Source organism: Cyclopterus lumpus, chromosome 8, assembly GCF_009769545.1.
Source record: "Cyclopterus lumpus isolate fCycLum1 chromosome 8, fCycLum1.pri, whole genome shotgun sequence".
Classification (NCBI taxonomy): Eukaryota; Metazoa; Chordata; class Actinopteri; order Perciformes; family Cyclopteridae; genus Cyclopterus; species Cyclopterus lumpus.
Window position 1 is genome coordinate 16,825,475 of NC_046973.1, and position 72,089 is coordinate 16,897,563.

At 41.7% G+C, this 72,089-nt stretch overlaps 3 protein-coding genes across 3 annotated transcripts in view; 2 read left to right on the forward strand and 1 right to left on the reverse strand.

Annotated features, from left to right (window-relative positions):
* Positions 1 to 21,260: 21,260 nt before the first annotated feature.
* Positions 21,261 to 37,177, reverse strand: kcnj19a (potassium inwardly rectifying channel subfamily J member 19a). Its single transcript, XM_034539403.1, has 3 exons — positions 36,152 to 37,177; positions 26,616 to 26,832; positions 21,261 to 22,596 (listed from the first exon to the last, which is right to left on the reverse strand). Exons 1-3 carry the CDS (start codon positions 36,815 to 36,817, stop codon positions 21,932 to 21,934), a joined length of 1,548 nt encoding a protein of 515 aa, XP_034395294.1. The 5' UTR covers positions 36,818 to 37,177; the 3' UTR covers positions 21,261 to 21,931.
* Positions 37,178 to 42,399: 5,222 nt separating this feature from the next.
* znf281a (zinc finger protein 281a) lies at positions 42,400 to 50,902 on the forward strand. The gene is made up of 7 exons (XM_034540084.1): positions 42,400 to 42,514; positions 44,218 to 44,671; positions 46,175 to 46,276; positions 46,614 to 46,740; positions 47,699 to 47,782; positions 47,883 to 48,001; positions 48,090 to 50,902. Exons 2-7 carry the CDS (start codon positions 44,267 to 44,269, stop codon positions 49,686 to 49,688), a joined length of 2,436 nt encoding a protein of 811 aa, XP_034395975.1. The 5' UTR covers positions 42,400 to 42,514; positions 44,218 to 44,266; the 3' UTR covers positions 49,689 to 50,902.
* Positions 50,903 to 66,410: 15,508 nt separating this feature from the next.
* si:ch211-198m17.1 (flocculation protein FLO11) overlaps positions 66,411 to 72,089 on the forward strand; it is a 6,876-nt gene continuing 1,197 nt past the window's right edge. Inside the window, exons 1-11 of the mRNA XM_034539622.1 lie at positions 66,411 to 66,652; positions 67,081 to 67,932; positions 68,174 to 68,272; positions 68,370 to 68,479; positions 68,570 to 68,628; positions 68,728 to 68,861; positions 68,931 to 69,065; positions 69,818 to 69,860; positions 70,060 to 70,097; positions 70,187 to 70,271; positions 71,248 to 71,443. Coding sequence (XP_034395513.1) covers positions 66,463 to 66,652; positions 67,081 to 67,932; positions 68,174 to 68,272; positions 68,370 to 68,479; positions 68,570 to 68,628; positions 68,728 to 68,861; positions 68,931 to 69,065; positions 69,818 to 69,860; positions 70,060 to 70,097; positions 70,187 to 70,271; positions 71,248 to 71,443 — 1,941 coding nt within the window. The 5' untranslated portion in view covers positions 66,411 to 66,462. The remainder of the gene's footprint in view (positions 66,653 to 67,080; positions 67,933 to 68,173; positions 68,273 to 68,369; positions 68,480 to 68,569; positions 68,629 to 68,727; positions 68,862 to 68,930; positions 69,066 to 69,817; positions 69,861 to 70,059; positions 70,098 to 70,186; positions 70,272 to 71,247; positions 71,444 to 72,089) is intronic.

The following is a 72,089-nucleotide window of genomic DNA, read 5'->3' on the forward strand; positions in this document are numbered from 1 at the left end:
CGTGGCGACAGGACGAGAGGAGCAACAGACTGCTCCATGGGTCACAGCCGGCTAATTGTTGGCTAACGCAATTAGCAAGCTAACGAGAAAAATGGGAAAATGTAACCAAAACGTGAAAATAAGTAAATTGGACTGGCCTTTAATATATATATGTTTTTGTTTACAATCAAGTCCTACATATAATCTCACCATTTAATATGAAACACCACTCTAACTGTAATACGATCGCCTTTGCATTCATGATTCAGCAGTAGGCAACAGTGATATCTAGTTTGAACTCAAAGGACAATACTGGACTCAGTCAACACATCACTCAACGGCTTTCTCTTGAAATTGAGTCCATTTTTAATTGGTAACACTAAGCAATGTCCAGAGTTCTGGTGCTCTACACTTCAACGGCTTTCACAGATCGTCTGTCAGTCGGCTGAGAGCCACTTCAGCCCGTCTGTGACGGCGTCTACACGACAACTGAGCGAACTGATTTCACATAAATCGCCCCAAAAATAAAAGTCTTGACTGAAAAGCAGATGAAGTCATGCATGTCTGTTTTTCTTTATTCATCCTTTAGGTTCTTGAGCTGTGAATCAGAAGCAGAAAGCATGCAATGGCGCCAGCGTGCTGAAAACATACAGCTGTGATATCAATACATCAAGCCTCTCATTATTTCAAGGACTCATAAATTAGGAGGTCCGGGTCACTTTTCTGCTGTTGATTAAAGCCTATAACATAATGTCATTGCACAGTTCCCTGAAATTGAGTTAATTACCTTTGGTAGCTTGACTGTTAACATCCTCCCACACACAGAGACGGGTTGAGAGGCCAAACCACCTACATTGCCATCATGGAGAGCTCCCTGAGAGGGCTGCTAGGGCGGCGGAGAACGTCACCGTGGCTGAATGTAATGAATTCCTTATAAATTTAGGAAGAAAGAGTCTTTCACTGCGGAACAAAAGTCCCACATTTATCACGCTAGCTAACATAACTAAGCGAAGCATTGGATTGGAGAATTGACCTTAAAGGGAAAATTCTCCACCTTATATGCCAATCAGTGTTAATGGTAAATGTAGTCAATTAAAGCCGTACATTTCTCAGTGCAAGCTCTGAGAAATGCTGAGTTCTACTCTTGCTCACCGAGCCGTGCCGACATGTACCAAGATGCATTGCACGCAGCTTCCGATGCCCAGGGTCCATATCCTCCTGCACGGCTAATGCAGCCGCAGCCTCGGCTTTTCTAAAAACTAAAAACTTTGTCATGCTTTGTAATGTTTTAGCTCTTAGCTTCTATTTATTTTTTTTTGTCTTCATTCTTCCTCGACCCCCCCTTTCTTTCTCCCCTCTCCTCACTTGGGACTCACTGAGCTCCAGGATTAGATAAGCCATCATTTATAGCAGGCCTGGGAGGCTGTAAAAAGCAGACTCCATCAGATGGAGAGATAATGGTGCTTTATGATAGATCCTGGCTAATGAAATGCCACTGTCTGTAATGAGATCAGTGAAAAGTGAGCTTTTGACCCCCTGAAAAGGGTATGTTGGAAATACCTACTGAGGATGTTCTTGACGTTTAATATTTCCGCCCTCCTGTTCTGGCACGGCCCTTCTGAATTCATGACAATATGAGTTTGTTTTTCTCTATTAAAACTGTGAAAAATGCCTGGTTGGCTAACACAGAGCGCTGGATGCACACTCGAGCTGAAGATCAGTACGAATCACACATGCAAAAAAAGTACAAACAGTGGAAATGCCAAAATGCTAATGCCAACATTTACCAGAGGCGGTGAGGTGGGGCTGTTCAAACAGTGGCGAGTGTGTAAGGTCAAGATGGGATTACTCATTCTCTGAGTGCCTCAGAGCTCACCACATCTGTAAAACAGCAGAAATACACTAAATCTCTCCTGACAGCAGCACAAAGAGTGTGAAATGCTGAGCTTGTAAGGACTGTGGAAACTTTTCATACCAAACATGAATACCTAATTGGAATCCATGTTTCAACATTGATTATAAAATTCGCAATAACAGCAAACTGTTATTAGTTGTTTATTTATGATAGATACATTGGGTTTATGTATAAAATTGACTTTGTGATAGATGAAATTGTCCCTTTCATCTATCATAACCCACACTACCTCTTTTGGGATTTGAAATGGTCTGTAGGAATCAAGGTAACAAGAAAACAACAGTAAATTATATAATGTTGATATGCAGTTCTGACATACAGTCATACAGCGCTATCCATATTTTGTGTTTGGTAAAATGTGGCATTATACTAACTAACCTACACAAAGTAAGTATATATATATTAAGCACAATGCCTGTCCTGCATTATTGGTTTGGTGATTGATCTTTCTCAGTCACGAGCAGCTCACATGAAGCAGCACTTCAATAAGAATGCGGCACAGCCTTTCTGTTACATAATGCCCATTTTCTTGATTGCCTTCACTCTCCTCTTACCTCTTCACTTTGTTTTCCAGCCACATGCTTGAGTCTCTGAAGAGAGGTCAGGGGTCGTGGCGACGTCATCTATAGCTTCAGGAGAATTCAGGGGGGGGCTTATATGTGACTCACAAGTTTTCATTTACACCTTCTCCCCTCTCGTCACTCAACTTCATTTTTCATCTCTACTGCCGTCCCCGGGGGAACAGCACGCTCTTGCTCCCCCTTGACAATATGTGTTTTGCATCTCCGTAGGAGACAGTTAACAAAGAATAAATTGGTCTCATTTTCCCCTCATACATTTTGTTTATTAAAGCGTTTTATTATTTATGCTGCGCCTGTAGCTATTGAATTATGCTGGTTACAGCCGCTGTTTTGCTGCAGACATGTTTTTAAAAATCTAACTGACTGTCAGTAGACAACCTACTATAATTTCTTTTACGAGATTAAAAGTCTGTAACCACACACCCAAAATTAATTTGAACCTTCTTTACAACTTTCACAGTCTGCCTTACGCTGACAAGGAGCTCACCCACTGGCAGCTGATGTCCTGAATTGTCTCTCTTCTCTTTTTTAATAACATTTCTGTTATTGTCAAGAAGTCATTTTTATGGCTAATCTCCTTTTGAAAATGATAGAGAGAAGCCACACGGAGTAATATGCTTTTTGAGAGGTTTATTTTAATTGAGGAGTCATGGCAGGATTATATATTATTTGGTCCAGGGGAGCAGCCGGTCCTGGTGAGGCGACAAAGGAAATTGATTTTGTGCCCCACATCCTTCCCTGCAGCTCCTGGCTTGCGTTGGATGGCATGGCACAGCACCATGTCAGGGCAGGCTGGGAAGCAATATAACTTCATGCATTTCTTCATCTCTTAGTGTTGACCATCTCACTGTTTGGGTGTAACAAATATGGCAGTAAAGCAAGTGAGAATAGTGTGAAGAAAAAGACAGATCCGTTTTGATGGATTTCTTGAGTCGGAGGCTAATTTAGTGCCTGCCAGAGGTCAGTACACACCAGGGAAACCAATACAAATGCATCATTTGCATATCAACAGATAATGTGCTCTGCACAGAAAGATGTGAGAGACTGTCCAAATGGCCAGAGGTGCTTTTCAGATTTTTGTTGTTTTCTAATTCATTTTTCTTAAATAGAAATACCTTTCGCATCAATTTCCACTCTAACCTTTTTAGTGGTAGTTTTTCTCTAAAGAATTCTAATGTAAGCCCTTTCCACCTCCAGTATAAATCCAAGTACAGATATTTGAGTGACATAAACACATTAGATAGCGGGAGCTTTGTGTGACATCCCTTTAGTGGACACGTTGCCAGAGAGTGGCGTTTAAATATCTCTGTCACACTATGCTCTACAACAACGCTCCATCAGCTGCTCTGCAAGTTTATCCATGTTCAGGACTGGCTTTGAATTTCAACTATGCCATACCTCAGAGGAAACCCTTTTAGACCCACTGAGCCTGAGGAAACACTGGCCTGGGTGGACTCCTCGGGGCAACTTGGCATGCTCCTAATATCATGTCCAGCGGTCACCTGGGGCATTTGCTGATGGGCTGAAATGTGCTAAGCTGACCTTTTGCTTCTAATTAAAGTGCATTTCATGTGGCCAGATGTGGCAAACCAGTCAGTATTGTGTCTGTGGAGAGGGGCTGATCTCCTGAAGCTCTTGTTCCTGTATGGCAGCACATTGCATTAGCTCATCTGCCTCACTGTCACCTTCTTCACATTGTGTTTCGCTGCATTACAAATGTGTGAAGTCCTGACACCCCGCTGAGTGCTACATTGGCCGTTGTCCGGGAGGAACGTTAAGTGCAACAATACCACCGCTCCGGAAAAACTCTACACTTACAAATACACACACAGCGAGAGCACACACACACATTCATATGTTGTCACAGTAGGGTCACTAAGAAGATGCTCTGCTCGTCTTTCCATTTATTTTTCTTCACCTCAGTGGGAGCTGTGAATTGAAAAACTTCTCACTAGAGGCCCCGGCATCATAAAAAAAAGGTTTTCCTTGGTAATGATCAGTGAGTTTGTGGAAAAGCTGCATTCAATGACATCCTGTTCCAGTCCATTTGGATGCCATCACTGAAAGAGAAAGCATGAAATACAGAAAGCGAGAAGGCAAAGAGGGGAAGAAAATAAAACCTATTAATTTAGAAAATGTTGAAACATGAAACAAAGCAAAGACTCCAGTAAGTAAAGCATTAAAACAAATACGCTTTGAGTCAAACGACTGCAGCAGGTCAATTCAGTGTAATGGGAATAAAAATCAAAAGTGGCCTCTTCATTATTTCCTTATAATGAAGAAACACCTGCAACGAGCTGATGTGAGTTGGCTTTTTTCTATTAATGTTGAAAGGGTCTTGTCATTGAATCAACATTAGTTAATGGGGGGAAGCACAGAAAATGCTTGTCGTAGGTCCAGTTCACTCTGATTGGAAAATAAATGTTCAGCACTCTTCCCATCAAAGATATTTGCAAATGCAGTAAAATGTCTATTTGAATAGCAATTATTGTCTTTCACATGTTTCATCTTTCGACAACAAGATGTCAACAACAAGTCATTATCCTTTTGTGTATATTGAACACAAAAACTGCATTCCCGCTAGTTGCTGTGAAGATTAAAAACTGTAATGACATTTGCAGAAAACTATGAAAACCACTTGTTTTTGTCGGTGTTGACGTTATACTGTAAATGTCGAAAGATTACACCAAAAGCACACATAGGGACGACTGCCGTTGAAACAAAATTTTAAAATAAAAAAACAAACATAGTATTCAAGCCACTGTTCTTTGCAAATGTAAAAAAAAAAGAATTAAACAATTTAACCAGGTATCATTTCACAACGTTAAAAAATATACTTGATTTAATGACTAGTATGTGCGTGTGTGTGCGTGAGTGTGTGTGTGTGTGTGTGTGTGTGTGTGTGTGATTAGTAAAAACAGCCTTATCGTCTTAGTTGCAGCAGCGAGCAGGAGGGCTCTGGTCAGGGCCGCCTGATAGGGAAACTATCTCCAGCCTCTGACGGTGGTCGTGCTATTTGTTGGCTCTTAAAGGCGTCGGGGGAGAGAGATTACTTTTAAGAGTCCTGACACATATTACAAAGCTGTCACTGGTGGGAGTGTTGACAGCCGGTCGCTCTGTCGGAGTGTGACGCTCAGAGAAGCAGAGGGTGCTAAAATAGCAGTTGTCAGAGAGGTTAAAGGTGGACAGACTTTCCCACCCTATGATTATACGGACTCCTCGGGTTGTCCTCCTGCAGCAGCGCCTGAGACAGACAATGTGCCTTGACTTCACCTGCCGTTAATATTCATCTTGGATGATTAGATTATAATCGCACAAATCCCATCACCACTAATCATGTGATTATCCATCATGTCCAGGGCTGGTCAGGGACACATCTGGCTAATTTAACAAACGTGTGGAAATGCAGTTTCGTCTTCAATTCACACATTTTTACACAGACACTACTTTGAATTTTGTAGTCTTTTATTTTGATTTAAACTACAAAGTCTCCTAGCTTTAAATATGGGTGTTGTGCATTTTCTTTTCAGAATAACCAGGGTTATTTGAAAATGCAGAAATATTTTCTGTTAATAAATGCATTCAAGACTTATGATATTATATATAGTTATATGTTTTGACTTTGATATGTATTTTATTGGAATTCTGAAGTGATCAAAAGGGGAAACTGATTACTTTAAATACTTTTAGTAAGTCTTTCCTTCATTATTACATTACATTACATTGCATGTCATTTAGCTGACACTTTTATCCAAAGCGACTTACAATAAGTGCATTCAACCATGAGTCCAAACTCAGAACAACAAGAATCGAGAAAGTACAATTTCTTACACAAAGTGCTATTAGTAAGAGCCATTTAAGTGCTACTAGAGTGCTACTACGGCTCTACCTTCCCTAGTCAAGGTATAGTCGAAAAAGATGTGTTTTTAGTTTCCGGTGGAAGATGTAGAGACTTTCTACTGTCCTGATGTCAATGTCTTTGTGTTTGTCTGCTATAGAGATCACCATAGATTACACTTTCAAATTAAATTATATCAACCTTAAAGGTGCACATATTCAGGGGGATTGCCTCCACACAGCTCACATCATGACAATGGCCAGGCTCGCAGCTGACGGTGCTAACGGTGCTAACAGCAGTAAGAGTGCAAACAATGTCACCCCAGAGGGGCATTCAGCAGTCTAAGTACCCTTCAGATCAAATAATGCAACATATCTGGTTTTATGTTATGCAACTGGTATGGCTTTGTCAAGCATTACATTTATTTTGAGCTGTGTGTACAGCATGTGGATCTCCTGTCTGACCTTTGCCCTCAGTTTTTGTTTCTGCGTGTAATTTGATCAAGATGCACTTTATGAACATCACACTACTTCTTACATGAGCACTGAATGTTATCAAACAAAATCACTTGACATAATTCTCGGATACATTCAGTATCAGAATAGGTGGTTTTTAGGTTTCAACATCACAATAAGAGTTTGCACTGACGCTTGAACTGAGACGCACACGTCTGCTCTGTTGTCTGCATGGAAGGACGGTTATTGTTTGGTTCAATCCAGATCATATCAATCAAGTCACACACAAAAAAACTAAAAAACAATTTTCATGGTCATATAAATGATTGCAAAGCACCATGAGGAGGGTTCAGCTAGGATATATTGCTTGCACCACACATTTATTGGTATTTCTGCAGAGAACTGGATGTAAAAGTAGCTCAACAAAGACAAAACTATATTACCTTATGTTTTATAAACACGTATACCTGTACACAGCAGAAACACTTACAGACACATCAAATTACGTTGGCTGTCAACATGAAAATGTCATTCCGACCCATTATTTTTCCTTGTTGTCTGCTTCGGTCACATCGGCATATCACTCAACACCACTTCTCCTTCAGCAACAGTCAGCAGAGTTTAGAGGGTTGATTGGCCTTGCTGTTATTATTAGCAGTAAGGTCAGACTGTGTCAGTTCATGGCAGCCAATGACGGGCCAGTTCAGTGTGCTCCAGGTTGTCTGGAGGCCGGGGAATCTGACAGGAAGAGCCAAGCAGACACTAAGCAGAGGACGGGGGCATCGCTGCCTCCTACACAGACACATCAAGGGTAAATGGCTACATTAACTCTGTCCATTAGTGCCTGTCTCTCCCAGACAGGAAGTGACTGATTGAGGCAGATGTGGTCGATATATTTATATCTCAGCTTATTTAACCGCTGTGGTTGCTGGTTGCTTAATTGTCAGGCATCGTTTGACATAATGTCATGCGTATGACAGATGGGGATACACAGCTAGTGAGTGAGTGAGTGTGTGTGTGTGTGTGTGTACTCTGTGTGTACTCTGTGTGTGCGTGTGATTAACATGATGTGAATGTGTCTTTTTGCGTGACGGTGAGTGATGCAAGGATGTTTAGCAGCCCAGACATCCCATTGGTTCGGAGCTCTGTTTTGACTGTTTTCCCCTATAACTTATGTACTAAGTGCAAAGCCATGATTGCATTAACTTACAGATATATTAAAAAAACAATAAGGAGAAACCCACTAGATCAGTCAAAAGAAGAAGAAGGAAACAGCATCGATCATACTGTTAGCAGTATTGTGAGAAAACAAACAAAGCGCTGTCAGGCCAGTTAATTACACCAAGCTCTTTGTTTTTATCGGTCTAATACTTTAAAGCTATAGAGTTATAGCTATTATACAGGCATGAAAATATTAAATTCAAATACAAATAACTAATTACTGACTCCTTTACTAAATGTTTAGATTGTGAAAACCATGAGCCAGATGCATAAAACTCTGATTCACAATTTAAGATGGAAAATCATAAACTGTATCACTTTTTTTCTTATCAAAGTCACAAAGCATATGCATGTGTGGATATTTTGGGATGAAGCCTTGGGGTTTCTCTGAGTGATTGAAGGCCCACAAGCCACTGGTGTGTGTATGATGCTTCCCAGTTGCTCTGCTCCAGTTCAAGAACTGGAGATGTGAAAGGACTGGCGCTTCTGCTGGGTACACTCACACACACACACACACACACACACACACACACACACACACACACACACACACACACACACACACACACACACACACACACACACACACACAGCACTGCCTCCCACTGACCCAAAAACAGACTTCCATCAGTCACTCTTGCTGGTCTGAAGTTTGGGGAAATGAGCTTGGTGTCTTAGAATACAAAGTTGAACCATGTGAACGTACAGAAACATGTTTTCCCACAGAGGCAGGAGGATGCCACCCGTTACAGACAGCGTGTTGTGGTATAAGGGTGTGACTGGACGTGAATATCTTCCTTTACATATGATGAAACCTTTTCTAAACTTTCTAAAAGTGTAATAGTTTCAATCCTCCGAGCATACCGTTTGATCTGTAGGGAGTTTTTTTTTTGCCAGCCCCAAAATTCAACAAAATACGCATTTTAATTTCTTTGTTTCCACCCAATATTCTACGACTACAGTATTTCCATTCATAAAATGTATCTGACATATTGCCATTGGTGTGGAACAGAGTGGAAACACATGTGAATATTTGATTTGTTGATACTTTTGTCATCAGTCGATATCATCCTCTGTTATATTCAATACATTGTCATATTCATGTAATGTGTTTATGTAACTTTGTAATGCTGTTCATTCTGTACACATGACATCTATTGCATCTGTCCATCCGGGGAGAGGGATCCTCCTCTGTTGCTCTCCTCAAGGTTTCTTCCCTTTTTTTCCCTGTGAAAGGTTATTTTTGGGGAGTTTTTCATGATCCAATGTGAGGTCCTGGGACAGGGATGCCGTATGTGTACAGATTGTAAAGCTTTGTTATTTTGTATTTCTTAGATCGTTCAATTTGACACGTACAGTAGGCCATGTCTAAAGGGCTTTAATTCAAACCGGAGCTGTTTTTAATGTTTGGTTTACCTTTTAAATAATATCAAGTTTGTTTCTCGACATGTAGCAAACATACAGAGGAATTGAAAAAACTTAGACTCGGTGCCAACGGTGAGGCACATAACAGATAATAAAGTGCATATATATATATATATATAAAATAAACACATTTCTAAAAGACTAAAATACAGAAAACTTTTGAAACAGGTGGGGGAGAGTTCAGCTTCCTAACAGCCTGGTGGACGAAGCTGTTTGAGACTGGTGGTGCGAGCACTGAGCTCCGGTATCTCCTCCCAGAGGGCAGGAGGCTGAAGAGACTGTGCGGGGGGGGGGTGGCTGGAGTCGCTCACAATCATGGTGACTTTGCGGGTGAGGCGGGTGTCATATATGTCCTGCAGGGCGGGGAGTGAGGTGGTAGGTGTGTCCTGCTCTTCTCTAGAATATAGAATATTGTGCCATTGTTGCCTCTTTGCCATCTAAAAGTGCAGCACCAATCATCCTGCACTTTGGGGGTGTGTGCAAAATGACATGTAATAAAGCTCGATCACAGAGTTTGCAGCGGTTTTTTTTTTAGCCCTTTGATGTTATGAAATCTGCAGGTCTACCGTGGCTTCGGAAGTGTGCATATTAGTTTTTAACAATATCGCCAACATCAATGATTGCTTTCTCCACACTATCAAAGGCACATATGGCCTGAATCCCAGGATGACCACTCCAGAAGTGGTTTGGCAATTAGAGGTGAGAGATCTTTGGTCTTGTTGTTATCTGGTTGCTACATGGAGTCCAACACAACAGAGACAACTACATGTATTTTGTTCATTCTTTTTATTAGAGGCCATTTAGCATCCGTATGAGAGATCATTGCTTTAAAGAAGAGGAGGCATTATTTTATCTTGAGGTCAAATAAACCAATTACAAAAGAAAGATTATGACAAATGAAGCTCACTGTAGTGATATGTGAGGTAGGCTAGAGATGATGAACGTTACATAAAAAGCAGATTTGATATCTCCCCCTTGTCAGTCGCCCACTCCCACAAATTCCTTCATTCTATACTTTGAGTTTCTTCCTCAGAATCGTTGTCTCAAATTGGTAATCCTTGGTAATCTGTTGAATTTAAATGAATACTTATTTTACTGTATTTATCTTGAATGTTGCAGGAGGGTTAACGCATGCAACCTGAACTGTGCCACAAGTAAGAGAGTAGTGAATCCTTTTGTACTCCAGAGAATAAAACACTTTAATCTACATAAAAATACACTCTGGTATGCATTTTATGGAAGCATATTTGGATGTTCTGAAAAAACCTTGGTTGAGTTGTTAGAATATGAACTTAATTGTTCTTTTACACTGTTCTGTTCAAGCAGCTTCCCCTGCCGGCTGATGCATTTCGCACCAGGGGGGAAGGCGTCTGCACACAGTATATTAATTGTGTTTGACAGGGCTAAATGCAGGAGACCTGTGGTTTCCCCTCTCCACACCGACCTGTCAGCCTCATTTGGTTTGCAGCGAAACGCCCTGTCAGCTACTCCGATGCTGCGTTTGGCTTCTGCTCCCAATGGAAGCCTTCTGCCAAATCACACGCAATACATCGATGGTTTGTTTACTTTGATCAGGCTCTGGTTATTACAGTGAATACAACAGCACAGGCTCGGGCAGCGCTCGTTATGTAAGACTCACGTTGCAAAATAAATCTGAGCTGCCCTTGTTCTGATGCGACAGATCTACCTTTATTTGAAACAAATTGGACCGGTGCATATGTTGCTCCCTTTAGACACACATCTATCAGTGTAGAAGCAAGAGAAAGAGGCACTCTACTCACTAATGAGTCTCAGATATTCACAATGGTGCCTTCCTGGGACAGAAATAGAAAATGCATAGTTTCATGCTCATTGTGAAGACCCTTAGACCTTTGGAAACATGCACTCCAGTCAGCTCAGAGTATCTTCCTGTGTGCACTTACCAAACACAGTGGAGGTGTGCAGGGAACAGACCTGCTTGGGGTTATGAACACATTATTACGTTTTTTAATACCTTTCAAAAGTTGTTCCAAATCTTGATAATTTGTTCGGTTCAAAATGTCAGACGTGTGGTGAAGTGAAGAGATATGCTGCATACCATTTATTCCAATATGTTTTTTTAAAATACACAAAGAATCCATCAGTGCAATGTCACCTAAACAAATCATTTCACTGGGAACGTAGTGAAATTAGTAATTAGCAGACTAAGAGCCAGATATGTCCCGCGGGAGATGATGGAGATTAAATCAAAGTTTTAAAAAATGTATGAGATGGTAATATGGTAATGTTTTGTTGACAACTAAGTATGCTCAGTGACCAAAAGAAGATTTATGAAAGCCAAAACAATATGCAATAAAAGGTTTATTTGCAGCATAGTCTATCTGGGCCAGGCAGTCCTTTTGGTTACTTTTTCCACATTTGAAACATATAGAAATAGAAATATATGTGAACTAGATTAATGATTGTATTTTACATAATATATTTGAGCGATTATGCTCATTAATTCATGGTTTCCCCCGAGAAAATGCTCATATGCTAGATCCTGATACATCTTGTGTCATGTTTAATGTAGTAAGTATATGATGTCCTCTGCAATAATCTTAATTTTAATTTTATACAAATTACAATGCATTACTTTATTAGGTATAGCCACAAACTGTGTATATAACCTAACCCTATATATATATATATATATATATATATATATATATATTCATTTTTTCATGAATTACAGTCTGTCAACTCATCAGAGTTAAAGATTAATACTAATATATGTAAATCCATTCTGACTGCTCTCAAGCTTCCTACAAAGAAGCATATTAATCCTATTGGGACACGCTTTCTCCACAATGTTTCCATTTACACGATCAAAGTGGTTACTAAATTGTTTGATGAGAATAATAGTCAAACACAGCGTCATAATAATTGTCTCCATCACAAAACAAATGCAAAGAAAAGTAATCTGTGACCCAATCAACAATGAGATGAGAGCAGAGCCACCACATATTTACGAGCAGCTTTTTTTCTTTCTTGCACAATTAAAGGCCATTTTAAAAGAAGTTTTAGATGAATGTAATGATCCTGTTGACATCATATCCTCAGGCAGGCCATTACAAAGCCACAACGGGCTCAATCTCACTCTCGCCACATTTTTTTGTCACGTCGCTTTCTCTGCTGTTTCCATTATTTTGACGGGAACATTCAGTTTTTGGGTGAGAGGGAACAAGCTAACAGGAAAATCAGCTTTCTCAGCAGTGTAGCTCAAATGTTCAGTTGTATCTCCAATCAACTGCCTCATGAAACTGAAAAGACAGTTTGTTGGTTTTGTATCGCATTATGAAAAGCTATTCTTCAAGGCTCATCTATATCAAGAGCGCTGTGTGAGCGTGTGCTTGCGTCCCTGCTGGTAGATGTCGGACCGCGTCTGGCACAGGAGATGAATCGTCTGGGGAGCCATCTGTCTGTCTGTCACACAGCAAAGTGAGGTCGAACCCCATCCTCGTGCGTCCACAATGTTTTACTTTCTAATCCCTTCGGAAACAAAAAGCATTTGGAACTAACTGGAAGAAAGAAAAAAAAAACATGCAAAAGAAGAAAGGGTGAGAGTGACTTGGCATTCACTCTCACCCTTTCTTCTTTTGCTTGTTTTCCTTTGGGTTTCATGAGGATTTGATCAGGAAGCGTAAGCGTGTCCACCGCCAGCGTTTTGGTTTCTCAATCAGCGAAGAGACGATAAACAATGAATATCCAAGTGAACCGTTGAAATCTTTGGCTTTAAGCCTGATTTGTGCTGAAGCATTTAGCATTTTTAGAAAGTAGTATACTCTTGTTTATATGCAAATATGCCTATATAATCTTAGCCTATTATGTGTTAACATTTTATTTGCTTTCTTGCCGAGTGTTAGATGAGAAGATTGATGCCACTCTCACTGCATGGTTAGCATAAAGCTAAAGTCAGCTGCCAGTTAGCTTAGCTTAGCACAACAACTGGAAACAAAGGGAAACAGCTAGCCTGTCTCCATCCAAAGGCTTTAGAGCTTTCGAGGTGCAGGGTGGTAGATTGTGTTACCTTTGGGACAAAAACCAGGCTAGCTGTTCCCCTCGGTTTCTAGTCTTTGTGCTAAGCTAAGCAAACCGGCTACTTTACATTTATCGTACAAAAGGATCGAGCATGTAATCACATTTTATTTTAAATTACAACTTTGCCTTCCAAAGATTATGAAGAAAATATAATCAAGGGAAAAACAATATTTGTGCCATTTTGCAATGAGGCTCGTTTTTTTTTGCCTTCTGTTATAAATTATGTCGATGTCAGCAACCCACTGGACCCGTCTTGAAACACAGACCATGTCTTGTTTTCCATGCATCATCATTTACATCTATACAATGAATGTGTTTATGATTGAATTGCTTTTTAGAGCACAGCATTGTTTCCAAAATCCATCAGTAATTGTGTTAAATAACCATGTTCTCAATATTGACCAACATATGTGATTCATTTGCTAAAATTACTGTCAAAGAGAAGCTGGAAAAAAGTTTTGGTGAAGTGAAATGCCTAAATCCTGTGAAATGTTAAAATGAATATAACATGTAATTGATATGGCATCTATAGTAAAATAGCTCTGTTTAATTTTATATAATCATATCTCATACACAATGCAGCTAATAATAAGACATTGTAAGCGGGCAATTCCCCCTGCAGGGATCTGTGATGCGCTTACAGAGAATATTGTTTCCCAACCCCCCAACCTGTGTAACACATGCTGCTGAGATGAAAGGGGCAAAGATATAAAAGGTGCACAGAGAGAACAATACAAAGTGTGTGCTCTGTATTTCCTTTGTCTTCTCTCGTATGGTGCCAGTGACAGGAAGTCGCAAGGTACGAGAGGAGGATAATTACAGAGTATCACGCTGTGTGTCACCAACCGGGCTGACATTTTACTGACATGCCGCTGTCATATTTTGTCAATGGTGTCAACCCAGTACATGTACTGTGCTTATCTTCTTTACTCAAATGATATACTCACATTTCCACCAGTTCGGTGGTGCTTCCCCTTCCACTACGTATTCTAGATGGCGTCCATCGAGGGGTGCCCACAATTCCACAGTCAGCTCTTTTGGACTGTTATGATGATACAACGATGTCTGGGTACTCCTCAGCGGCTCAGTGGTGGAGCGGGTCGTCATTCAATCAAGAGAATCGGCAGTTCCCCCGGCTCCCTTGATCCATGTCGATGTGTTCTCGGGCGCGACACTTTACCCCAAATTGCTCCCGTAGGCTGTGTCCGCTGTGTATGAATGATTAGATAGTCCCGATGGGCAGGTGGCTCCTTTCCATCAGTGTATGGATGGGTGTTAATGGATGAATGACATGCAGTGTTTCGAGTGAAGACTAGAAAAGCGCTACACAAGTAACACAAGATTTGTGTGTACTTCCTAAACACGACACTGTGTGGTACTTCCTCTGGGGAGTTTGGTTGACCTTTCACAGAGGATGCTTTATTAATGATCTCTTGTGGCAGGAACAAAATTGCGGCTGTTGTTTCAGATGGTTCTGTGATTTGTCTCTGTAATCTTGACGCCCAGAAGTCATCCCATTATCAAACGTGGATAACCGCTTACACTTTCAGAAAGGGGGTTTGAAACACTGACAAGGAATTCATTTTACTTCACTTTCCTCTCTGCAGTATACGTCCCGCTGAATCTCTCCATGTTTACCAAAACACCAAATGGAGAACCAGTGGTCCTGATGCTGTGGAGCCCACTTCGAAGAGACCGGTGAGATTTAATTAATGTGCCGGTGTGAAATGCCTGAAAATGTCCGGGGCTCCTTCAACAGGCGAGTGGGCATGCTGACAGACAGGCAGATGTTCAAACAGAGTTCTTTTGTGAGACAGGAGGCTGCTGTGTTTGGGTGTGATGGAGATTAGGAGCAAGCTGTGCACCGGGTGGGTAGTGTTTCGGTCAGACAGGGGACAGATTTTACATATCAAAGCCAAAGAGACAGAGGGGAAAAGAGGGAACATCAGGTGCGGCGATCGATACTCAGTCGACATCGCACTTAAAAAGGAAAACAGACGTCGTCACCACAATCCACACGAATTGTGATGGAAGCCAAAGACGATTTACCCCATTTTGTGGACGTCGAAGTTTAAAGCAAGTAAATTCGTCATGACATAAGGAGAGACATGTTAGAATAATGATTCAAGAGAGAGTCATACTGAAGACAGATGTACACAACAAGAGGGAATTGAGCCTCTTTATCACCAGTGGAGTTGTTTGCATTAGGTCTTTATCTTGGTTGAAACACCTTGTTTCCTGATCACTATTGAAACAAAGGTAATATTTGTATGTACAGTGACTCAAATTAGACATTTAACTTTTGGATCCAACTCAAAAAGGAACTTTCTTGTGAACCTCTTGGTATTTTCAGTGAGGAAAAACTCAAAAATACTGTTGTAAGTGTAAGACGTTACTGTATAATAAGTAGAGTACATTTCTTAAGTGGAGTTATCAGGAAAAAAGCAAAGACAGTGTGTTGAACTGAGTTTATTAAAATCGGCATATGAATTATGTCAGTATACATCGAAGGTTTTCTGTTTTTCTGTTTGTAGTTAGTTTGTAGTCCGAGTAATATTGACCAATCCTATTTGAGCAGGCTTTTGTACAATCCAGGGCATACAATTCACATTTTAACAAATTAAATTAAATTGAAAAACAAATACTATGAGGTAAACATTCAATCATATACGTTTATTAACATAAAAAGTCATTCCTTTTTTCTTTTTTTTTAAGAGTTTCAACTTAAACCTGTAAGCATTGGAAACAAGATCCGAGGTCAAATCAGCACCAAATACATTGGAGATATATCAAGGAATAAAGGCAAATATGCTGAATGCACATTTTTACTCTTCCTAACCATACCAATACCCAGAGTTATTCTACTGCACTTTTACTAACCAAACTTCAACAGACCGTCAAGAACATTTACTTACCTTAGTCACTGAGAAAACTACATTTACCTGATGCCACTCAATACCTTTCTATTTGCAATTCTCGAACCATCCCCACGGTGATAACTCCTTACTTCTTACCTCTCCTTACTTAAACTAACGACCAGGCAACCTCTGTGACTCCATCAACCTCACTTTCAGCTCCTGTCTGAGGTGTTTTCAGAGGGTTTCATCCTCTGCTATTATGACCCTGACACTGAGGTCTCCATAGGTTAAAAATACCTGGAACATGAATACTTAATAACAAGACAAGGCATAGAGAGGCTCATTAGGAGCCTGTCTCGCTGACTTCTCCTGGCTGTCCTCCAAATCAAATCCGCCTTTGACATGTTAATATCAGTTCCAAAATGAGGGTGTTGAATAACAAAGAACATAAATCTTAACTCTCGCTCTAAAAAAAAAAGCACATTTTGCATTCTTTCCCATCAGATAGAAAGGTTTGGAGATGTTTTGATGTATAGCTGATTAATTTATAATATTATAATATGCAGTGATCCATTCCTTTGTGTTTCACCAACGATAAATGAATGACTAATTCGGCCACGTGTCTCAAAAGGGAAACGTGCCGGGTTGAACAGCCTTACTGACACACACACACACACACACACACACACACACACACACACACACACACACACACACACACACACACACACACAAGTGCGTCTCCAGGCACACACACGACAAACAGATGCACCAGCCGTCAATCAAATAAGCCACTTCCTTGCACCACTGTCACCATGGCGACATGGGAGTCTTTGCAGTGGAGGCTGTGTATTAAGCTGAGGTGAATATGTATGTGTGTGTGTTCTCCCTTTTGCCCACTCTCATTTAGCAAATTCAAATACAGCATTTGAAACACAGTGTGTGTGTTGGTGTGTGTGTGTGTGTGGTGTGTGTGTGTGTTGGACCGCTGATCTAAACTGCAGATATCAAGCGTGTCATGGATGATGTATCCATTCCACGTAGAGTAAGCCCTGTGGGAAACAGGGGTAAAAGTAAGATAGTACATAACCTATCTATCTGTGTAACATTTTAAATTCACCGTGTCTGCTATACAGTGGAGACGACCACTGTTGACGTGCTTTGAAAATAATGAATGGTTCACTGCATTGATTTTTTCCCATGCATATATTACCATAATACTCACCCGTGGGGAGGGTGTAAATATTGGTTCTTTAAAGCGAGCGTCTGTGACTGGCTTAATGTGCTGGAATGAAGCGTATAGTCCGAGCATCCTCTGAGGACGTACTTCTCATTGCTCCGCCTAACGTAACCAGGCTAAAGATTGAAAGGCCAGTCAATACCTGTCTCACTGCCGGCTTAGATAATCACGCCGCTCTGCAGGGACAGCTGGTGTCAAGAGCGATAGGAAGATGGAGGTCCATTTACAGCTGAGAGAGAAGTGTGGTGCAATGACCTGATGTCTCCTCATCACAAATCAATAGCTGGGAGCTCTATTCATCACTCAGACATACACACATGTACTATTTCCTTTTGTCGACATTGATAATGTCTCAGACAAACACGCACGTGTTTGCATGTTTGGGCCTCGGACACATCGGGGGTCGGCTATGTCATCGCAGATTGACATGCAACTGTGTTATGCAAAATGCTAAATGCACTATTCAGTATTGTGTGCTTCCAGTTCTACACCTGTTGGATTCAGAAACTGTTCTTTCTGGTGTGTTGGGACTTCTTTTTCTACAGAGCCAGTGAATGTATATATCAAGTGCATAAGACTCATTAAAATAATCATATATAGCACTTTCTGTAGGGCTGTCCTCCACCAATGAAAATCTCTTCTCTGTATTTGTTTAGGCTATAGTCGCTCTTTCTAGCTACACATTTCTTCTTTAATTTACTCCACACTCCACAAAAAAAATGTTAAACACACCTCTTCATCAGGGCATCCATTACAAATTAAACAGCAACAAAGCTAACAAGAGAGTCGCACGTTTATATCATTTAAATATAACAGCCACTAAAAGTCATTTATTCTGAAAGAAAAGACACTCTTTATGCATTATAAGCATTCATTTGCGAGGACAAAAATCGAGATAAAACAGGAGTTCCTGTTAAGTTTAATGAAAGGCCTTTATTTCCATATAGGCCTGAGGCTGAGTTTTCAGCGTGTGTGAGATTTGGATTCCAAAGCAACTGTTTCAGCAGTGCTGTTTTTATGACACATTCCCATAGGACTAATGATGATGACATGCTTCACAACAAATGGTGTGTGCGTGCGCATCCACTTTGTCAGGGCATCAAATGTACTTCCTGTCAGGAGTAAATCCATGCACTGCTCCACCATCACGACACTACACTGTACGTTTCATCTTCTCTAAATGAAAACCTGGAGTCTCCAACCTGTAGACATAAGTAATGGCTCTTCTCTATGGTCCATTTATCCATTTACTCCCTTTTTTCTCTCATCCATTTATTTAGTTTTGGTTCCTTTCTGCTGTTTAACGGCCGCATCCTCCCTAACTACATTGTGCCCGATAAGCATTTTTTTTTCTCCTCGGACATATCGATTGTCTGACGCTACCTCTTCTGTGAAATTGTACTTGTCACACGCTGGGCCTGCATTTTGACAAAATATGACAGTAAAATTCAAACGCACACACATTTCCACATCACAGGCTCGACTACAAAGTGAGTAGTGAAGAGTAGTACAGAGTGAACACCCCCCACCCACCTTGTTTCCCACTTTTCAATTCCTCACTTCACAGCCTTCAGCCAAAGCTGAAGAACTTTTTTCTGAGACTTTATTTGAAATCCGTGCTTAGAAAATGAAAAGTATTTAACTTTAAACCAGTGTTATACTCCTGCAGTGAACTTTGTTGCACTGACTGTATAAATGTGTGTATATGTGTGTGTGTGTGTGTGTGTGTGTGTGTGTGTGTGTGAAGAGAGAAGTGTGACAGTGATGTGGGCAGTGAGTGAAAGCCAAGAGAATAAAAAGAGACCCCGTCATTACACGCAGCCGTTCTGTTGTTGCATTAGAAAGAACAAAATGGCCCTTATCACCCTGTCTTCCCTACAGAGACATGATTGGGTTTTCAGGGGGGACATTTCTTCGGTCCTAAATTGCATTTGTTGCATCTCCTTCCAGTGTGCTGCCCAGCTCAGCCCACCCCCTGCAGCAAACAGTCCGTGTCGGCTCCACTGGAAATGATAATTCCGGTTGTCACACACTAACGGTCATTGCTGCATTACTGCATCGCCGCGTCGAGAATAATAACATTAATTCTGTGGCGATGGGTGTCGTCAACTTATATATGAGGCCAATTTCTTGTGATGTACCGTAAGTAGGATGTGGTTATAAAATTATTAAGAAAGTATTGGAATCACCCATCGGTCATTTGGATTGCTTTTTGTCCTCTGGTAAGACTTGACACGCGTGGTTAATCACTTCAATTAAAATAATAGAAGGAACTATTCACACAAGCAGGGAGGTAATTGTGTGCACGGGTGGATTAAACTGCTAAAGGGGGCTGATCCGAAATGAGCTATGGGCCACTATTGATACATTATTTATATAGTATAGGGACATTCTCTGCTAATTCAATTTAGAATATATATATATATATATATATATATATATATATATATATATATATATATATATATATAAAGACCAAGTAGGGGCCTCTGTTTTGATCTAATCAAGTGAATAAAATACCTGATCAATCAAGCTGTGTAATTCCATTGATGCTGTATATATTGCTGTAATGCAGTTTTGCAGTATTCAGTATACCTTCGGTAGCTAGTTAATGTAGTCTGCTAATCTTAGCTCCACAGGTTTTTACTTAGAAACATAATGTTTTAGAAACGGATAGACGGCAAGATCCTCAAAAGCGGCCTGGAAATGAAGAGAGACAGGAACAATTGAATGAGAGTCTATGGAGTTTAGCCTTTTAGCTGTCTGACCCTGGTCAGAGCTGACTGGTGAGATGCGCTTGAATGTCCAGACTGATACGTTAAACAAATGACTCGTCCTCATCATTATACTCAGCGTAATTTATGAACTATGTCTATGTTTCATCTGAGGTTCCGTGTCTTGAAAATTAGCTTGTAATTTCGTATTCATTGTTGGGTAATCAGACACAGCATGAGACCAATAACAGGCCGTATGTGTTCTGAGCGAGTGTACACACATACACAGGAGACTAAATTAGAGGAATAGTGTGCAGAGCAGTTCTGTGTAAACTGAGAGGGATGGTTGAAACTGCAGATGCATAATGGTGGTGTGGGGGGGGGGGGGGGGGGGGGGGGGGGGATCGCTGAGAGTGAGGTTGATGCAGTGAAAATCTCCATCTACCATTGATTGTCCTGTCTTTGTGCTGCTGAAGTGGTGAGGTGTTCTAAGTACTTCAGATACGTTCACCCGGAGGTGCCGCAGAAGCCTTTTGTGGAGTTACATGTGTACGGTGCGGTGTGTGTTAATACCAGGATTTGGCCCAGTGTCTGTTCCTTTAATCTCAGTTTGTTCTTTTGGTCCCATTGTGCCACACGGCAGGTCTCTAATCGCACAAATTTGACCTAAAATAAAATCTGCACATGTTCATACCTGGATAAATGGAATCTAAGCCAAGACCACATACTCCATTGTCTGTGCGTGTGTTCGTCTGACCACGTTACTCCCGTCTGCAACGATGTGTTGACGATAATCAGCCTCCATTCTCCGATAAACACACTTTTTTTTCCCCTCTCAGCAGTAGCGTCGCTCATTATCTCACTCTATCTCCTGTATGCACTATCGAGTGAGAAAAGTGTTGCTTGCCAAGGGGACAAAAGAAGTGCATTAACAACAGCCTGTTAAAACGTAATTACATTGCTGGATTACTTATTGATATCTGGGAAACACTTTTTATTTATTTATGTTGTGACATAAATGAAAACACAAGGAAGAGAAAGATCAACAGCATTTATTATCATCCTTATATCATTTATATTTAGAGCTAAAATGTACTATTAAGTGTAGTGGTGCATACATGGATTTAGTGTACAACTCTTGCAGAATGATCAAGTTCGCCAAGCCATTGTCATTCCCAACTCGTCAAAAAGCCTCTGCTTTGCCAGTTCCCCTTGGCATCGGGCCACACCCCCTTTAGTGGCTGTATGCGAGGACACCGGGCACTCAATCCAATGTAAACCCTCCCGTGGCAATAGTAGACGGTCAGGTGCGTCTCGTCTCTCAAGGTGAACTGACCAAGCGGCGCTATTTGACGAGGTGGCAGTGAGAATGTGTCGAGTTCAAATTAAGCATGACGTTTGTAGTTTTTCTTCTTCTTGTGTCTCGTGTCACAAAACCTGCATGAATGCTATGAAACACAAAAATCACAGTAATTCCAGTAAATTGCGTCAAGTGTCAGTTTCAATTAATGGTCAGAAAAAAGCATTCTGATTTCATCCTATCCACGCTGAAAGTAGACCTCTGAATCAGCTTCCATGCGCGAGTCCTCCGGTCTGTCTGTTATCAGAGGCCAGTGGGAGGCGGCTGCTGTGGGACTGTCTGGGTTTCACCGGTCAGCGTTCATCCTCCGCAGCTTTGCTGGCAGGTTGTCCTCTGGCCTCCCTCTAGCTGAGGGCAGCGGGCTGTGCATGGGCACCGGGGCAGGCGACAGTGTGGGTGTGGGCACTAGGCTATGCTGGTACAAGTCTCCAGTAGACTGGGTCATGGGTTCGAAGCCCACCTTGAGCGAATTGAGGTGCAGTCGACTCTCCGCCTCGGGTCCTTGCGCGGCGCTGAGGCGCTGCAGCTTTAGGGGCAGGTCTCCTGTGCTGCAGGCCTTCTCCGAGTGCTGGGAGCTGAGCAGAAGCACCTTCCTCTGCAGGTCCTCCTTCCCGGATGAACTCATCCTCTGCAGCTTGCTCGGCAGTCGACCCCCGGTCCCCCGCCTCCTGTCCTCTGATATGTTGATGCAGTCCACTGAAAACACCCGGCCACGCCGGGCGCCGTGGCTCTCGGTCAGTGCGGGAGTGGGAGTGTATGGAGGCGAGGGCAGGGCGTTCTTCTCTTCATACTCCTTGACGCTGTACGGTGGTGTGGGTACCTCAAATGTGCTGTGGAACTGAGAGTAGTCTACCCTGAAAAAGCCCTCCTCCAAGGACATCACCGGCAAGAAGCGATGGCCCCATAAAACCTCATCCTCGGTGTATGACGTCCGGGCCTGGCATGTCATACCTTCAAGAGGGTGACAGGGTGGTATTATTGAATGGGTTTAGCAAAGCAAATCATTGTCTGTTAAGGAGGAATGTGAAAGGGCAGCATTCCCTCCCATTATCTTTTCTTCCCCCACTCTGCTCTTCTTTATTGCTTATGAGGTCACTGTGTAGTCTACCACCTCGTCTCATGTCGTCACATACTGGAGATTGAATGCAGTCATTTACGCTATGGGAAGGATTCTTACCATTTTCTAAATGGCTCATGAAAGCAGTTAACCAGCTATTACTACTCTAGGTCTCCTCATATTTTAAAGCACGTCACCTCGGATGCGCTGAAACATATTAACATATTTGAGAAAAAGGACATCTTATGTATCATTTCAGAGAGCAACATTTATCTGACTTTAAATATTCCTCCTTGTTCAAAGCTGCGCCGTTTGCTTCCATGCAATGCTGAGTGGTGTGTTGGCTGTTGATATGGATGAGAGGTGAGAGATGCTTGTTATCAGTGTCGCTTGTGTCGGTCGTGATAATTACCAGTTTAAATCTGGCCAACGTAATAAACAGTCCCCCGTCACATTTCACTCATCAATAGATACTGTCTGTACATGTATCTATGCAACTTATGGTGTTGATTGTGATTCGCGCTGGCCTGAATCTCTGTTCATGTCAAACACAATCATCAATTGACAAACTGATGTCATGCTCTTTTTGCAGTTGTTTATCCATCATCCATCATGTTGTTTCGAGTTTCTATATTAACGTTAGTGCCTGTGTGTCTCCTGCATACAGGGGTATAACAGCATGCATACATCTTAACACACTTGTATTCCATTTGAACTCCTGTTAGTTAATTGTCTTGACATTTAGATGTTTGTTTGAGGTCGTTTGTGATCAATAAGCACTTAGACCATATTCTTTATGATGCAGCGGCTCTGCTTCCACGTGAGCTTTTCCTGTAAACACTACAGTTTGCTGTAGAGTAGGAGTCTGAGCCCGTCCCTCTGAGGGATGATATGTTATGTCATAGCCTGATGCTATTCCAGGCTCACTAGTCATCTTCATCCATAGAAAGGTTATTTGTACATTTACACAAAGCTCATCTGTATTCTTAATTAGCCCAGATGCTTGGCTTTAATCACAAGGGCGAGTCCAGGATAGTGTACCAGCTGTTTTCGCTTCTCTCACCAGGACAATAACGTGTGTATCACGCATTAGACTGCAGTCATACGGGTGCAGTAGAAGCTTGAGGGTTTAGAGCCCGACGGGCGTGCCAATTGGTTCCATCGTTCAGCATCACGCGGGTTTTCACCTCGCTGGTTAATGTTTACGGCATCTGGCGTTAAATTAAAAGGCGCTTTGCCTTTCACGTGAGGGATAGTGTAACCTACAGATGTGGGTTGATATGCCAGAGCAACAACAAGAAAGTCAAGGGAATTACACCAAGCCTTGTTGACTCAATGGTTTGCAAACACCTTCTCCACGGCCCTCTAGGGACCTACGCCATAGAATCCGGGTCCAACATATGTGCAGGTATCAGGTTCAGGTAGGCTCCGGTTTTACTGCCACACGTCTCTGGTCTGAGCGGATATGAACAAACTGACTATCACTCCTGATCAGTTGGTACCTCATAATTATCACAGGAGAAACATGTGGTTTTTGGAGACGAGACTGGGAGTTTGAACTTTGACATCCAGGTGAAAATGGTATTGATTGCTGATCTTTAGGCTCCAGCTCCTGGTTACTTGGTGATTCATGCTGCCATACCAGTGTTGGGGGTTCTCTCTCTCTCTCTGTTTGTGTTTGTTTGAAGTATTTTAAATAATACTATCCTGTGATCTTTTTTGGACCAAGGCAGATTTCTTTTTGTATTCGTATACGTGGGATTCTCGTATGATTTGCATGGGTCCATTTTAGAGTATCCCATTCATCATCCTGTTTTTGAAGTATCCACCGTAGCCTCTTTTAGGAAACCCACGGATAAGCCCTTATCCCGTTTATGTGAAAACGTTTAATATGTTACCTGGAGAATTTGTTGCATGTTTACCCCTTATCTCTAGGCAACGGTTTCAAGTGACATGACAGAAACACACAGAGGCAGCGCAAAGCATCTAATAATTTCCGGAGCGCCGATGAAACGAAGCTCTCGGTAATGACAGAGCCTGCTTATCTGCACCCACTGCTCCCTTGTCCTGACTGACGGGGACAGGCTGACACCAGTGGAGGACAGAGTCAGAGGAGTCGTGGAGCTGATTCAGGAATCGCTCAGGGCCTCGAAAGTGTGAGGGAGACTGCGGATAAGCTCAGAGCAGAAAGCTGTTGGCGAGTGGAAATTAGCAGTAAAGTGGTTGAAAATGTTGAGCGTTGGTCGGTTCGTTTCAGTCAGGATCACGGCGGCAAATAGAAATAATTAGTAACCGGGTTACTAATATTCATGATGTATTCGGGGATATGAAAAGCCCTGATTTCTCTGTGTTGCAGCGAAACGTCATATCCCAAATATGAGCAAAGCTAGGCCTCATATCCTGCACATCCCTTCATACTTCATATTGAAATACACTTTAACATTACACTTACATTACACTTGTTTAATAAAGTCCTGTTATCTATTTGTCTGCGCACTTCATTTTATATTTTATATTCTTCTATGCACTGAAAATTTGCACTAGCAACCCTAGATAGTTTCCATTTATAGTAGTCTCCGTTTATATTCTGCACTATTTAATGTTAATTTCATCTGTATTTGTATTTTATAATCTGTATATACTGTTGTACTCTCTTTTGCACTTCGTTGCTCTGTACATGTGCAATGACAATAAAGTTGAATATAATCTAATCTGATGTAATCTTCTATATTCTACTGTATATTGAATATGTCTCTATTGATTGTTGTGGATTGTTTGATGTTATTGTCCAATGTCTTGTCCACGAATTGTCAGGACTGCTTTATTAGAGGATGGCTTGAAATAGTTGTTGCTATTATTTCTTTCTCAACAAAGAAATGTTTAAAATCAATAAAGTGAAAATGCTTTGCCAACACTGTAACTGCGGAAGTTATATGTTCTATTTATACGTATGAGGGAGAAAGCAAAATCTCTTTCTGCTCATTTCTCCAAGACACAAACTAAAACTGACAAATATTACAGAGTGACTGCATTTTAATCTGTCTGGTTGAAACATACTTGGAATGAGTTCGGGAGACGAGGGGACACCTCTTAATGTGTTGGGTTTAATGGGAGGCGTGTTACTGGGAGCATGATAGGACATCGTGGCCACCGAAGGGTTACACTGCCGGGGCTTTCCTCCTTTACTCCTCGGATCTGAGTGCCACAGCACTGCGACTCTAAACTTGTGTCTGCGCCCTGATGTAATGATATTATCAACGGAGCACAGATCGTGTTGCCTGCAAGCCTCTACGCCTCCCTGCTGATCCGTCCCCACTGCTCTAAGCCTATTCAGCTCTGTGGATTCTTCTGCAGTAGCGGCAAAAAGAGGGTTATGGGGGAGATGGATTTATTTGTGTTTGAGGGGAAGAATCGTTCTGTTTCAAATGCAACAGAGAGAACGGCATTGTCCCCGAGAGTGCTGCAGCATGGCTGCCCCGTGGTTCAGAGTGGCGGCTACATAACAATGTCTCACAGGCTCGGAATTACCTCTGCTCTTAGTTGTCGTCTGAAAATTGGAGTGGAACTTTGACTAAAACTTGGGTCATTCATCAAAGTGACCTAGGACCACAAGGCGTTATAATAAATAGGGTGGCCGTAAACCGATTTTGAATGAATAAAATATCCCTCATAATTCATTCAGGGTGTCATTCTCATGTGTTGTTCTAATTCTTTTTCTTTAAATATGTCAAAACCGAGAATCGTGGACATTTCACAGAGTTTACGTCACAAGTATCTATTAGACAGGCGTGTTATGTGGGTTCATATTGAAATAGACATTTAGATTTAGATTAGAGAGGAGTGAAGAAAGGTAGAAATGAGAATGGGATGGAAGTGAAGGGAAAATGAGTTTAGGTCAGGAAGAGTCCCTCACCAGTGGTTTCCACGATGCCCTCGAGGATAACAACAATTTCAAACTGTTCATTCATGAGAGAGCGCTGAGATAAGTCGAAAAAGGGGCTCTTGGGATTGATTTCATGGCAAATGGTGAGAGGGGACACCAAGAAGAGCTGGTCTGCACCCGTCCCAAAGCCAACATCCAGTTCACACTGGTCCAGAGGCAGGAACTCGCCCTCAGGTGTCTGACGAGACTGAAAGACAGGAGAGAAAGAGAGAGCGAGAGAGAGAGAGAGAGAGAGAAGAAATAAGAAAGTTAAATAAAGACAGGAAAGAGAGGATTAGATGCATGTCACCGTAAGGTAAATATTCTTGTTCTGGCACACATGAAACAGAAATACTGCATTCAAAATGCAGCAACATGGATTTAAAGTATCAAAACTACAAGTACTTGTTCTGCATAACAATGTCCTGTTATTGGTTTATTATTATATATGACATTATTAGATTGTTAATACAGCCTTTTACTGTTGAAGCTGCTCGAGGTAGTTTTTATTACAACCTCCAACCAAGGGTGAATCTGAGATAAGATGAATCAGAGGCGATAATTTCCCCTCTTTGGGCCTCAAACGTACTTAAAGAAACCACTTGAGATGTTAGATGGCTGGTGGAACCAATAACAACTCCCAATAGACCCCAATTAGATACTACTTTGTTGTACGTCACTGTATATACTATATGTATCAGTTCATTGGATTTTATAAGCAATATTTCTAAAGAAAATAGAACTACAGTTGTAAAAGCACCTAAACATTCAGTCTAGTGGGGTGCTGGGTGCTGGAAAAAAAATATCCCTATTTGCAGTGGCCACAGACTTCGCACTTTCTCTTTGATTTCCAAAGGAACTTGCAGGTGGACGTATGAGACAGCCGTGTTTGGACATTTCTTGCCTTTTTATTGCGCAGATGATGTTGGCGTTCACCACCAAGGTCCTGGGTCTATTTTCTCCTTTCCCGTCGTGACCTGTCGAATCAATCTGTTCACCATTTATCTTGAGGTTTGCTTCCCTCACTTAGCAGCCTCCGTGTTACCCTTTCTTGCACTTTCGCTTCATTTTTTGGCCATTTTCTTACATCCCGCTGTCAGAGAAGGGGTCGGCGGCATTTTGTAATCTTAATATTTCAATCTAAAAACTTGAAAGGAAACTTGTTATTTCTGTGTCATTTAAGAAGAAGCATCTGACTTTTAAAGGTTCAGATTGTCTGCACGGTAACTTATTTTTCGACTTAAGATAGCATCACAACAATTTGTCTACTCAGGAAACTTTATTTTTTAACATTAAAATTAAAAATTAAAAAATCTGTGTACAATTGATATGCTCCTCGTGGATTGAATAGCAATAGCATTTTTTTATATTTCTATTTTTCTACATTGTTTCACCGCCAACCAATAATTGGCTATACCAGCCACCCACCACCTACACACACAGCGTCATCATGATCTCCTACACACACACACACACACACACACACACAGTCCCACCCCTTATCTGCAACCCTTTCTGTCGTTGTTGGGTCTCTTGCTCTCGTTAATCCTAAAATGATCGACACATTATTTCCTCAAAGGCAATTTCCTCTTTCAGCCTTTATCGCTGAGTCAGTGTCATCTATATCTGTTTGTTCAGGCCCAAAATGTGATGATCATAAATGAAAAGTGGAAAACCTTTGACTTTTAGCACACTGTAACTTCTATCAGTTACATCTGTGTTACTGCACCCCCCCCCCCACACACACACACACATCTGCTGTTTTGTTTCCTTTGCTCCACACATTTCCACACATGCTGACATTACTGATGACTGACTCTACGTGTTTGTTTTGTTGAGTTCATGTTCTTCTTTTGAATAAATGTGTTTATTTATTCCTTTTAACTCATCTGGTCTCCCATTCACGTTGCAGCCTTTGAGTAGCGTAGCCCTATGTGTTTTAAGTTTGAAAGGGAAAAATGTAAGATCACACACTTATTTAGTTCGAACAAGCCTAACGTGTAAGCCTCGACGATGTTATTACTGTAGGCGGTAAGCTAGGTAGCATGTTATAATACGGGGTCCCAGTTTGTCTTTTTCGACTATACCTTGAATAGGGAGGGTAGAGCCGTAGTAGCACTTAAATTTCCCTTACCGATAGCACTTTGTTGTTTAGCACTTTAGTAGCACTTAAATGGCACTTACGGATAGTATACTGTAGTTTAACGTTATTGAAGAAATTGTACTTGCTTGATTCTTGTTGTTCTGAGTTTGGACTCATGGTTTAATGCACTTATTGTAAGTCGCTTTGGATAAAAGCGTCAGCTAAATGACATGTAATGTAATATAATGTAATGTCTGGGTTTGTACCGGTCTCAAGCTGGAACCACCATCTATAAAAAAAATATGTATATCACTAGAATGTCCCCCGTTTTTTAACAGTCACAACCAAATTGTTACTATTGGAATTATGAATTATAATATCCCCCGTTTTCAATGCTTAGTGAGACGTTTATCATGTTCTGTCCCGCTCTGAATTAAACACCCATTCGTCTGTAGGTCCATGTCAATCAATCAGTGCGTCATTGTCAGGGCTGTTGCTAAGACAATTGCTTGTCTTTCTGACAGAACCTGTCAGAACACTAACTGTTAGCCGTCATGCCGAAGAGAAAGTCGGTCTTTTCTAAAGAGCTCCAGGAGGCTTACGTATTCCTTCTTTAAGTAGGCCAACCGGCCACAAAAAAAGCTTTTAAGGACTTTAAAATATGGACGTCGTCCTCGAGACGTCACCCATAGCTTCTGAGGAGCCGCTGTGAAGCTGAAAGTGGAACGTGGACAAACACACTGATTCATTAATTCCTTACATTTTTGCTCTTGTGTTTTTTTGGGGGTTGGAAAGGTAAAAAATACTCTATGGTGGATGGCAATGTGGGTATACAGAACACAAACATGAGCAGACAATTGACATTAATAAGTTTAAAACAACTATAAGAACTGTTTTGAACAACTGCCGGAATACTTGTGCTCCAATTTCATAAAATGATAATGGTAGGATGCTTATGGCATCATTTAGAAGTTGTTTTTTTTATCATTGTTGGAAAAGGATAAAAAGATAGTGATTTATGTTTATGTTCAATTTTTGGGGGTTTACTACATCTCTGCGCAAACCTTCCCAATCATTCAATTCAATTCAATTCAATTCTGTTTATTGTGTATAGCCCAATATCACAAATTACAAATTTGCCTCAGAGGGCTTTGCAATGTGTACACATACGACATCCCTGTCCCAGGACCTCACATCGGATCAGGAAAAACTTCCCCAAAAAAATTGAAAAAAACATTTCACAAGGATAAAAGGGAAGAAACCTTAAGGAGAGCAACAGAAGAGGATCCCTCTCCCCGGACAGAAGCAATAGATGTCATGTGTACAGAATGAACAGCATTACAGAGTTACAACACATTCAATGAATATGACAATCATCCAAACTTCTTCTGCACTGCAGCAGCAAGCTACCAGTCAACGCCTTTATCCTGACCTCCCAGTGACATTGCCCTATAGTGTATCCCTCCGAGAAGCAAATTGTGAATGAAGTGTGAGTAATCGGGCTTTGCGTTGCCAGAAAACATTCTATTTCCATATCAATGAGCTGCTCTTCTGGATGCATGTTGGGGAACCACTTTCATGGCATTGTTCAGGTGCTTACAGGCTGCTGAATACTGCTTGCGTGGATGTGGGTTACCCAATGCTGGCTAAGGGAAATTCTACATTTCACTTTCTGTCATTGCCGCTGAAGATTAAAATGATGGATGACTATATGCAAACATTGACAGGCAAAGCGCCTTACACAGACCCCGTTGGCACTCTCCTACGCTTCTTCTGCACACAGATTCTGAGATAGCTGAGCTTGGACTCGGAGAACCCTGCAAAAATAATTCCGATGTGTCTGGACTGCTGGTCTAGGCACAGATGGCAAATAGAAAACCTTGAACCTTGAACCTTGTCTACTGCTGTTTTTTTTTTTCCATGTAAATTCAACACTCCAGCATTCTCCCTGAGCTCTAATGTATTACAACAGGGACGTTTGCAATGCTTTTGGGCAAATTGTGCAGCAGAAACACTCGACGTGCACACACACACACACACACGTCTGACTACTCACCGACCCAGTCAACCTGTCAGCTGCTCATTATCATTAGAAAGGCTTCATGGTTCACAAAAGAAGTGTTTCAGTGGGGTGAATAATGCTTATGGATGAAGACAGGAGGTGTGATAAATAAAATGGATTAGACCTATAGTGGCCCGATCGTCCTTTCTACTCCATGCTCTGCCGAGCCATCATCAATCAGGAGCCTGTGAGGGGGTCGGAGGAGCTTGTTGGCAATCAGGTCGACTGGGAAGCCAGCCGTATCACCAGGTACTGTCTGCCTACTCAGTCCATTTAGAATGGTTGGGCCACCTAACATTTCACACAATTCAGCCAAGACGGATGTAGATGAATTGGTCAAAATGACCAATGAGTGACGCTTTTCTCCTCGTCTCATAAACAGGAATCATGTAAACATGTACTGTACGTGTGTCAAAGTTAACACTCAGGCTGCATTTATTTAGGTGTACCTAATAAACTGAACATTATAAGGTAGGATATGCTGCAGGTTTACTTTTTTTTGGAGATGTTTCTTGATTCAATTGTACGGTCATACTGGAGGCTGGAGTGTGTGTACTCTTGAATAGAGAGAGTGCTGCAGGAATCAATCCTGAAACCACGAAAGGAGTCAGTATTTTTTCTCAAAGTAAAATTCATGGGTTTTTGGTTTGATTTCTGTAATAAGGTCTGTGGTTCGCACAGGCTTAAACGATTTTAACATTTGGTTCTACAACATAAAATACATCAGTAAATATAACGCTTGTTTTTCTAGGCTTTTACACGTCTACTTCATCACGCCGACGACTGCACCTTCACCGCTGCGTTGTATCCTAAAATAAATGATTAATAAATAAATAAATAATTTTCTGCAAAGGTCCCCGTTGGCATTTTTTGTCATGGGACCCAGGGCCATACAAACTCACGGGGTTGGTTAAAAAAGTACATCATCCTGCAGCACTGTTGTATTAGACTGACAGGAGTTGCATTATTTGGTTCATCTCATCTCATATCAATGAGGGTATAAGCTAAATAACTGAAACTGTATAATGCAATGCAGCTCCACCAAAAAACTACAGCCTCAAAAACAATCATAAAGAGTCAAAATATTTTAATCACAAACTGAACATCATATAACGAAAGTAGGATTTGGTTGGTTTGCTTCTTTTGGTTAAAATAACACAAAACTAATTGGTGCGTCGCAGTCACCATCAAAGACACGGCCTCTGCATGGAGCCTCTGTTGTGTCCTCTCTTTTGATCCATAGTCACTCACACTGTGTTTATATTTTCAGACATTTCAGCGAGCAGTACGCAGTGATTTGATTGAAACTCATTAAAGAAACCTGTTCACCAGGTGAGCAGACATTCCTGTGCTCCTCCAATTCACTATTCTATGAACAAAACACCTGTGTGATTATCTGTACTAACATTTACAATGAGTGATCAGAAAGAAACTCTGAGGCAAAAGAAAGTTGCCCCTTTAATGTCTTTAACTGTGTGCCATAATGGCCATTCCTACACAGTTCTCCAACCATGTATTTCATATATTTGGAGCTATATACTTCTGAGACATTATGGCCATAACAAAAACAAACTAAAAGAACTGTAAAATTAAAACTTAATATAAACCAAAAATAAAATCAAGTGAAGACGAAAATAAAATGAAAACTAAAAGCTAATTTAAATGTATTATAACCTTGCTTAGAACTAGATATTTATATTGTTGTTCGTTATCCTTTCACACAATAACGCAGAAATCTGTGGGCAAATCCATGAAGATGTGTCTGCTGGCTGTTTTCAGGTTTATGTGAGCATAAATGAGCTGTTCCCGCACATAATTCAGTTTTCTGCTGCGTCTGTTCTTCTCTTAGAACTGCTGTCTGCATCGTGAATCGTCCAAAATTCGGAATGACCAATTGCTGTTCGCGTTTCCAACTCACGAATGTCAGAAACTCACTACGGTGACACACACACACACACACGGATGGCCCACCGAAGGTTTAGGAAATTCACATTGGTTTTGGATGACAACATTTTTCAACTTATTTATGTTTGCAATATGAAAACATTGAGGTGAGGCCGAAGTTTACAATGTGCAACACTTATTGTCGTGAGCAATTGGATTCAAACTCATGTGAAGGCATACTGATTAGGTGGTCAAACCAAAACTGCTATTAGATGTGTGTTGTGGATGCCGTGTACCTACTTTATGTGTTGTGCTCTGGTTTGGTTTCCTTCCACAGAAAGTGTTTTAGACCTCGATGTGACTCTTAATGACTTTTAGTGGCTGTTGTGGCAGAAATGGTGTCACAATGTTCTTGGTCAAAAACCTGTTTTGTTGCAAATGTGCTACCTCTGATTTCTCCTTGGGTAGGAAAAAATACTGTAACACAGCTCATCCAATATGATAGACGGGAGCCTGAAGATGTAGTGTTCATCCAAAAATAATAATAATGCATTATTTTAGACTTCATTCTACTGGCCTTACACATTACCACTAATGCACACTCCACCTCACGCGTGGTGCCTGCTTACGAATGCCTTGGTGAGAAAAACCTAAGAAGATTTTGTGTGTACATGTGTGTGTGTTTTTTGAGCATGCACAAGTTGGCATCCTATTCAACTGTGTAGACTCTGGGGCTCTTTAATCAATGACTGCATGGCTTCAATGCCTTTCTCTAGCCATCCACAACCTGATAGTATAATTGCATCTCTATTCTTATTAGATAAGAAATGGAAATGAATTCCAGATTTAGTGACTTGTGTTTATAGCCCATCCTGCAATCCTCTGAGAAGACATACGGCCGAGAGGATTTCTCTCCCTTGTATGTCTCTGAAATAGAAGGCACCCCCCTCACAATGAAAATATTAAGGTGGAAAAAAAGGTGCTGGTAATTCTTTTCATCTTTCCATATTCTTATCGCAAGCCACTCTCCAGCTCTTTCACCACTTTCCCATCACTTTCAATCAATTCTTCCGCTCTCTCCAACCCTCCCGGTAATAGTGAGTCATATTCTCATAGTACATCTAGTGAAGTTGCAACTTGGGCTGAACAGAATGAGAGCTGCGGCTTCATCCGAGGGCTGACTTGTGCATCTACAGCTTTGTCACCCTGTCTGATGTGTGCCAGTTGGTCACCATGTTGCTGAATTCTGTCCGGGCCGCTCGGCGCTGTCTGTAACATGCCAGGACTCACTGCCATTGTCTGCCAAAGATTATATTGATGACATTCTTCTTGGTGCATATCTCCGGTCCCTCCACTCCAGGCTAAGTGACCCTAGGACACAGCTTTGTGAGCAGCGTGGCCCAGATAGAAAGGAAAGAGCAAAGCTCTGTACCTGGTTGTGGGCAGATGGACTGAGGCCCACGTCTAACCAAAGGTCAGTGCACTCAGGGAGTAAAAGGCTGGTACTTACACTAAAAACGTTCTGTGACAGCAACGCCAATTACACCAATGCACTCAAGGAATAGAAAGAGTATGAATAGATGTCTATGATTAAAGAGAGCTGTTACATTCACTCTGTTTTTGATGCAGCTTGATGAACAAATCATCCCAAAAACATGTCCCCAAACTCTCTCGTGCACGATCACACACACTTCCTGTACAAGTTCAAGTGCTTAATGCCTGAGTGCTTTATAGGATGAGGTTTCACTTGAAAAGGGTTGCAGTTCAACAGCACCACCAACATTTCTTTACAGGGAGTGCACTGAAAGCAGTCAGTATAAAAATAATAACGTTTTTGTGTGATGTGTAATAACTAAACAATGCCTATGTTCATGCACAATGACTCATTTAGTCTTTTGTGTTATGTACTCTGGCAGAGCTGCTGCAAAAATTCTGTCTCAGTAAGAGAGTCTTTGAAGCGAAAGAACAAGGTTAAAGCCCTGAGGCAAAACTGGAAAAAGAAACACTAAGAAGCACACAGTGGATATGGTATTTATTGTATTTCACAAAGAGAGGGAGTGTAAAGATGTGAGGTTGTCAGGGAGGTCTTGGAATTTATACTGATTGTGTTCCTTGCAGTCCAGAAGGAAAGGTAAAAGCGAGTGTCTCTACAGTCTAAAAGAAAACCCCTAAGCCTCAGTGATGCATTCCCTTTTTTAAGTAACACAAATCCTAATTTTCTCCTACTTCTAGTGCCTTTACTTAAACAAAAAAAAGAATCCTATCTCATTACTTTGAGTTCCAGTGTGCTGATGAACTAAGACTCACAATCACATTGGTGTGTTGCACAGATGGAGACAGTCTGCTTAAGACGCTTCCGTCTCACAGGAGAGAGGAGAGAAGTCGATGCAGACATGTGTGATTGTACTTCATGCCTATGGGGGTGTTTGCTCCCTCCATGCTTGTGGAATAGCTCGGTCCTTCCTGCCTGCATGCGTCATTAAGCTGACCAGCGCTGCTCGATGTGGCTGCGCAGAGGAGAACGCAGACATAAACAAGCTCCAAGCACCCAACTAATGCCGTTTTTTCTTCCATATGGCTCATTTTGCACATTGAACATGGACGTGGCTAAGAGGAGCTCTATTACGATAATTCACAGAGGAGTCCGTCGACCGTGCTACGGGCCGTGGTGATTTTCTGCATTGTTGCTTGTTTTCAGAGTGTGATTTAAAAAAAACAAAACGTTATAGCTGTATTCCCCTAAAATCTTCATTCGTGGACAACCAACAACACAGTTAGTGCAGCGGATTCAAACACACAATGATGTGACTAAAACAGTTGTGTTCAATGTCCCTTTTTGTTGTGTCATTTTGTATCCCAGGGAACAGAACTATAAAAAAAAATAATTCCCCCTTAAGAAAAGAAAGAAGATAATGCATTTCTTAATGGGTGCCATAAATACTCTTTATGCCTGCATGCTCTCGCCCAGGAGTGCTCTTTTACTGACTTTAGTGATCTGTAGTCACGCCTGAAGCTCCCTCTCACTGTTGATTCACAGAGCATAACTTTCTTCCTCTGGGGGCCATCTCACTCCACATCCACAAACTGATACACACCTATCTGCCCAGGTGTCACCACTGATGCTGGACGCAGTGTTGACCCTCTATACTCCACCTCAGAGTTGCACCAGTGAGCTCACCCTGCAACTGGAGGAGTATGGGAATGCTACCTTAAGCCAGGCTTTGTTTGGCAAGGTGTATATTGTGTAGTGAGTGGGGCCTTTTTTTGTTTGTTTGGCTTTATATACTTTTCCTTATCTTGATATTTTTGCATAAATCTCTATCGATTTTAAAAGTGCTGAAAGATGCTATCCATTCCTTGGATTGCATGTCAATGTTCATGTAACTCTGTGAAGTTATATTATGCAAGTGTCGTCTACTTACAGCCTGAGCTCCTATACACTTGAGTTAGTTTTCAGTGAGTTCTTATCATCAGAGAGTCTCTGGTGCTCGAGCTTACCTTTATGAGTTTGCACCTGATCTGAGCGGACACCATGTGGCTGTTGCGCAGGTTGCCCACGCGGAACATGAGGCACAGTTTGCCGTCTCGCTGAGAAATCACGGCGTCCTGACTGAACATGAGCGTCTCTGCGCGTTTTTTAGGTTGGGACATTTTTATGAACATGCAGCCGATGAGGAAAGCGTCCACGATGGAGCCCATCAGCGACTGGAACAAGAAGAGGATGATGCCCTCCGGGCACTTCTCTGTAATGTACCGATAGCCGTAACCAATCGTGGCCTCAGTCTCGATGAAAAACAGAAAAGCTGAGGGGAAGTTGTAAACATTGGCCACGCAGGGGGTGTAGGACGCGTCGTGTCCGTGATTCAGATCTCCTCTGATGTAAGCGATGATCCACCACATCGATGCCATGACCAGCCAAGCGATCGTGTATGTTAGAATGAAGATGAGCATGTTCCATCGCCACTTTAGGTCAACCAAAGTGGTGAAGAGGTCAGAGAGGTACCTGCTGGTCTCTCCGCCGAGGTTTCCGTGCTGCACATTGCAGCGGCCGTTCTTGTCCACGAAGCGCTGACGTTTCTTCTTCACCGGAGCAGAAAAAGTGGTAGCCCGATTTGTGTTAACCACCTGGTAGTCTTCGCCAAATTTTCTACGAAGTGCCGCCATTTGAACTCTCCTGAAGTAAACGGAAAAGCACTGGCTGCTTAATCCATGTTTTGGGTTATTTGAGCCTCCAGAACACAGTTTCTGCAGTGCGTAAAATGTGCCATGGCCACTTTAGCGCACGTATATCATAAGAATAAAAATCACTCCTTTGTCAGTGCTCTGAAAGCGCTGATATTATCCCTTTCTTACTTTCCAAAAAAAAAAATCCACTGTTCTTCCAGTTGTTTTACATGACATCAGAAGACTGCTGACTTTATCTGTGCGCTCAGCTCAGCCTCCACTCACTCTGACTGGCGTGGTGCTCACCAGCGGAGTGAAATACGAGGAGCTGTCTACCATGCACAGCTTCTGGTGGGCTGTGGAGAATAGAGAGGTGTGTGTGTGTGTGTGTGTGTGTGTGTGTGTGCGTGTGTGTGCATGAGGGAGAGATGCGAGGAGAGGGAGGGAGGGGAGGAAGGGGGAAGGGACCGAGGAGGGGAGAGTTACACAAGACTGCGTTTGCGTGTGGAGAGAGAGAGAGATAGAGAGAGAGAGAGGTGGACGATTGGACTCTTCTGTGTAGTTTATGTGGTCAATTAAATCAGTGTATGGCCTAATTTCTATATTAATTCATTAGTGAATGTATTCATTCATTCCTCATAACTGCTTACAGCTATGACCCTCTGTGTGATTAACTGCACGGAGGGACACAGAACACAGTGATGAAATTGGAGGATCTTTGCTTTCAAGTTAAACTGTGCCATCTACTGGAAGAACGATTTAAGTGCATATTTGATCTAATTCAGGCCAGTGCATGGTCTATATTGGGGCATTGACTAACTGGCTACAGGGATTCGTTGTGTAGAAAATTAAATTATGGTAACAGTGTTGAGTAAAATAACAATAATGGAAAAGGTACACTGTACTTTTTTAGGCTCGGCCTATTTTAAGTCTTACAATATATCTGTGCTTCTCCTCTTTCATGTGAAGCCTTCTTATTGATTTAGACATTGGATTGGCCGAGAGAGGAGGATTTCCTGACATGTATCCCCCCAAAGGACAGTCCCAAAAAGGATGCTACGCCCTTGGCTCTCTTTGCCCTTGTTTTAGTCAGGCACAAATGTCTGCATTGTAAGTACTACTTTTATTAACTACTGCATCATTACAGTTCCAATCACAGAGGTGTGAGGAAGAAGCCCTTGACTGATCTAATCAGCTGACCCTCCACTCAAGTGTTTGAAAGAGTCCAGCACTCTTAAAAAACACAATCAGTTCATGGAATCATTTATTGATGGAGTGCTCTTAATATACGTGTGCAAGGTATTTGAGCACTTTATCCATCAATTATGTCGTGAACTGTTTTGGATCTTGGTTTTCAAGAGTGTTAGCTTCTGTGTACTTTTTTTAGTTGCTGTTTTGGGGAGCTGTTAAATTGTAGACACTATTTACAATCTCACAAAAAAAGAGAGACTAGAGCTTATGAGGGGTAAGTTAATTAAACAAAGTTGCCTTTCTTTTAAATTCATTATGCAGAGTTGTCTGTGCATTGATTAAATGGCAACTGGGTGTATGTTTGGCTTTAACGTGTCTTTTTGTATATAATTAGCAATTAAACATAAACTAAATTAATACCATGTTTTTTTTACATTACATTACATGTCATTTAGCTGACGCTTTTTATCCAAAGCAACTTACAATCATGTTACATTCATACACTGTAGACACAGCTACAGGGAACAATTCAGGGTTAAGTGTCTTGCTCAAGGGCACATTGACTAGGGCGGGGATTGAACCGCAAACCCCCTGGTTGAAAGACATGCATGCTAACCACTGATCCACAGTTTTTTTAACTTTGTTTTTATTTAAAGTAAGAAAATATGAGGGTGTGTGCATTCAGGCTTCATAATATCACATAATTAACTTGACAAAGTACTAAACAAATTGTTTGGCTTAATCAGCATTGTGTGGACTCATTTGGCAAGGACCTGCATGTAACATTATCTTTAAGTCATAAATCAAAGAGGAGGGGGGCTCCCAGAGAGACAGCTGCTTTAGACAGAAAGATGAGAAAGAAATGCTGTAGACATTTGGGTATTTCAAGATCATTTTGGAATATTTCATACAATGAATGCAGATTAAGCTTGTTATTTAAGTATCACCTTTTAGTTATAGACCTGATATTTCATCTTCCATGCTGTCGGTGATAAAACTGACATCAAACAACAAAAGGGCATTTGAATTATAACTATCCTACAGTAACATTTATTTTGAAAGGAAAAATGAATGCTTATTAATAAAACAGCAGCTATCCTGGCTCTATCTAAAGGTAAATATGATCAGCATACCAGCACCCTAAAGCTCACTAATTAACATGTTATATTGCGTTTGTTAAATCCGTATACAGAAACTCTTGTGTAAACGTGTTTTAATGGGGACACAAACAGTTTTTCAGCATTAACTTCCATCGGAGTCTCCATTGGTTGTGTGGCAACTTCACTCATCCAACTCTTGGCAAAAAAAACAAACAAGTGTATTTCCCCACATATAGCACTGTTTTTTATGCACACAAATTAGTTGCATTTTGGATATGTTTTCAGCATTTAAATGAATGTCTTCAAAATGTTTTAAATTACCAAAATTGTAAGCCTATTCAAACATATGAAACTCATATGAATGTGCAGACAGACTTGGTTTTATCACTAAATGATTTTACAGTGTACATAGGCCCTGTCTTCTGTATAACACCTAATACAATGGGTTTAGTATTGATTCTAATTTGTAGCGTTTGCAAATATCAAATATCAGTGAACCAAATAAAATCATCCAAATGTTATTTTATCCCCACAGCTCAAGTCTCACCACTGCACAGGTTTCTAACAAGTTATGGACAATCTCAGGAGAGGGACTTCGTACACGGCTGTGATCCTCCTGACAATTGAGGATTAGAGTGTAGACGGCCAGGATTGCCATCTGTTATGTGTGTAGGCATCAGGCTTTCCCAGGGATAGGAATCCAAATCAGCACACACGCACACACACACACACACACACACACACACACACACACACACACACACACACACACACACACACACACACACACACAGGGGCAACACCGAACCCCGAATGTTCAGTATTCTTCGCCGCCAATGTTGGATGAGGAAATTTCAGTGTTTATATCAAAATGATTTGTTGTGTGGTTGTGTGTGTGTGTGTGTGTGTGTGTGTGTGTGTGTGTGTGTGTGTGCATGTGTGTGTGTGTGTGTGAGGGAGGGAGGTTGCAATGGATTTAGGGGAGGAGGGAGTGGAACAAAGACATGCTGCACAGGCTGAATTATTAATGAGGAGTTAGAATTGATAACAATCTGTGTTATCTGATACACAAATCACAGACGATTTCAGACATGAAAAAATAAATGTTCATGTTCGTGATCCTCTATAGCTGTGGTCTGTGTCCTTCGACATTCGCTTCAAGGTGGAGTCAATGGCATATGACGTGACTCGAAGGGCAGGAGTCACAGTTTTCTCTGACCTCCATGTCCCAAACACTCAGCTTCCAGAAGGGAGTGATGGAAAGCATGAGCCACGTGATGCCATTTCTTCACCTTGGATTGACACACAAGACTCAGAACAGACATTGAAGTACCACACTTCCAGGATGTATACGTCTCTGTCTCAGTTGGTCTGTGTGCTATTGTGTGTTTATGCTCAAGCTCGACAGGATTTATTTCAAGTTCGAACTGAATGATAAACTAACTACAAAAAGATGCTGAAAGCAACCCTATAATTCATATTTTTTTGATATCAACAATGCATGTCTACTTGTGCAAATCAAAGGAGAAGCATCACTCGACTCCACTGTTCCTCTTGGCTAAATGTTGGTTCACTCCCCTGCTCAAGAGCTATTTTAGGTCCCGGCAGGCAGCTGTTTTCAGCGACAAAACTCTAAAAAACTTACTGCACACCTCTTGTTCAGCACCAAACCGCAAACAGACAGCGGCCAGCTTGTGAATACAATGACGCATTTAGACATATATATACATATTTCCCTTGGTGGAGTTGGTGGAGACCCAAAACAAGAAAAGTAAATATTAGAATAACATCCATCAGGTGGCAGAAACCCATATCCAAATGAGTGATAATGCTGCTCTGTGTCTCACGGATGTATAAATATGCAACTGCTTGCTGCACGCAAACAAAACACTTTTTTCAAATGTTGACATGTTTCAAATGTTATTTGTTAAATTAATTTTTTTCTAAATCAAAATGTTGCTTCAATGTTCGGTCTGCCTTGATTGAAATGTTGAGTAAACTCTGAATCCTGAAAAGTCTAAAAATGCTGCAGTGAGCCGATTAAATACCACCTTGTATTAGTTTTTTTTTTTTTTAACTGTAAGTACCTCAGGATGTTCAAATCTTCACATTTCCAAATAAACCCAACAGATGCTGCATAAGACGAAATAGTACTTTAGTAATATCAACAATATAACAATGGTAAAGTATAACTTGATGGAAAATCTGTTCGTTGGTTTGCATTCAAAGATGATGCAAATTATTAACCTTGAACTTCACTCATAATCACTGACTTTCATCTAGACTCCGTTCATCAGTCGACCATCATACATATTTAAACACTCCAAGATGAGAGTGATTTTAAGGATATCACTGTCAGCATGGGTTGTCACCATGGATGATATTAAAAGGAGCAGGGACATCAAAAATGCACTCACTGACCTTTTTTGCATTACTCTACTGTCTGCATTTCAATTATGCGCGGCTTTCTGAATTAATTGGTTCATTAGCAAATGCAATTAGGAGTGGGGGCAGTGAGGCCTGACTGTGATGTGCTCTTAGACGTATACACAGCCAGCTTCACTTCTGAATACATCTCTCATGATCATCTGAACGGCTGGTCTGAGACTGGTTTGAACAATTCAGCCATTATTATTTTAAGAATTTGTATTATTTTAATGCCATTAGAGGTGATAATGAACAAACAACAACAAGATTGAGGTCATTTTTCCTTTATAAACATTAGTCAAATAAACACTAAATGAAAAAAAGGCACTAACAAAAGTAAGCGACCTTTAGTTACCATTTCTTTGAAATATCCCAAAACGTGCTGTAACATGTGCTTGATGGTGCAATTAAGTATTTCCTCAAGTACTATACTAAACTAGTATTAAACGTGTATATAAGATAAAATACACATTGTGGAAAGTGTGGCACTTCACTAAAGGATCTGATTAAACTATCTTCTTTTAGAATCTGAGAAAGCCACGTTAAGGCTTTTGCTGTGGCTTTCTTGTCCCTCCATTTTACACCTTTCACGCCAAACTTTGCAGATTGAAACACAAGGAAGGAATTGTTGCCCATCACAACTATGAAATAGCACAATACAAATGGGGGTGAATTGTACAATATATTTTTTATAAATAACTCAATATCTGTTTTTTTCAGGTTTCCTGAAACAACATTGTTTGAATTCCATTAATAGCAAAAAAAAATAATGTGAATAATTTTTTTGTAATCGTCTCTCTTTCTCTCTCTCTCTCTCTCTTTCGGACGCGTCCGCCTGCAGGACCCAGAATCCTCTGCGCCGAGGCAAGATGGAAGAACCCAGCAGCTGCGGGAGAACAATGTTGTGGCTTTAGACATTGAAACGAACAGCTGAGGGTGAACTACACGAGCCAAAATAGCAGGTCATGGTCCTGCAGCGGTAAGAGAAATTCACAACGTCCAACTCTGGGGCCAGAGGCGGTCGCCGCCGCGGTGAAACTCCTCGCACGAGACGGACAACAAAGCGCGGCGCACTCGCGTCAACGTTACCGCTAGTTAGCTGCTAAGTTAGCCGTCTCGGCTAGCCCCGGACGAGCATCATTGTTCGCCGGAGTTGTGTGGGCCGGTTGTTATGGGTCATGCTCGCGCTGTCTCTCTATCGCCTCCAGCCGGCTCCCTGTCCAGGAGACGACCTCAACGACTTGGTGAAAACGGGTCAGAACAAGTACAAACAATTAGTCGCGTTTGTCTTATTTCTCAGGCGCTAAAGCAGCCGTTCGTCCTTGGATCATTTCTCCTGACGTTAAGTGTGCCTTGTGTGACGCCAGTGTGCAGGGATATATCTGCGACTAATTCTTTAATTTAAACTCATCAGAAAGTACAAAACTAACTTTATTCACGCGTCTAAAAAGGCTCCGACTTTCCACACGCTTTATATCTGTTTTTTTCCTGCTCGCAATGGCTCGTCTATTGGCGTTAATCAGGCGCAGGGCTGCTGCTGTTATTGCATGGCCATATTAATTATTGCCTGATCCTGCATCACAAAGAAGAAGGGCCCCACAAGAGTGGTTAGCCAAATGGTTAGCTTGGTAGCTCACGTTAATTGCATAGCAGTAGCGAACAAGCTTGCTAGTTTAATTTTAATTTTTAATAAATTAACGCAGACCAAGGGTCCTCTCAACACACGTTTTATCTACTTTTAACACATTTGAGAAAGCTGAAGTCGTCCCGAGTGGTTTAAGTCTTGTTTCGTGTGTTACAAGTTGGCTTTGTGTTAGCTGAGCAGGTTATTGCTGCTAGCTCACCATCAGAGCTGAAGGCATTTGGCAGCAGTCAGATAGCACTCATGATCTGGATGTGTCGTACACGGAGCGACCAAAGACCGCTGTCGAGAATTCAATTATCTAGTGTACATTATAGTGTAACTTCTGTGAGAAAAATCCGGAAAATGTGAAATTATACTTCAAAGAGACACCTTTCCAAAAATGGACAAACTTTATAAATTGTATTCATTATAGCTAATCACGTTTAATTCGGAACGTATAACACTCCCTGTCAACACCTTTTCAAATATCTGCATTCAACATCACGCTCAAAGCGATTACAAAATATGCATTTGTTTATGCAGCAACTATGTAATTACACCAGTCTTTCTAATGCAGGCAGTGCACTCTCATTGGCAGTTAAGCTGATGCAAATAGGATGACTGGGTCAGACAGGCCCATCAAACAGATTAACACTACTTCAATCCTCTCATTCCTCATCTCATGTTGTGTCTAGCATTGCAGCCAGTGACCTTTTTGCCCTGTAAAACACTGTACAAACACACTGTAATCAACCAGAGATAATTGTGTACACTATACCCCCAGTTTTGTCTGTTTCGCTTGTTCCTACTTGTCATGGTGCCAGACTGCAGCCCTTTTCTTGACCCATAAACCTTCGGTTTTAATCCGAGTAAGCGCCCAGTTGTTAGATCAGCGGCCATGGCACTGATTCCTGAAGACTGAGCTTAACCAACTCTGTAATTGTTATCTGTCTATTATTTGAGCGTATCATCACAGATTGATGGCTCGTTACGGGTCCTAAAACTGACTTATTACTGTTTTAATGTTGACTTCTACTTTTCTTTTTTTACCCTCACAGGATGACACTGATTGCCAACCCATAGTTTTCCTGCCCGTCAGCATCCATCATGAACATCATTCAAGACAAACTAGGCAATGAATACTTGCGCTCCAACGGGAGCATGGATTCCAATTTTGGCTCTGGCATGATAATGTTCAGCCACCTCCCTCCGGTGACCAGCTTCACCCGGCTGGCCGCCCACTCTGTTATGCAGGACCTTCCACCTCAAGAAGTGATCTTGAAGAAGGAGCGGGACTCGCCTGACTGCAGCATGGGTTACCAGGGTGGCCGCATGGGGTGTGCGGGGCTAGGAGACTATGTTCACACCATGGGTATCAAGCAGGAAAAGCTGTCGGAGCACGATTATCGCCTGCCGGTTTACCCCGGAGGGCTGGGGAAGAGCACTGAGCTGCTGGAGGTGACAGTCAGCAACAACCAGAGCCTGCTGGTGCATGACCTCAACATGGGCAATGTAAGTACAACTGATTGGAAGATGACTGTGCTGGAGTTTAGAGCTGAAAATAAATAATCAATTAAGTCGATTAATCAATTGACAGAAAATAAATCGCCAGATATCTTTCTAATTCATTTATCAAAGAAAGTTTATGGGTTGTCTGATAAAATTACTGGCATATTTTCCTTTGGCTGAGAATAAACTACTAGACTATTATGTTATGTTCATGACCATACTGACGTCCAAATAGATGAGAGTATTTTGAACAGGCTGCTCTCAGTTATGTTGTGGAAATGTCTTGATATAGGCCTGTTATAGGCTTTTCCTATTTAATTGAATAATTGTAGGTAAATTTGTCTCACAAACAGCCCTACTGTGTTTTGAAGCAGCTGATATTTCAAAAGCCAAAATAGGAGGAGGAGCTTGTGAGCGGATGGGTTTAGGGGAGGAGCATGTGTGAAACAGTTTATGGTGACATAAATCTACCCACGGCTTTAGATGCAAAATATAAATGAGCCCCCCCGCTCCCCTCCCTCTGTTTCTCTTTCTGGGTAGAAGGGTGATGTCATCCAGCCTAAGCATGAATGAAAACGTCCTGGCAAGGACACAGCTGTCTTGATTGAGCTTACACTTGATTTCAGACGTCTTTTGTGCTCATTCAAATAGAAATGCACACAACCACACACTTCTAACAATAGCCAGGCATCCGAGGTCATCAGGGCTCTAGACGAAAGTTTGTTGTAAAACTAAATTAATTATTGTTTTCATTGTGCAAGATTTGATTAAAAAAAATTGAGCGCTCAAGGACATTTTTATGTTCAGGATATTATTTCAACGCATATATTGTTCAGTCTGGCTCATGATTATAATTTTTTTTCTTGGAAGAGCTATGTTGATGAAATAAGCCCACCAGTCCATATATTTAGTCGTGGTCCCAAATTGTTGCACTTGTTCTCACACTGATTCTTCTTTTTGTGAGTAAGTAGCAGATTTTTCTTTCTCCAGTTTTTATCCTAAACATTGAGCCGATTTTGAAACGGCAGGTGGGCCCACATTTCCCCAGTCAGTCTCCATATGGCGTTGATATGCTGCATGTTCACTAGAAAGAAAGGATAGAGCGAGTAAACAGAAAAGATAAAGGGGGAATCAGGAGCCCATTTTCATCCTTCTGGAAGGAATACCCCCACAGCTTGTTTAATGAAGAGTTATACTTCTCAATGATTAGTTTAGTATGTAAGGTGTGCAGTTTCTATTCATTTGTTTAGAAATGGGGGATAAAAGACTAATATTGAGCCTTGCATTTACGGCATCATTTTGCCCACGAAAACCACATCTTGCACTATGAGTTTCCAACAAAAAAATCACTAGACATTGTCCAAGTGCTTTCTTTGTTTGAATGAGGAACAAACATTGGATTTATTTGAATGATGGTTTTAAGACTGAAGGCCCCTTAACCTTCAATCAAGTAATTTCCGTGTCGTGGCTCACTCTCACGGCCCTCTCCCTTTGTCATATTCACAGCTGCCGAGTCAGTTAGGAAAGGAGCCCACTGGGAGAAAAGGCCGAAGGTCAAATGGTGATGGACAGGAGGGTAAACCAAGAAAGAAGAGAAACGAGGCAAAGGTTTGTCATTCATTTATTTATCCGTGAATGTTCTCGTATTTTGCCATTTTAAGTCTAACGCCAAAGAACCACCAGAATTGTGGATAAGCGAATACTTACGCAGACAAAGAACAGAATATTAATGTGTTTGTTTAATATTCAAAATGAACACAAATACATTCTTGCTTTTGGTCCAACAATATCAAAGTAAGGAGCCTTTCCCATATAATAATGTTATGTCACAAAGAAATGTGTACTTGTCTGTCAATAATTAACTTATCCTTTGAATGGATTGGTAAAAATATAGAAGACAGCTGACTGAATCTGACCCCTGTGTTTCTCTGCTATTGTTCCAAAGCAATCAATGATGCTGGATGCAGATGGAGGCAGCCTGTCGCCGGGAACAAAGCCTCACATCTGTGAGCACTGCGCTGCATCCTTCAGAAGCTCCTATCACTTACGCAGACACGTTCTCATACACACAGGTATTGAAGCGTCCGCATGTCTCCGATGATGCATGCGTTTTGTTGATAGCACACAAAGAAAACGTTAATGTCATTATTATGCCATCTGAAGAAACCTTTTTTCTTTAGGTAGTTCTCAGTGTACTTGATAAGAGTTCTGAAGTAAATGCAGCTTTTTGCATCATATTTAGGTTGTAATGACCCCTTGCCTCTAGCATTACAGACTTTCAGGACTTTTCCTTAAAATCGCTGCCCTGTTTTTTTTGCTGCGTGATAGGATAACAGCATGAGAGGCTGCACACTGTAACAGAGTCTTGTCAAAATGACATTACTGCGATGGAAACTGAGGGCAGCACGACCTGCATTAGCGCAGCTCCTTTTTGTTCACGGCTCCGACGCTCTCAGCTCGGAGTGTCTGAAAGTCGGCAAATTCAGCAAAATGACTGCTGGTACAACCGCCTCTCTTCTTGTCCATGGTTTTCATATCACAGAAGATGAACACAGGCATTCAAACCTGAGTCTTAAATCTAAAACATGAAGCTATTGTTGGCTGTTGCGGGAGGAGAGTATGGGGCAGTTGCTCTCAGGTGAGCTGTAATTGAATTGCTCAGAGAAGGAAATAATAAATAGCTCATTGTAGTTAAGGAATTTCGAAGAAGAAAACCAATGATGGTAATGTTTACAGTTGGAAACAAAGCAACCTTTAAACAAGTAGCTACATATTTGAAACTTGGTGACTACCTGTAAAACTGCTTTATAATGACTTTTTGTTTATTTCATCTCATCTTTTCCCATTTGCATAATGTTTAGCTGTGACACAATGACATGCAACACATACTGCTTTTGGTGAAGTGCTCGGATTGCATTACATTGTACAAGTGCTTGGGTTGTTTTACGAATAAGTGAACCGTTCTACAGAAGGTTAATGACGTGCGCATGCAACATTGTAACCGTATGAATGTCTGTGGTTTTGTTTCAGGTGAAAGACCCTTCAGATGCAATCAGTGCAACATGAGTTTCATTCAGAAATACCTTCTCCAGCGACACGAGAAAATCCACAGTGGTGAGTGTTTAAAGACAGCCATCCGTATCGCATCAGATTTTAATTTGTGAGTAATTGTGTGCGCCTAATGAGAAATAACCTTGAGCATTGCTGTTTGCAGGAGAGAAGCCATTCAGCTGTGACCAGTGTAACATGCGTTTCATTCAGAAGTACCACATGGAGAGGCATAAGAGGACTCACAGCGGAGAGAAGCCGTACAGATGTGAGACCTGCCAACAGGTCAGTGAGCTGCTTCGTATCCTGATCTAATGTGATACTCGATATATCAAAAAATAAAAAAATGACATTTTGTGTTATTCCCTTTCAGTATTTTTCTAGGACAGACCGACTGCTCAAGCACAAGCGAACCTGTGGAGAAGCCATAAAGAAGGGGCTGGATCCTGGGATGATGGACCTGGGTTGTGTAGACATGGGACATGGCAGCTATGGAATCACTCAGGGAAATGTTGGGAGTACTGGGAGAAAGAGGGGACGGTCCAAAAATTCTGGAGAGGGAGGGGAGCGCAAGAAGAAGAAGGGGGATGGAGGAGGGTTTAGGGTACCGCATATGCATGGGGCTGTACCTGAAGGCTACAGCATCCATGATTACTCAATGGAGAATCAAACGGTATCGTCCTCTACTGAGCCAGGACCCAGCATGCAGCAGGGCCACCACGGCCGGGCCCCAAAGATGGCATTCAAGAAGGCTAATCGTAAGAGCCTGGATAAAGTGGTTCTGACACAGGGCAAAGCAGGCCCGTTGGAGCAGAGCGACGGCATGGACAGTCTCGGCCTCATGCATGGTAACGGGGCCAAAGTGGGGCCCACCAGCAGCAACTACGACGACGCCATGCAGTTCCTCAAGAAACGGCGCTACCTTAACGCAGCAAACAATGCAAACTCATCAGGGCCGCTGGTGGCAGGAGGAACCGGCAGTGAGTACGATGTTGGCCTTGGTCACTTGTCTTCCCAGCAATCTGTCATTCAGGGTGTCGTCTCCAGTGTGATGGACAGTGACGTACCTCTGAACCTCGACAAGTCCGGGATCCCTGATGAGGTGTTGCAGAGCCTCCTCGACCACTACACCCAGAAACCTGACGGCTCGCACCACGACGTCCACTTTGACATCAGTGACCACCACGTGGAGCTGCACCACGCCTCGGCAGACTGCTCCGACATCGGCCACAACGGCGACACCTCCGGTCCATCTGGAGACAAGACGGTCATGATGCACGAATACTCTCGCTTCCTGCTGCAGGCTTTGGAGCGCACCAGCCACAGTGCCAGCTTCCCCCTGGGCCTCGGGCCTCCCGCCTCAGGACCATTCACCAGTTCCCACCCTGGAAATCCCCTCTACGCTGACAAGAACATTTACACTACGTCCCCAATGGAGTGTGGGTTTGGCCAGTCGGTGGCCTCGCCTTCGTTGCCCTCCTCTGTGCCAAAGTCTCACTTTGCAATGCTGACGGGATCCTCACCACAGCACAGCTTCCACCTGAGCGGCCTTGAGGCCTCCACACACCAGCAGCTCACCCCTTCTCAGGAGCTCACCGACCAGATGGAGAAGCAACACTCCTCCACTCCCCCTTCCTCGTACCAGATTAGCCCATCTGACCTGAGCACCCAGAAGGACCAAGCGCCGATCAAGAATGGTACGGTGGTCTACCCGCTGGCCTCCTCACAGGATTTAGCCTCTCTGGACTCTTCCAAGCCTTCCTACCAGATAGAAAACTTTGCCCAGGCCTTTGGCTCCCAATTCAAGTCAGATGGCCGTGGCCTGTCTTATGTCACTGACTCTAGCGGGGAGGTGGATCACAGGATACGGACTCCTGTGTCTGAATTCTCAGGGTATAGTAGTTTGTTATCTGATGTCAATGAGTCAGTAAGTACAGGTTCCAAAACTACAACAAGCCAAAGCTACAGATGAGAGCCTGAGAGTGAGAGAACACTTGTTAAATTGGATGTTCTCATTTTTATTTTTTAGTGCTCCTATTTTATTATTATTATTATTATTATTATTATTATTATTGTTATTTTTCTAAGTGACATCGTTGTAATTATACTGATCCTGTTTTTTGTGCCCACTCCTCTCCCCACAATAAGCCCACAGGGCTTCCTGCAAATGCAATTTTTTTTAAAGTATCTGTTATTTTTAAGTTAAATATGTATTGACTGTTTGTTCTTGTCATTTTAGTGGCATTAGGTCTGGTCATAAATCATGAACTGAAAGTACTTTTTAAATAAGTGTAGCTACGGTGTTTGAGCAATCAACTTTACAATTGTAAAATAAGTATGAAAATAACGATGATGGCAGGGAATAGCCCAGAGTTGAAATAGCAAAAAAAAAAAAAAAGTTATCTGTTGTCTGTTACAAGGTTTAAAGTATTACTCAGGAAAAAGTGGAAAAGGAGAAGCCTACGAGGTGCGGTGAGCGCTCTTTTCAGAAGTTTAAGTTTGTGACTTCAAAGAGGATTTTTCTTATGTTTTATTACGTGTTGAATGAGTGTGACATAAACAGACTGCTGCCAGCTCACTTGAGCACTGAAAACACTTTCTACTTGGCTATATAGAGATTATGGTACTTTCGTGTCAATGTGAAACTCATGTTTTCTTCAATAAGGGCCATATATATATATATATATATATCTATATATATTTATAAGAATATATATTAATGTAAAATAACAGATTTAAGCCTTCTGGGGAACTGCCAGTTGAAGTCGAGGAAGACTGAGGGCTGGTTTGGGGTAAATGTGATGTTATGGCTTTTCTTTGGCCAATAGAGGTTGCTGTTGGTTCAGCGATAGAACGGCCTTCCCCTCGTCCGGCCCTCTGCTTCTTCCTCAGTTCTCTTTTCTTTTTTCTTTTTTTTCTTTAAAAGAATCCAGTTAGCACTTTGAGCCGTTTTTTCTTACATTGCGTAAAGTACCCTGTCGGATCAAGGAAGCTCAAACATCAGGAATGGACTGGCTTTTTGACAGACGTGTCGTCGTTCGGGCATATGCAGATGGGGTCTCTGGGTTGAACATATTCTGGGTGTATGATGTGGATACCCTTCGTTTGGGTAGCATGGTTTATATGGGGACGGTGGGAGGGGCGGGTTGATAAGCGAGAGTGGGACTTTTCATTAACGTTTTCTCTTTCTCCTTACTTTGAGGGAGGGTTTAGATTGGGAGGGAGGGAGGGACGGCGGGCTTTTAAAATACAGAACATTGAATTGGGATAATGTAAATGTAATTCAAACCTCTAGATTTAGTTTTGACTGGTTACCCAACTTAGAAGCGTTGCTTTCTTATTGAATTTGATGACAAATGTGTTAGTGATCGAGTATTTTCTTCAGCTGTTGCTGAGAGGCAGCCATATGCATACTGAGCAAAAAGGTGGCTGACCAAAAATGTGTATGCGTTTAGATATTTTACGTATGCTGGCAGTACCAAGCATATTTGTCCTGTTAGAAATTGGGTGCCTATTCCTGAGAAGTGCAGGCTGCAAGATATTGTCTAGTAAATGTAAATGTAATTTCTTGCTGATTTTTAAATGTATTTATGTAAAAAAAAAAAAAAAAAAAAAAAAAAATTGTAAAGACAACAATAAGTACGCAGTCTTCCAGAGCTACAACTGGCCTTGAGTGCTAGAAAGGATATCACTCTGCTGAATGAGTCTTTAAACCCCTTTATGCCCCCGATGGCCTGTTTTAAGCAATCATGAAACATGGCAGAGTGAATGCAATGCTGTAATATCTTAAATATGTTGCCATGCGGAACAACGGCCGAGGCGTTAAAAAAATGATTTGCCTCGCATATACCTCATATCACAGTAATCCAGGATAAAAGAGTGAAGGTTTGATGTATGTGGCAGAGATGCTGTTGTATGTATAACCATTCTTTTTCTGTGAGACTAGTTTTGTGTACATGACATTTATGTGACCCACTAAGACTTTGTTGCTTCAGGGTTCCTGTAAAAGTCTTATGCCAGCCAGTGTTCAGTCTCTTCAGTTCGACCTCCTCTCCTCTACATCTAATTCGCCATATTGTTTCAATATGCTTATTGTTTACAAAAAAATGTACAAAACACTACATCTCACTCCACTGAAATCTGACCCCTGTATACATTTTATTTTACTATATTTCTTCCCCCCCCCCCCCCCCTTTTTTTTAAAAATTGTTATCACCGCCAAATTTTGTAGCTGATGATATCTTCCATTTTTATGTTCTTCCAGCTTCTTGTGACACGTTTCACAAGACTGTACTTGTCCAATGAATTTAAAAACTGATTAGGGAGAAAACAAATAAAAAATACTGTTATCAAGAGCCTGTTTTTGTCCTTTTTTTTATGCAGGAAGTGGTGTAAAAGATGTTTGATGCATGAGTCAAATGCATGTTTATGTGTGGGGATGCTATTGGTTGTGGGCTGCGCGTCGCCGCCGTCGTCCTTTTGCTTGTAAGTGTTTGGAAGAACATAAGAGGCTTACTGAAGCTTAATGTGGCTGGTTCTATTCCACCACTGGGTGGCGTTGGTGCACATAAGACTGTTCAAATATGCTGCCTTTTTGCAGGTGTGGCTATGATAATTGATCAGGATAACATGGACTTTAGCTTCAGAATATGTTTCCATTGTGCTCATTCTGGGTTGAAAAGAAATATAGCCCCCCCCCCCCCCCACACACACACACACACACACATGCCTTTCTATGATTTTAAGAGCGCACAAATTAGATCGTCCTGCTTCTTTTTTTTTTTTAAAGATTAATACAATGAATGTTAGTGGTTGTGTAAACAAAAGTTATGTAAGCAAACCACTGGGGAAATAGGTGAATGCATATATTATTAATTTGTGCTGATGTCAGTAAATTATTCCGACAGTACCACTGCTTATTAAATCACAAATCGAGAGAAGAAAATGCAAAGGGAGTAGAAAGCAGCCATCCTACAGTGGCCTAGATACATTAAGATATTCTCAGACCGTGTTTGATAAAATATAGATGTGATTTAAGTGACTAAATGTTACAAGAAGCCTCCAAAATATCAGAACCCACTACCCAAAGAGCAACCAGCACTCCAACTTTGTGTTATTATTTCATTTCCATTGTATAATCTGTGTGTGCGGGTAATTAGACTGCTTCCTGAAATCAAAAAGAGAAGTAACTTGCCCTCCCGTCACCACGGAAATGACCTGCATGTGTGTTTTGCTCTCGGACATGAATTTGCTAATCTTTTCATACTTTATGTACTTTTTTACACACCCTAACCCTGCGTGATTCAGTGCCAATGTTAAGTTAATAAATTACTCCATTTTCTATTCTTCTAAATTTAGAACTTTCTGTGCATCATCATGAGTCGGTATCGAGAAGTGTATTGTACTCGTTGACTGGAAAATGAGAAATCGGGCCATAAAAGTTAAAGCAAGAACAATGCAGGTGTGACGCGATTTTATGAAGTAACCAAGGAGTTGTGTTGCTCAGTATGTGGGCAGTAAAACAGCAGAGCTGAATTCTTTAAGTGGTATTTTAGGGTTAACACAGACGCTGAATTAACTCTACGAGGCCAGCCAAACTATTAGCTCGGTAGTGAGCTTTCTGTGGCCCTCTGACTCGATTTGTCTCTCTCTTTCCAGAGAAGGTGACGTGAATGATGTTCTTATCTTCAAAGCTGGCTCCATATTGGGCTGTGTACACAGTGAGATAGTGAATGGGGAACAACGGCAATAAAAATGAGGAGTGACTTTTAATGATGCTGTAAGTAAGATTAATTAAATAAAGGATGCAAATTCATTTATTTCACGATTGTTTGGATCTAGGGATAACAGTGTACAGTATTTATATATATACACATGTATATACATGTATACATGTATATATAGAGCCAGTCTTTGGTTTGTCCCTTCTGGGCCACTGTAGAAACATGGCAGGTGCAACATGACGGATTTAGATATCAACGGCTCAAGTTTAAGGTAACCAAAACACAACAATTCCTAGTTTCAAGTGATTATCAACAAATGAAAACATAGTTATGAATATTAAATTCAATCTCTGCCAAAAAAAATCCCCCTTAATCTGACACACTGCTCCTTTAACTAATGTTAATGTTATACAATTGTTCTTGCTCTTTGGTGCAAAAAAGTACAATTTTTTTATATCATGAATGCAATCTCCAATATTAAGCATGCCAAACCTTTCCTTCAGAATCCAGTCCTGAAATAAGACACCCTTGTGTCGACACTTAAATGAATCTTGGTGATCCACACAAGGTATCAAAAGATGTTGCAAAGTCCTCGAGAATTTGCAAGAGATAAGAGTGAGGTGTATGTGTTTATACACTGCTGGACATATGTCTCATATGAAGGTGTGCACAGCCATAAAAGCTCTGCTATGGCAACATGCAGAATGTGAAAGCATAGTGATTGAATTTGACTGGAAAATGTTTCATATGAATACATTGAATAAGTATCTAAGTAAAGTATTATCTCAAATCTACCCCTGAGTTAAACAATAACCTAATCTGTCATACATACAGGCTCGAGAGGAACAATTCTTCCTTAAAAATTGGCCAAGTTCTCTCATATTAACTTTTAAAATATGTAATGCAATGTAAGTACTTTACTTAATTAATAGTGACGGTTCGCTAACGCTGCACATATAGATAGTAGATCAAAATATATTTGGAACAATGTGCCTACGAATTTTCAGGTTCCGATAGAGCTGCAAAGTAATCCGTCGACATGAATGATGATGAATAATAGATGTTAATAATAGACCTCTCCTGCTATTATCATTGCTATTGCTAGTTGCATTGCAATTAGTATTGCTATACCATCATTGCTTTTATTATCATTGTTAATCTACTATGTCCTTGCTGTTAATTCTGGTGGTTGTAACTTTTTGTGTTTGCTTTTGTTCAACAATATCCAGTTTTATCATCCACAATTAAGCAAATGTAAAAGCAGTTGTGTAATAACACCGTGCAGTAATAAACAGTGACAATGCCCTCATGCATCCAGTTTCCAAAGAATGATTCTTCCTTGAAAAGTAGTCACTGATTGTTTAGTTTGTATAATTCACTGGCACATACAACACAACGAAAGGTGCCAAGACGGATCATAGATACTTGTTTATCAAGGCATTATGACTTTAATCAACAGTTATAGTTCTGTTCTTGAAGCAGGAGTTGATGAGGACTTGACATGTGTATATATATATGCTCAGATATGATCAGGTTACGCAATTTCAGACTCGGTGTTGACCCGGGATCTTTGACCACAGCTATTCTTTAATCATTAAAAGCTGGCACAGGTTGGGAATGCTTGTGACTAAGATCTGGTGATGATATTAATTGTTGATATATTAGCAATGACGCAAATGAACAGCATGGCCATTCTGATGCGATATCGTAACCTGATGGACATTGGCCTTCCCCACCTAAAAGATGTCAGTACATTTTTCTCATTCTTTGCCACATTATATATGATTTAAAACATGTTACTTGAAGTAGATCAACTTGTATTAAATAAAGTTGACCTGCATTTTTGGGTCCCTCTTTTGTTCTTAGGACATGAATGTAAGCCATAGCCATAATTGACATTACGGACTCCTACATGGTAACTAATGGGAGTGCTCTTCATAAATATCTAAAAGAAGTGTTCTACAATATGCCAAAGATATGTCATCAGCAAAGAGGACAGCTGCATTATTTGGACTTTTTGAACAAAGGTAAATTATTGTTTGTAAAAAGACAACGTTGGCCCCTTGTTTGGTTATGATGTTACAGTTTTAGACCTTCATAATGTGAGATTCCACTGAGTGTGTGTTATGTTGATGGACTGTCAGTGCCACAAACAGTGGTGGAAAAATGAAAAAATGCCAGCAAATAAAACCCCAAACTGCATTATCTAGTCTAAGTCTGAAAAAAGTTTGTTTATTGGGATGAACTAAAGTTTTAAGCAGCTCAAGCGGAACAAATAACAACAGTCTGTCAGCAAGGGGATGTTTTCTTTGTATGATTGTCTCATAGGTCACATGGACGTTGGAACAGAATACGTTTTAAAGAGCTGTTCTTGAATTTCCTTACAATGCCTATTAAACCTGAAACACAAGAGGCCATTAAGAAGTCCTCGGTAATCACATGAGGACAAGCGATGACATTGTCGAGGGTTCATTATGTTTTCATTCTGAATGAATTTGTCCTCTTGTGCTTACATTTTTTGGACAGAAAGAGGCCATCAGAAAAAGAAAAGAAAAAAAGCCTTAGAAGAGATGTTGAATGCATATTTAAAGAAATATTGAAAATCAAGTCAAGTAGACCCACGCGTGTTGTCTTCAACACTTCAAAACGGTTGGATCCTGCAGAGGACAATAACATTCAAAGTAAATTAATTCCAAAATGTGTAGATGACTTTCACCTTGATGTGCAGAGGAGTATTAATATTTTAACTTCACAAGCATTCTGTTTCAGTTAGTTCATGGCAACCTCTTTCTGGTTATGGTTTGGAATGTCATATACTTTCTCAAAATCTAGCCTATTGGATGGATCAACAGAGACATTTGTACAGACATTCATGGTTCCCATATGGTGAAGCCTCATGACAGTGGCGTGATCACCTTTTAATAGTGTCAAGAGGTTGACATTTGGAAGTGTGGAAACAATTTGATATATTGCCATGAACCTTGGTGTACACATTTAGGCCCCCTCAATTGTAATAACTTTTGAGCCACCATCTGGTTAAAATGAAATGTGTCCAATACCTTGGTTTATCACTAAATGAAACCAATGACATCGCCCTTAGCTTTTGTTTTAGCTTGCTGTATTTGTGTTCAATGCTAATTAGCAAATGTTAGCACGTTGTCACACCAGATGTTGAACATAAAACATGTTTGAGTATCAGATATAGACGATAAATCATGTAGTTATTGGGCTGTTAGTTCATTTTAAAACATGTTCGCATGCGGACATTTAGCTGTGCCAAAGTTATATATTATTAAGTCATATGCTGTTTGTTCACAATTATTTTAAAGGGCATATTGCTGTGATACATATACTATCATGTAATATTAATGCTAGTTGCTAACCCTGACCAACTGCCCCTGGGCAAGGCACATAGCCTACTTTGTTCACTCTAAAATACTCTAAATAAATAAATAAAAAAGGCATTTCCTGTACAGTAGTTTACTTCTTGTTGGTGACGGGGTCACGGACTGGTTTATGGCTGGAGGCAGAGCCGTGCAGCTCCAGTCTCAGTAACGATGAGTGACAGGACAGCCGGCCAATCAGAGGAGGGACTAAAGCTTTTAATGCTGTCGGGGGCTGAAGCCTCCAGTCTGAGCCACCTGTAGCAGCGAGTCCACCCCGGAGCAAACCCGTCTGTACGGCACCATTATCTTCACCGTTATCCCGGCCGAACACGGCGGTTCTCCACCGTCTGCTCCTTCAAACACGAGCCGTTTGACAACCGAAGAACGGAAAGATGTTTCCCTGCAGTTATCTACCTTTCGTGTGTCTCCTGGCCGCTGTTGTCCAAGGTGAGTGAAGTTTACCTCCACACTGATAGAAAATTGTCAACGGGGTAAGTTATTTATATTGATATGGCACACATTTCCTATTGATTTGGAGTATAAATTCAGCCCTGGATATACATTTTCATATGACTTTTTCACTAGTTTAACTGCATTCATCCCACATGTAATAATACAGCGTGGCCAGTGGTCCTTTCTACATTATAGTAAAAGTTCTTCAGTCAAAGGTCTGCTTAGGATAAGTAAAAGTACAGATGTATGATCAGCAAAATATAGTATAACAGTGTTTTTTTTCATTTTAGTTATTATTATATTTATCAAACATTAATTCACATTCTTTAATGTGTAAGGATATTTCTGGTGTGGTTGTTCACGGCGGAGCTAATTATTTTATGGAAAGTCTGGTAGTTTCTGGCCTCATCATATCTGCTCATTTTTTGTGAGTTTTAGAATGCCTCTTGAATCATGGCCCATGGTTATTATAAACCATTTACATTTTCAGAAGGGCAAATTAGACCCATTTTAATTAGCAACTAATATCCCAAATATTTTATTTTATTTCCTTCTCAGCCAAAAATCTACCTCTGCCAAATAATGTATTTGCAGGTTCATCTATTACAATGTATACAGTTTATTACAAATGAAAACAATCTTAGCGCTTATATTTTGACAATATGCACATATACACGCAGTATAGTGTTGATTTCTGGCGTTTTTTTTGTTTATTTGACAAGATATATTCATAGTAATACAACACATCCGACTTATTCAGTAATAGAGCGAAACAGTATCTGGACTCATTATCATTGTTTGCTCCTTTGTTTACAAAATCCATCAAAACTTTTATCAAGACAAACACAGGTCTGGCAATAACGTACACTTAAGGAAGATAAGGAGTAAATACCTAGAAAAGTGAATCACATGAACAAATAAGTGTTACATTTGTTTCAGAAAGCCGACAAGGTAACACGTTTCACAGACACCCAATAAAGTGCATGGTTGTGTGACAGTTCAGGTGGTGAAGGAATTCAAGAGTAACCCATAAAAAAAAAATTACCCACATTCCGTTAGGGCATAGCAGCCATTGTTTAGCCTTTGCTTTAATTGCAGGAAGATTTTGCTTCAAGTTCTTGAAGCAAAATGCACATTTTCTTTTTTTTCTCCCGACACATTCATGGAGGTTTCCCCCCCCAAATAGTCTTGAACTCTGACTCATTGCCCCTTTGGTGTGACTCAAAGCTCTCTGTGAGTAAACAGATGCCAGCGAGGACTCATCGGTCAAACCACAGCCGGCTCCCTGAAGTGAAGCACACTCCACACACAAAGTTTACTCTCCGTGTGCATGAGCTGACCCCCTCGACAGCGTGGTGATGCTGCCCTGAGGAATTTTGATGAGCTCTCCACTCTACAGACTCCCTAAGCTTAGGATTGCAGTCAAATCCATTGGTCATCCTTTTCTTTTCTGTTATTATTTTGGTACCACTATGAAGAGCATCTCTGTGTTTTATGATCCCATCTTTGAATATTGAGATTCAGTCACTGGCATGTGCCCGGAGCCTCGCTGCAAGCCTGCAGGCCATTTGTGAGGTTCCCTTCCTTGTGATGAGGGAGACTGGGGAGGCGATGGGCGCTCCAGTGTTGGGCAGCTTGACTGAGTGCGTCTGAAGTAGCAGTAAAGACGTCCAGATGAAAAGACCTCCTGAGGGTGGTGATCCTCCTCCTCCTCCTCCTCCTCCTCCTCTGGCGCCACATTTTCTTGTGCCCTCTGTAAGAAATCTTTCCAGGGAGTGTAGCAGAGCATGTTTAACGCGTCCCCCTCCTCTCTGCTACTGTGTATCATGTGTCACGTTCTGCTGGTTTGTCATCGTTAGGTCATTGTTAGAGCAGGCCAAGTCTGCTCTGGAGTTAACGGGCGGTTCTAGGAATGTGATGGGACACAGACTCACGTAGAGCGGCATTTAAGGATTACATCTTTACGATCGATGACTCATTATTGTCCCCATTAATGACCTCTAACAAAAGGACATGGCAATGTCCTTAGTTTGCGTGTCTTGTATGACTAATACTTTTTACAGTGGAAAAACTGCAAATCGTCCCACTTGAGAGGCTTGAACCGAAAGAATATTTGCCATTTTGGCTTGAAAACCGAAAACAATCATTTGAACATCAACAATAGGTGACGCTAAAAGGTTCTGCCGACCAACTAATCGACGAATTGACACATTGTCGAGGCTCACATACTTTACCAACCCTGGTTTTTCAGCGATTATTCTACATCAGTTGGAGAAGTTGAAGACGAGCTCAGTATTCAGTAAACACCGGTGTTGTTTTTGGTATCACATAGTTCCTCCTCTCCTGGTTTCTGTTTATAATTGATACTTGATCTCAACCTTCCTCATTTGACGCCCCCTCGCACCTGCTGGCACGGCATCGTCTTTACTTCCAACTCACACTTGTTGCTGTTTCTTCCCTTTCTTTTCTCCCTCTGTGTGTCCCCCCCCCCCCCCCCCCCCCCGCGTCCCTGCTGCATCCTGTTGGATTAGACCTTCTCCGGGGCAGTACATCTCACTCTGTAATTGTAAAGCATGTGCCGGCGGAGCTTTAATTGGATATGATATGTGCAGAGGCCCTGCGAGTGAGCCCTGCTCCAGAGAGCCATCTGTTACTTCCGAGTTACCGCGTAAGAGCTCTGTTTGCTCGGAGACAGGACGCTAATTTCTTCCTTGTCCTATTGAAGACTCAAGCTTGAACTGGAGACTGTCTTCAGAAAGCTGAAAGCAGCGTTACAAAAACCTCATGGTACACAAAACCGATACAATCGTGGCTCTCTTCAGGATGCCAAGATTCACCGTGCGTGTGTGTTTCAGGCATCGAGCATGTCTCGTCAGCAGCAAGGAGGAGCTGGCCTTCCAAGATGGAGTTTGTCCAGATGAGACAGAGAGCAAAGTCTTAGCACGAAAATAAATATTTAGGCCCACAACAGCTGGCTTTGATTATTGGTCACAAGGCCTCCCCTTATTTCGTATCCTTTTCTACCCCCAACATTTGACTGTAGTTACTAGTACTTGAGTATGTTCATTAACTGCTACTTTATACTTCTATACTGCTGCTTTATTAAGCTTTTATGTCACATGGTCCATAACATGACAGAAAATCCCCATATCCCAAAGCCCGAGGTGTCACGATCAAATGTCTTTTTTTTATTAGATCAATATTCCCAAACCTACAGATATTCAATTTACTATCACATAAGACAAAGGAATTAAAAAATAAAAATAAAATCCCACCAATTGATCAAAAACTGTCATTGTCCTGACTTTGCATAGTCATACTGAAAGAAACCCCCACATCGCACCAGTTATATACACAGAGGATACACTGTATGAGGCATCAGTGTGTCCTCTGACCAGAACTGTTGACACAAGACACCCACCAGGATTATAGACTGTTGGTTGATAAAAAGAAAAAAAAGAAGCTTCCTCTTAGTCTTGTGAGGTCGCTCCTGGTGGCGCTTTGATGTGGCAGCCCTCGGGCCTGGTTTGCCCTCAAAGAAACTGACCTGTGTGTATCAGTTTGTGTACCATGAGGTTTTTGTAACGCAGGGATGGACACCTTTAAATACCAGCTCATAAAGCAGTGTGTAAGAAATGTTGACTCTCATTAGCTGGCAAAGGGACCCAAAGTGCGATAAGTAATTAGCTAAGAGCCCGAGTTCTGCATGCCTCCAGCATTTTTGCCTTTAATCAGCTTGTTTCAGATGTCATGGTGAATGATTTCTGACACACACACACACACACACACACACAGGTCAGCTCTCCACATGACTCGGCCTCCTAATGAGACGCAGCCTCAGGCTCTTCCTGACTGTTAGGTCACAACCTTTCAGTTCATCTCCTGCTCTGTGAGCATTTTTAAGGACGCACTTTCCCTTAATCGCAACGGTAAACTGGAAATATTCGCAAAATCGAGAACCAGGAGAACGTTCTTCCGCGGCTCTCTGAACTGCTCAGAAATAATCGGAGTGTGTCATTAATACAGATTTATTCTCGTGGGAGTGGCAGTGTGGACAGGAAGTTGAGGACATTGCGTTAGGGGAACTGGATCTGACAGTCAATTCGCGAGCAGGTATACTTCACAGGAGTGCCGTTGTCTCGCATGAATGGAAATCCCCTGAAGTGCAGCGCGGCACTGAAAACTCTCTCAGTCTCTGTTTGCGATTTGAAGTGAGACGAGGCTTTGACGTCTCCGTGGCAACAGATACACTCCCACACTGCACTTGTTTCAGTTCAGTGTCGAGAAACAGGGAGGTGGAGAGGTGCGTGGCAGCTCTTAAGACGTTTCAGTACAGTTATAGTTTGTCAAACCAAAATGGTTGGACCAAAAGGCTCAGTGGGCCTTCTTATCCACATCCTCCTGAAAACGTGCTCGCAGGCCGACCTTAGACCCACTTGTCACCCTGCCTGACCCAGTCGTCTCTTTTGTGTCTGCAGGGGATTATCCGGCTGTAGGTTAAATCCTCAGAGACAAAGCTTTCTGTTAGACGTGCAACGCAGAGTGTGTTCTTTTAATTGTATATTACACTAACTCACTGTTGGCATTGTTTCCCATTGAAGTCATTAACTTCTTCTTCAAATTTACACCCCCCAAAAAAAGGTGTCGGGCTTCTAAGATGTCAGTTAAGAAATGCTTTGGACTGCGGTAAACATACATTGTTGCAGTCTTTGGCATCATGGATGGTCTGTAAACGTGTCACAGTTGTTTCTATGCAATGTATTTATGGCTGAAATGTCCGTGTAAATGGAAATACAGAAGCAGCACTGAACTTTGAAGGTGGAAGCAAGCATCACAATCAAAATAGTGGAAGAAGAACCACTGTTTGTTCGCGTCAACCCATCCACACATTATCGTTGTTTGTTGTGATTTTCCTCTTGTCCATCACTTCCCCATGTCCATAAATACATTGTGTTTTTATGAGACCATACCATTTTTTTGGTATCTCTTTATCTGGATTATTTATGACTTTTTAGGTAGATATCAGAAATGCCTCACCATTTCAGAAGCTGTTAAATATCATATCATTGTCAAGGTCTCTCGGCTTGCAATATAAGACCATAATCAGACTATAATAATTACATGTGACGCTACATGGAAAACAATTTGCCTTTTGTAAGGTCAGTGTTATTGTAAATGACACTGTCATGCTAATTTAAGAATTTAGGGAACTTTAAAAATGTCATCACTCCCAGAAAAGCCCTATCATATTTGTTGCCACTGGAAAACAAAAGCCTTTCTTCCTCTCTGTTGAGCTCTACTTGTAATCGTCTCAGCTGTAGGTGGTAAGTAGTCGGTGATAAGAACGACAGTAGTTTCCTAATTGGGACTTTTCAGGTGGTATATAAATTGGATTTCATAACTCTTCACTCCTGCCAAGATATTTATCTCTACATTCGCTCGTGTCCAACGGAGACTGCTTTGATGTCATGGTGATCAAATCTGGCGTTGAGTGAGACCTCGCCGCAACAACCGTAGGTTAACCCTACGGTTACCGGATCAAGGTGCTCACCTTTTCGACAATCTGCTGAAGCGAGATATTCTCTGCGTCGGATCGGCCTACTTGCAGTCCTCTAAGTAGCTCACCGCTTGTGAGACGGAGAGCTCGCTAGAACAAGACTAAGAAGCTGCAGCCGTGCCCCACGGCTTTGTGAGGCCCGCACATTGGGGCGTAGTGGAGCCTCGCACGTCAGTGTTCACACTTCACGCATCACTAAACACAAAACACAAAGTACAGCTCAGAATGATGGGAACGTCATTCGTTTTTTCGCTAATCTGATAGCTATTATGTTTTCCGTGTTCGATTAACAAATGCGTCCGACGCGATTAGTTTTAGTCTATCATTAGTCAAGACACAAAGAGAGCGGCACTATGTACACTTTTCATTCCGACAATAATGTGGAGATGGTGATAAGAAAGTGGTTACTCTACAAACACACTCACACACACACACACACACACACGCACACACACAGCTGATAAGGCTCTTTGACAGAGTCCACACCAGTTAATGGTACTCTTTTGCTTATCAGCTGCCCCAGGGTTGATTGTGAGTTAAATACTGCATTTCTAAAATGTTCAGGGCTTTTCCTTCAGCTTGCAGATCCACCTGCTGGCTCTGACACTGGCATGGTGCGCAGACACTGCAGTGGAGCAAGTCACACACACCTGACTAATCGACGGGATGGAGTGTGTCTGCCCAGTTTCTATAAAGCAGCATTCTGTTAAGAATTTGAAAAAAATGGCTCAAATGTGAGGATACAAGCAGATAAAACGTTGGCCTTGGAGGTTTTATAGAATGTAGGCCATGCAACAAGGAGGTGAAAGACCTTCAACTCAGTCGTTCATGGAAACACACAAGGACTTGCAATTGATGCTCTACTAACATATAACAAAGTGCTAATCAAGACAAGGTAGACTGCATCTGATTGAAGAGGTTTTTCCATCAATCTTGAATCTCTCTGGTCCTCCAGTAAGATTAGTCCATTGCCCTTAAATCTTCGTCACAAATCGATGCGTGTTTCACAGCAATGATCTCACGCTTTAATACTTAACGTATAAACCCAGCCTTGCTTAACTCTGCCACTCCTTGCCTTTTATATCTGTCACCTGAGACTTTTTTATGTCTTTCCCACCTTTCAGCACTTCCTAATCTATCATTGTTGATCGCTTAATCCCTTATTCCACTCCCCAAATTTGATCAAGGTCATCGTATCCAATAAACTTTCCCGTCACAGGGCGTGCGGAGCCTGTGGTATTCCATCTCTAAATGAGTCTTGATTACCAAGCGATAAAGACATTATGTCATGCAGGTCCTCGTACACAGCAAAATAATCAAATCCTGTCCAGGATGTGATATTAATCTTGGTTTACTCACCATTTCCTCGTGCTTTTGAGGCAACTTACTGGAGGAAACTGTTTGTGCAAGGCGTCCACCGATCTGTGATATGTTCCCTCTCTTAACTGCGGGAAAAGGAACTTTGAATGTAATCGTTCAATACATACAGATGAGGACCTGAGGTAAACAGGCTCAGCCATTATAAAAGACCTCCTACTGTTTGAACCGCTCCACAAGCTGCTCTTCGGCTTCCTCTGTTCGCCCCATAAACACAAAGGGGAGAGTGGGAGCAGGCTAAATGGGAACAGGCCCACGTCACACTGAGCAAAAAGGAGGCAGCTCTTTCCTCTTAAGATGGTCAAATGGATTTTGGCAGCATTTGACTGATACAACTTGGTGCCGTAAACAGCCGCCACCCGCGGTAGTTCTTATCTGCTGAGTCGCAGCGTTTGTCAATTTTTCCACACTGAATGTCACATGTTTATTTAAGTCACAGCCTCCGTGATTGCAGCTGAAATTCTCCTGTCATCGTCGTGGACAGTGTGTAGGACCTTTTTGTTTTATGTTGGCAGCTGTTTGTTCCGGTAAAACGCAGATGATCTAATTTGATTCGGAGTTAATATTCAGAGCTTGTATTTGCTGTAAATACAAGCATATTGACATAGAAATATTTGTTTATAAATGCATTATTTCTCCTCAGTAATTGGGATGGATATATAATCCTATAAACTGTGATGTGGACATATGACAGTTTAAAGCTGCTCTAATCAATATTTATATTTGTAATAGTGGATCAAATGACTACTTGTTTATGACAAATGTAGCTTATTGTACTATTACTGCTACCATAGGTGCCTTCATTATCAATATTATTCTATTATATCCACTCCTGCTGTTATTATCCTCCTCTGTTTCTCTCTCTGAGGTTTGATTATTTATTGTATTGTTTTGACTTTAGGAATGACAACAACAGATATAACCCATACCAGCGATGGGGGAATGATGAACAAGACATCCACCACAAGTACATCGGTCACACACACCAGCAACGACACAACCACAAGTACACCGGTCACACACACCAGCAACGACACACCCACAAGTACACCGATCACACACACCAGCAACGACACACCCACAAGTACACCGGTCACACACACCAGCAACGACACAACCACAAGTACACCGGTCACACACACCAGCAACGACACACCCACAAGTACACCGGTCACACACACCAGCAACGACACAACCACAAGTACACCGATCACACACACCAGCAACGACACACCCACAAGTACACCGGTCACACACACCAGCAACGACACACCCACAAGTACACCGGTCACACACACCAGCAACGACACAACCACAAGTACATCGATCACACACACCAGCAACGACACACCCACAAGTACATCGGTCACACACACCAGCAACGACACACCCACAAGTACACCGATCACACACACCAGCAACGACACAACCACAAGTACACCGGTCACACACACCAGCAACGACACAACCACAAGTACACTGGTCACACACACCAGCAACGACACACCCACAAGTACACCGGTCACACACACCAGCAACGACACACCCACAAGTACACCGGTCACACACACCAGCAACGACACAACCACAAGTACACCGGTCACACACACCAGCAACGACACACCCACAAGTACATCGGTCACACACACCAGCAACGACACAACCACAAGTACACCGGTCACACACACCAGCAACAACACAACCACAAGTACACTGGTCACACACACCAGCAACGACACACCCACAAGTACACCGGTCACACACACCAGCAACGACACAACCACAAGTACATCGATCACACACACCAGCAACGACACACCCACAAGTACATCGGTCACACACACCAGCAACGACACACCCACAAGTACACCGATCACACACACCAGCAACGACACAACCACAAGTACACCGGTCACACACACCAGCAACGACACAACCACAAGTACACTGGTCACACACACCAGCAACGACACACCCACAAGTACACCGGTCACACACACCAGCAACGACACAACCACAAGTACACCGGTCACACACACCAGCAACGACACACCCACAAGTACATCGGTCACACACACCAGCAACGACACAACCACAAGTACACCGGTCACACACACCAGCAACGACACAACCACAAGTACACCAGTCACACACACCAGCAACGACACAACCACAAGTACATCGATCACACACACCAGCAACGACACACCCACAAGTACAAACTCTACTGACACCTCTCCTGAGACTCCTATGCCCACTACTACACCCTTATCCTCCACTATCACCACAAACACAACACTCCCAGCTGGACCCCTACCCTCTTCACCTACCTCCATCTCCAACTCCAGCTCTTTCCCCACAAATACCTCCCCAGGCAGTAGCACCGCACCCCCTACCGGAAATAACACCACCCTTAGTCCCTCAACAACGACCTCAGGAGGTAGGACTAACAGCATGATGAGTTTTGATGTTTGTTCTTACAAAAAATGATGTACTATAACATACAGGTGAGTAGGAATTAAGTAGAAAGTAAGGGCCATGAGTTAAAGGTTAAAGTAGTATGCTAAATGCAGAGCTGTTTGAAATCCTTGGGAGGAAGTCAAAGTCACATATTTAAAAAACAAATTCCAAGTTATTAAGGAGGTTTTTCAGGCATGTAAGTACTTTAAACTCAATGCTAATGTCAGCATGCTAAAATGCTCATAATGGCAATGCTAACATGGTGATGCTAATAATCTATAATTATAATTATTATATATAATGTTTACTATCTTAGTTTAGCGTGATTACATTAGCTGGCTCGCTCTATTAGACATTCTCTTTTTAAATGTCCATGGACTGGTTTTGACACATTTCTTTATGTTACAGTGAGTGCCAATACAACAGCCTCATCTACCACCACTCCAACTTCACCTACCATCAGTACTGGTACCACCATCACTGGCACCACCCAGCGACCAACAAATGCCACCACTAACAGCTTCTCCACCACTCCAACGTCCACCACCACCATCAGTACTGGTACCACTATTACTAGCACCACTAACAGCTCCTCCACCACTCCAACGTCCACCACCACCATCATTACTGGTACCACCATTCCTAGCACCACTCAGCGAACAACAAACGTCACCACTAACAGCTCCTCCACAACTCCAACGTCCACCACCACCATCAGTACTGGTACCACCATTCCTAGCACTACCCCGCAACCAACAAACGTCACCACTAACAGCTCCTCCACAACTCCAACGTCTACCACCACCATCAGTACTGGTACCACCATTCCTAGCACTACCCCGCGACCAACAAACGTCACCACTAACAGCTCCTCCACAACTCCAACGTCTACCACCACCATCAGTACTGGTACCACCATTCCTAGCACTACCCCGCGACAAACAAACGTCACCACTAACAGCTCCTCCACAACTCCAACGTCCACCACCACCATCAGTACTGGTACCACCATTCCTAGCACTACCCCGCGACCAACAAACGTCACCACTAACAGCTCCTCCACAACTCCAACGTCCACCACCACCATCAGTACTGGTACCACCATTCCTAGCACTACCCCGCGACCAACAAACGTCACCACTAACAGCTCCTCCACCACTCCAACGTCCACCACCACCATCAGTAATGGTACCACCATTAATAGCACCACCCAGCGACCAACAGACACAACAGCAGTCCCGCCCATCCCTCCAGTCATAGGTTTGTACTTTTCTCCAATATTTCATCTTGCAGGTGTATTATTCCATTGATGAACTCAATCAGAAAACTGAAAAAGATGTCCTCAAACCTTGCATGGACAAGGACCCACATAACATTTTGTTTCCACTGCCCCCAAGTTATTGTATAGTTATTGTAGGTTTGACAAATTCAGTTCACGTGAAAAAAATAAATTTGATGGCCAGAATGTTTAACACATCATTTTTCTTCCATCTCTTATCAGTGTGTCCTACCGTCCCGTGCCCTATTAAAAGCATCTGTCTTAATGGTACCTGCCAGTGTCTCTCTGGTAGTTTCCTGGTGAATGGCCGCTGTGCAGCTGGTAAGAACATAAACAACATTTCATGTCTGGCCGGATGAGAAATTTCCATAGAGGGAAGACTTTCGCCCAATTCTCTCCTGTCGTCCTTTTCATTCAGCCCAAGTGTTCCCAGGCCAGCTTCATCTCACCTCCTTGACATTTGAAAAGGACATGAGCAACAGGGCCTCGGGAATATTCCAGAAGACAGCAGCTCAGATCTCAGCAGCGGTAGGTTGTGAGCTCACGAAGCATTTTTTTAATTTCTATATTAAATGCTCTCTCTCCATCCTTAAACCACATGCTTATACTGTTTCACAGCTCAGAGATGCCCTCAAAAATCAGCCGGGGTATAAACAATCTGATGTTGTGCAACTTGAGTGAGTATTTTGTGTTTCTCCTGATGCAGAAAGATACTATGCCAAAAGTGACACAATTATCTTTGAACCTTTTTGTTCTGCTTCTCTTCAATTCCCCAGACCAGGAAGTGTACAAGCAACTGTAAATAACATATTTGACAACACCACCGCCACTCAAGAATCTGTTGATCAGGCCATTAATAAAGCTATAGCCAACCCATCAAATGGCTTCTTGGTTAATGCTAGATTTACAGGTAAGTGGATGAGAACCTGACATGCAGTTTAGTTTCTTATACACCTGTTTTACATGTTATCTGTCTTAGGTACCAACCTGTGTGTGCAGAAGCCACTACCATGTGACGTCTTCACGACAGTGTGCAGAAATTCAAACGGACAAGCTTTTTGTTCCTGTAAAGAAGGCTACATCTCCAACCTGTACTCCAATTCCAGCTGCAGAGGTGTCCTATTTCATATTCTTTATTCAACTCTTTTTTTCAAAACTAGTATTTGCTTTGAATGAGCACACTAGAACAGTAGAACAGCTCTAGTATTGTATTTTATGTGAAAGAAATGTGAAACCTTTACAATGTTCTGCTAGCCTGGCACTATAGATTATTAAAGCTTCATATTCACTATAAGAACTGACGACCCACAGCGTCTGAGACAAGTCCAAGATAAGTTTTCCCAGCGGCGCTACAGTTCAGAGAACTGGTACAGAACCTTCTTATCCTCAGTGAAATACTTGTGTGAGAGAATGAGTCGGAGAAACAGACAAGGTCAAGAGCTGTAGCCTTTTCTTTAATGCCAACCCTTGACCCATACATCATTCATCTCTCTAATTGATTTATTTTAAACAACGGTTGTTTCCCTGGAATCACAGCTTTCTCTTTCTCTGTGGAGTGTTTGTGACCAAGGAAATCAGCTATAGGAAGAGGCAAAGAAAGCAAATGCTGAATGCAGTTCATTTCCCAGGAAATGCATAATGTACCATTTATAAGCCTGTTTGTAATGGGCATCATGCAGCCTCCATACGAAGCTCATTCTTTCATTGCGTGTGCAACTGTGTAACCAGGCGTGCTGTGCGTCTCCGTGGCTTGGTCTGAAAACTGAAACTGTAGCTTGTTATCCTTTTTATTTCAGTCTTATTTGTGCACAAACATCATGTGTGTGTGTGCATGTGTTTTTAAAATATTGTGTTTTTTCATTGTAGTGTGTCCAAGTGGGCAAAGGGCAGAGAGAGACATGTGCCATCCGTGAGTACACACACCTTTCATGTTGTTAACAGGGTACATTTTGCATAGGTGGCTGTATATTTCCGTGTATGTGGTACATGTGAATGTGAAGTTGGCTCTCTCATGTGGATTTAGCGTTAAACTCCAAAAATGTGCAGCAGGAAAGCTCTTGAAAAACGTATATATCGTTGTGATTAACCGTTCTATTTTGTCTTTTCAGCTGTGCATTTGGATATGCTGGCTTCAACTGCAATGACTGTGAGTAACACCACTGTTGTCAATACAATGCAGCAGCTGTAGTAACACTTACATACTGACCCTATAAGAATCTAAAAATGTGTTTACAGCGGCGCTGCTAGCAGTGGTGGTCATCTCCTGTGTGCTGGGAGGTCTTCTCATCATTGTCCTGGCTTTGCTCATGTATTGCTACTGGTGAGGATATGAAACACTCCTATTCTCACACTTTGACCCACATGTGCCCTGTAAATATATGGCTATGGTTATTTGCAGGTCAAAAGAATCTGTCTGGGTCTGTGGTCGAATAGTCCCTTTTTGGTTAGGAAGGTTCCTAACGGTGTGGCCGCCATGATAAGTGCTGGTCGAATTCTCTAAATGCAAAGGAAAGGAGATTTAATGCTTCCTTATTTAGCTCCTTTAGCATAGGAAACGCTGGACCTTACTTTATGAAAGGAAAGGAGATAATGCTGCCCCATAATTCTTTGCGGTGATATCATTTAAAGTGACGCGCCATTCGGCCGTTCACAAGAACAAACAATCATGACCGACAAACACAGGTCATGTAAATGAGGTGTTTCATAAACTATTGTCTCCATATTCTTATGATCAGATTATAATCTGCATATAAACAACAAAGAGTGATATGAGACATTGTTAGTGGGAGATCGTATTTAATTCAGCATGTTTGAGACAGTTTATTAGCTTTGTTTTCTGTGAAAATCTTTTCCTAACTCCTTATGAGTCAAGGAAAAGTGGTTAGGAATAGACGTTAGGAGGTAATTATTTAATTATTCGACCCCAGCCTGGCACTACAAAAGGCTCACAAACATTTTGTTAGGACTGTAGTTTTTTGTGTAAAGCAGGCATGAATTGGGGACCCCAGATTAATATAATTTGATGTGTTAGTGAGTATTTATGGCAGCAGGAAGGCGTATGATGAATGGAGTACAGAAGATCATGTTCATGGTAATAAAGAAACCCAGTGCGCAAATCTGTTTTGGGATTTTAATAGTTTTCGGACAACATTAGAGCTATATGACAGATACGAAAAAGTGAAATAAGGCTTTAGAAAATACTTATTAGAAGGATCAATTTATTGTTTGATTTTGTAAAAAAAAATTAGAAGAAAAGAAAGAGCAAGCACAATTTACATTCCCTGTATGTACATCAGGAGGGGATGCACAAGGAGCAAGCCAGACTACAGCAGCAGTCCATACTCATCAGGGGACTTAAACAAGCCCTGGCCCACTGGCATCACCCCCATCCCCCGGGCCTCCATGAACTTGGAGGCAGGTCCTCCCATAGAGATGTCAGAAGGGGGCAGCACTTGTGTCCTGGTGGACAAAAACCCTAAAACCAACGGATTGGTGAGTTATTACACCATCTGACCACTCATCCTCCGACTCACAGTCTCGCATAGTGTCGATCATCCGCTAAATCCGCCTTTAGTTTGTTCAGTGTTGCCCCTCCGTCTTCCATCCCGATTGCATCACTTAACTTAAACCCACCCAGTACGCATTGGATTTGATCATTTGCAGGTGAAGAAAATACACCTGGGCGTATGTTAAAATGTAGTTCTTTAGACGTCTATATTCCCTATTGCTGTTATTTCAACATCATTCCAATTTCAACAAATCCGTGCTCACAATCACGCGATCATCTTGTATCAATTCAGAGATGGGCTGGACGCTTTGTTGATATGTTTTCAATCCTAAACACACCCGTTCATCCAATCATCCACAATGTGTGTATATATATATATATATATATATATATATATATATATATATATATATATATATATATATATATATATATATATAGTGCTAGCAGGTAGCTCCCTCCCATGCTCCCTGCTTTGCCTGACTCCCAGTGTGTTGGTTTAGGGGTTTCAGCCGAAGCACAAAGGATGGAAAAAGGTAAGGCTTTGCTTTCAGCTTTTACACTTCTCCTTTGATGCCCTGTGATGATGATTTAGAAAGGTCACAGTGAGAATTAAGGTGGCAGGATTTC

Coding starts and splice junctions, on each gene's coding strand:
- znf281a (XM_034540084.1), top strand. CDS start 44,267: ATGAACATCATTCAAGACAAACTAGGCAATGAATACTTGCGCTCCAAC. Junction 44,672..46,174: donor ATGACCTCAACATGGGCAAT/GTAAGTACAACT, acceptor TCATATTCACAG/CTGCCGAGTCAGTTAGGAAA. Junction 48,002..48,089: donor GATGTGAGACCTGCCAACAG/GTCAGTGAGCTG, acceptor ATTCCCTTTCAG/TATTTTTCTAGGACAGACCG.
- kcnj19a (XM_034539403.1), bottom strand. CDS start 36,817: ATGGCGGCACTTCGTAGAAAATTTGGCGAAGACTACCAGGTGGTTAAC. Junction 26,833..36,151: donor TCAGGTGCAAACTCATAAAG/GTAAGCTCGAGC, acceptor CCTGTCTTTCAG/TCTCGTCAGACACCTGAGGG. Junction 22,597..26,615: donor GGGCATCGTGGAAACCACTG/GTGAGGGACTCT, acceptor ACCCTCTTGAAG/GTATGACATGCCAGGCCCGG.